Here is a 72089-nt window from a genome sequence, read left to right as displayed (position 1 = left end):
GATTTTTAATTTTTATTAATTTTATTTTAATTTAATTTAACGATTTTTAATTGATGAAGGAGATGTCTCTCTCTCTCTCAAATAAACCTGATTAATAATATAGCTTCTTAATGACATAATCCCACCTTCTAGGAAGGTTTGTGCCTAATAAGATTACAAGAAACTTTATTGTTGCAATATAAACTACGTAAGACACTCATGGAAAACACAATTTGAGAGAAGAGAGATGTTCAACGCATCATTGGCATCAACAAAGTACAATTAGGTCAATTACTCATAAATGATATTGCCCCTTATTGCACTTCATCTTATGTTTCGATCATGTTACCATGCTTTGCTATTACTCTTCCATGATATGGAGTACCTAATATATTCCATCACCTAATTTCAAAACCCCCACTTATACTACTAATTAACTAACCTTCGTTCGGTCCTAGTCAATAGACACCTTACCTACATGATTATATTTTAGGTCAGCAGAAGAGAAAAACATTAGGATCAAAGACCATTCTCGTAAAGGAAGCATTGATCTAATAATGCAGTTTAAAATATAATTCAAATTTGTTACAAAGCTCGGTATCTAAATATACTCGTGAAGACTAGGTTACCCACATTAGCAATCCAATAATCCAATCTGTTGCATGAATTGATATGACGAATTTGCCAATAGTCAAACGAGTTGAGGAGAGAATGAATGTCATTGATCGATGATGTAATTGATTTGCCATGAGGTTCATCTTAACCTATACGGATCGGAGTTCATGTACACATAATATTTTTTTGATGCAAGAGTTTATTCTGTTTACCTGTGGTTTGTATTGCTATGCTTACATAGTATACACATATTGACATAAATCATACCCCATACGTATTTGTATTGCTAATCCTTACATGTGATTTTTCTCTATCTAATAATCTCAGTTTCTTTTTGATTATCATGAACTTATTTTCTTCCCATTATTGTAGGTTTCTTGTGTATTGATGCCCTTATATATTCCTACATAGCCAAGTCCTACCAAAAAATAAATGCAAAATTTGAAAATTTTATACATATATCTCGAATTACCAAATTTACTTCATTTATGATATTGTGACATGCATGCATCCATAGTGATTATATAGCCAAGAATCTAGCTAGTAGCTACCTAGTCTACGTACGACGATCGAGAGAAGCATATGTATGCCAATGAAGTACGTGTGTGCTATGGCTATAGACTTCACGGAGCATGGAAATCATAGACTAGATGTTATTCTTGTATTATGGCATACATGTTCTTTTATGAATGACGATAAATGTGTTTTATATATTGAATTTTACGATTTTTTTTGAAAAAATAACACACATCATATATTAATAGACTTAACCTAGCACAAAAAACCCAATGTACAAATTATGTATTGTGGTAAGATAATTTCACATGGACTAAACTTTATAAAGGATGCATTGTATATTGTTTGTGTATGTAATAAATTACTCATATATTTTATACAATGTTTGTGCTACATACAATGTTGTATGTGTCACATATACTCGTAATGAGAAATCTGAAAGTTTTATTTAATTTGTGAAAACACGTGTCAATATATATCATGGTGTTCATGGTGTAGATGCATCTATATAAATAGTAATCATAATCATATTCTTATTAGTAAAGGTATCGTATTAGGATATTATATTATACCAAATTTGGGTTCGAACACCATTATTGCTTTGCGATTTGAATGTAATGGATTTCTGATCTTTAAAATTGAATGCTTTATAACTATTGAAATCACAAGTTAATTTCTGCTTATACTGTTATCCAACATATTGCATAATCTTGCAAACGTGTTCACCATGTGGCATTTACGTACAATGATACATGTAATGCTCTACGACTCTAATGCAAGCCACATTAATATTAGAAAGAATCACAATATTTACAAGTGTCAAATGATGTGGATATGAATTGATACCTTGTTTTGGTTAACACTTATCAAAACTGAATTAGATAAAGTAATTGTCAATTCAACATACATTTAGTAGATACTAGATAGTAATAATTGTACAATCATCATCTACTAAAAAGTTTTTTTTGACAAGACAAGAACTAACTTACTAAAAAGTTAGTTGCGAAGGAAACAACGAAAACTAAATTAAGCTTAGCTTCATAAAATATTAACCTGTAATATATCTAGTTTTTAGATGGAACACTTTGACTTTTATACCTTGTCAATACATTACTTTGATCACTTATTTCTACATAGTAAAAGTTACAAAAACTTGATATTATGTGAAGAACAAACAAGACTAGCTAATCTAACAACACCAATTTTCTAATGTCAATTTTCAATACTAACAAAATTACTATATACATGATCACTAAATTTTAAAGTCATTATATAATCTACATCATATGACTTACCGAGCTAGGCCTAACTTAACTACGCACTGTCACATTTTTTTTCTCATTATCTAACACCTTCTCCAAATCGATGAATTATTGGTGTTACTAAAGTTACCGCATCTGTTTCTTCAAGGAAAATATAAGTAACAAATCAAGCTCGAATCAAAATATTAAAAGACACACCAATCTCACCATAAATTATCATGATATCATTCCATACGAAATTAATTTTAATGATTTCATACCAATTAGTTTTCCTTCCCATCCTCATATAATAAGTTTTTTTTTAGCCTCAATTAATTCCCTACTAGCAAATTAATCAATTAGGCCATGTTTGTTTTAAACATTCATATAAAAAAACCATAAAATTCACATGATATCAACAAAACTAAATCGTTATCAGTATAGTTACAACTTACAAGTGTACCCAATATCCACTACCCACATTATAATTATCATTCTAAGCTTATCTATAATACATCCACCCTCCCTAAAAAAAATATATCATCAAAAATCCCTCATTTATATATTCTCTTATTAAAGAATTATCTTTCACAAATTTCTCAGCCAATAAAAAGTCATACGACATCATTACTAATACGGAATACTTCGTTTAAGATTTACACGAATTAATTTTTTCTATGAAAGAAAAAAAAATCTCACCCAAAAAAAAAAAGAGCAAAGGAGGGAGTCCAAAATTACAAATAGCAAAAACACGTGCAAGTCACGTGCATGTAAAAAAAAAAACCCTGAACCACCGTCACCAAACCTCCGTTATAAATACTTGGTATCACCAAAATACCGTGACACAAACCAATAATGCGTGCCGCTGTTTCCCCGTAATTCATTTTCCACCTTATTATAAAAATCAAAATTATTTTATTCACATTTATACTTATATATTTATACAATTGATTTTCCCCAAATCAAAAATCCCTCTTTCTTTCCAACCCTAACTTTTATATTTTTCTCTCCATTACAAATTCCTCTACATCCCGCTCATTTCTCCCCTTACTTTCTCTCTCCTTTTTCTCTCTCTCCTCCCCTCAAATCTCCATTTTCGCGCCTTCAAGTTCATGAAATTTCTGATCATATAATATAATAATAATCATGGGAAAATACATGAAAAAGGGTAAAATTACGGGGGATGTTGCAGTAATGGAAATCCCTCAATCTTCTTCTTTGGGTGTTCGTACTAGGGCTCGAACCCTTGCTCTTCAACCTAACCCTGAACTTTCTTACCTTCAGCTTCGTAGTCGTCGCCTTGAGAAGCCTCTTCCGCCGACTCCGCCGCCGTCGAAAACTTCTAATTCGGATTCTCGGAGTCGGGTTCGGGTCAACCCGGGTGGGTCCAAGAAAGGGGAAAGCGGTGGTGTTGGTGGTGGAGGACGAGGGCGTTTTCGTCATTTTACTGATGGGGGAGATTCCGAGGATTTTCATGATCTGGGTACTGTTGAAGCTTCCTTTGGAGAGAACAATTTAGATTTTGATTCCAGAGAAAGGTTTGATTTTTATTTTATTTTTTTGACTTTTAATTTGATTTATTGGATTTTTCATTGATTGATTTATTTGGGTTTGTTGTGTTTGGTTTGGTTTAATTTAATTTCAATTTTTATTTTGTTGTTGAAAATTTATTAAAATTAATTGTTGAGAGTGGGATTTCTTTAAAAATGGGTAACCTTTCTTTTTCCAAAAAGATGAATATTGAAAACAACACTTCTTGTTCATGTATGCCATCTGTCAATTTTTTCTTGTTTGATCTAGAATTGTCTTTAATTTTTATTTTTCTTATTGGAACTCATCAAAAGTTCTCCTTTTTTATTTTTTAATTTTATTCAATTTATTTTTCTCAACAAATAAAAAAATAAAGGAATTATTAAAGAAATTAAAAGGGTAACTTTGTTGAAAATTTTTAATTTTATTTTGAAGAGGGTTTTTTTTATTTAAATTTCATGTAATAGGAAAAATTAATTTTATTTATTTATTATTTTTTTTAATTTAATTTCATGGAAATTTTTTAGAAAAAGGGAATTTATTGGATTTTTTTTTGAGTAAAAAAAAAGGCATTTTCAAGTGCATCAAAGGTGGGGGCAAAAAGCGGAATATTTAGGCTCAATCATGTGAGTTTTGGGTTTGCACACATTTGTGAATATAAAGTATCTTCAAAAAATTGAAGCTTTTCAGTTACTACCTCAATTTAGAACCTTAGCTAGGTAGTTGTAACTTTCTCTTTAAAAAGTAAAACAATAATTCAAACTAAGCTAGCTATTGTATTTTTGTGGAATTGTATATCTGTTGTTCATATTCATAATTATCGTGTTCCGACTCCGGTTTAATGGAGTGGAACGCGACAAACCGTCTTATACAGGAATTTGTGCTTGTTAATCGCCCCTAATACAAAATATAGCTTACCTATGACTTTAGGAACATTCCGTGTTATAGCTGGCCAACCAAATCAACACAAGAAATGTAATTTTAGGAACGTCTCATTTTTGTATGTGTTTTTATTTTTGTTTAATTCATATAATATGTCATGGGCCAAAACTTTTGGATACCAAATAGAATCCAAGAATATCTCTTTTAGAAAGCAACTTATGCTTTTGGCTGTTCCTGTTCATTCAATGCACTCTCCCTCAGCTTATCTGTTTCTTTCTCTCATGGCTTTTATATGAAGCCAAATGTTTTCTAACCTTTGTGACCCGTGACCATATATCATATAAAGAATCTAAGATATAGCTCTTTATGTTTATCAATTCGTTTTGGTGTTTGATGTTTATGTAGGTTGGTTACGAGCTCTTTAGGGACGGTTGAAAAACCCGTCTATAGGCGTTAGATGGTGTTGGATTGTGGTATTGTGCGCGATATGTAGAAAACTTTTCCATTGTCGCGGTGTAACCATAATAGAACCATTCAATAGAAAATTTTATTGCAAGGTGGGTGATACAATAGTAGGGGGGGGAAAAAAGATTTTCGCCCTTGCTTTATATGAGTACATAATTAGTTGAGTTAACTTGTCGTAGCTCGTCTGCATCGGTCTTTAGAAACAATATTGCTCTGCATGATATTGCTGCCATTTCATAATTTATATGCAATACTAAAACATGCTAATATTGAACGGTAAAGTAGTAGTAGTCTTAATGAATTTCATGAGTGGTTGGTAATTAATTGTGGTGTTTACGATGGAATTGGGAGCAAAGATGAGTGTTGAATAGTCGGCAATAACTCATTTTGCCATGTGTTTGTTGGGGACCAATGCCAAATCTGATATATGTACTTATGGTTATACTACTATGTTAACTCTTATCTTATAATAAGATAAATAGCTACTAGTTGTCCTTGAGCTTTTCAAATGTAATTTACTGTTTGTCCTTAAAGCCTGTTTCTTTAATGTCCTGCATCAATTTGTTCTGGTCTTTGGTTTTTGACTGTTCAAGAATTGAGTTGTGGGATTAAATTTGTTGTGCATTTAAACTGCAGGAGCACCCGAGAGAGCACTCCTTGCAGCTTGATTAGAGATGCTGAAACTATTGGGACGCCGGGATCTACTACTAGACCGACATGCTCCACTGTAGTAAACAACCGAAGAACTCGAAGTACACAAAGAGCCATCCCGACAAACCCGGAGATGGAAGAGTTCTTTGCCGGGTTTGAGTATCACCAGCAAAAACTATTCATTGAAAAGTAATTATTCTCGCTTTTTACTTGTTTCTTCGGGTGTTTTTCTTCTGCTGCTATGTTTGGCAAATCCTTATATTGGTCGAATTTTATATGTTGCAGGTACAACTATGATATTAAAAACGATATGCCTCTCCCAGGACGTTACGAGTGGGTACGAGTAGACAAGTAGGAGGGAAGAATCTGCAGAAAGCCAATGCACATTTCTTACAAGAAATTATGGAAAAAGGAAAAAAAAAAAAATTAGAAAGAATGTGTAACCTGTGATTTGTAACATAAGTGCAGCTGACTAAATGTAGCCTAACCCTTTTATTAGGTAGCTTAGCAGAAGACTGATTTTAGCTTTTGAGATCCAAAGTGAAGATAAAATGATTCTGTAGGTTTAGAATTCAGTTTATGATGGTTTGCATACACCATTGTATTCTGTAATTGATATCATTAAATATTGTTCCGAAACCAAATGTAGTAGACTAGTAGCTTTCATGGAGTTTAATCATAATTTCTCCCCTTATTCACCCCTGCATTTCTCTGTTTTCATTGATATATGCTGAATTAAGCTTTTTAATGCTCTGTGTGTTCGGGTTTGGTTGTCATATTACTGGTTTAAATTACACTATCAACGTAAGATACACAAGTAATACTTGTCATAAAATATACAAGTAAGACTGAATACTGATGTTTTACAGCTAGTAAAGCTGCATGCAAAAACCTGCATAAGATGTTTTATCTAGCACTTCTATTCTTTTAATATGACTTCTTTTGATGACGAAGTTAACGAAGGAATTTGAGGATGACTTCGCATTATTTTAGACGATACAACTATATTAAATGTTGTCAAAATTTGAGTCAGAAACCTTTTACATGACATATTTGGTATCTACTCTGCATCTTTGTTTTCTTACTGTCAATCTGCTTAACTTTTAGGATACCAAAATGCTGTATTTTTTGATTAATTTTGACTATCAGCATGTGAATCTTCCATGGACTTTATAATGTTTATAATTATCTTATTACCACCTTCTTCAAAGATTAAGTAGCTACACTAGCTAGCACATTAACAATGAACTAAGGTGGAGGGGTTCGCGACATGGTATTGGGTACGGGCATACAACTTTACGAGCACGATATGGTTACACAAAATTTTGGCATAGCTCAATATGTGCACGAGCTAGGCATGGCATGACAACTCACAACATAGTTGGAGTTACGACATGAGTAAATAATGCAGTTCTCCTTCCGGTTAGCTGGTCTTTGACTGGATGGAAGCATGTTTGTGAACTAATGCATTAACACTGTCAATCTAAAGTAACATGAATACTCCAAAAGTCCAAATGCACCCAAACCTCTACTCACTTAATATGTACGATTCTACATTTAATAGAGTTTTCTTAGAACTCATGGTTAATGTTTCATCTTGGACATTATTCTAGGAATAGATGTTCGATCCCCAAAATACTCCTTTGGCTAGAGACCTTATTAAGTTCATGGTTCCTTTAGTAGTTATGGAGTAGACATGCTTTTATTGTTCTATAAGATTGGGGGCATTTCATTTCTTTTGGTCATTTTTAGTATTGAAATAACAATAAAATTAATTAGTTATCTTGAATTCTCGAGAGAATGTTATTTTCTTAAGACATTAGTATAGTAAGTGTATAACATAAAATTTTCCAATTAATGTTTTTAAGTGCATATAGAGCCACATTAATTAGTGATGTAGACGGGATTCCATCCCATGTCTTAGATGCTAATCTAGCCGACATCCATGACAAATTACATTGATATGTTAAGATAAGTTTGCTAAAGATGGAATATCTAGATTAGGATGATTCGATTTTCATTACAATGAATCAAGATCATGATATTATTCTCTAATACTTTTTCTTAAAGATAAGATGAAAGAGTTTCCAGCTGACGTATTGATTAAAATAAATGAAGATCATGATATTATCTCTAATACATTTTCTTAAAAACAAGATGAAAGAGCTTGGAGGTGAAAAGAATAAAACCCAAATTAACTTTATCGATATTAATAAGAGTGTGCCTCTCGTGCTACACATAAACTCGAACCTTATGAGGTAAAAAACACAGGCACAATCAAATCCAAGTAAAAGTATCTCATCATATAAACTCATGAATTGGTTTTGTCTCGAACCCCTTGTTTCATAAATATAAACACAACTTCTATCACACACTCTCTCAAGTCTAACCCCAACCACCCTCATTTTGGGTCCATGGTACTATAGTACTATTATTCTTGAATTATAACCATTGGACCATATATTATAATTATGCAAATATATTGTACTATAAAGTTTTTGAGTGACCCCTTATTATTCCCTTGTTTTAAAGTCATTTTCAAAGTGCTACTTTCATAGCAATAATATGTGACAGAACTGTTTTGCCTTAATGAAACCAAGCTATAAATCTGCACATAAAAATCCAAACTTAGTTGAAAGTGATGTTTATTTTTTATATTTTTTTACCACTGTTACACTTCCGCACCTAGGGTAACTTGTCCGCATTATTCTTGTGAATGCGCAAAATTTGTAGTAACAAGTTTTTAAAGTTGTTCAGTAGTGAATTTTATTGTAAGTTGAACATATGGTTTTAAAATTGTTCAAATAATTGAGACTTGTTCAAGAGTTTCAACTTGGTTGAATATAATTTAGTGATCTCTGTTTTTTTGTCTTGTGAAGCTTGGACAGCTTCCCTAATTTGGTTCATGAGAAGTAATGGCTACACTTTTGCTTTGCGGAGTTGGGTTTCACACTTTAAAATTGATTCCTACACTTTTTTTTTTCAGCGTGTGTTTTCACTATTAGTTATGGACGGGCAAAATTTGCTTTTGAATTCTTGTTTTTGATATATCAATTCGACGTCAATCATATTAAACAAGTGGCCAAAATTTTGTCTGATCAAGCTCTAGTGTGAGACGATCTCATACCTGAAATGTATTTATATACATTGTCATCACAAAATTTGCTAATTGGTCATTTAATACCCTAAATTTGTACTGAGTAGCTCCTTATGATACAATCGTCTCACACAACAAATCAAAATTACTTAGTTAAGCAATTAAGCCTCTATCCTTCACGAGTTGTAAGAGTATTGTGTCATTGACATGGTACAACAATTGTACACTTGTTAATTAAGCGTTGTGGTGTTGACGTGGTACAAGGTCACAAAACGAATGAACCAGTCGTGTTCGTATATGATTATATGTCGATTTTGGATTATTCACTAATTATATCAACAATTATGTAAAAGTACGTAGTATAATGGCAAAATATGAAGATATTATGTAATGGGGTTAGATTGATTCGAGTTCATGTAGATCGGGTTTAAATTACTTTTCATAAAACGATTGACGTTTAAGTGTTGTGTCAGAGATTGTCAACTCTATTTATACTATAAGAGTGTAACCAGACATACTCGCGTACCCATGAGATTTAGATATGTGTAGTACGCACATACTTACAAATGTACAATATGTTATAGATTCGAATCATGCGTCTTCTCCGATCTTATTTATAATGCCCTTGTAATTCATTCAGACGATAAAAAACCAACGTGTGATGCTTTTATTAGGAGCTTCGCGTGATCGGTAACATAGATATCCAAGCCATCTGCAATGAAGACAAATAATAAAAGGCATCTAATTAGTGGTGCATGTAGTTTTAACCAATCTATTACTGTATTTTCCCTGTTTCACTTAACTCTCTTCAAATGTTGTGCCAAGAAAGGACGTTATAACGACATATACGATGGAGTTGAAAAGACTATCTAGCACGAGTAGTGCATGACTCATATATATGCCCTAATTTCTGACTTTCGTGTTTTGAGTAACAGTGTAATTTAGTATGTTCTTGAAATTTGTTATTGTCGGTTTGTTCTCAATTTCATGAAAATGCATGCATGCGTTTTTTTTATGCCTCTTATTCTTCAATTGCAACATATTTTGATGTATGAGACAATGATTATTTTGTCAATATTAATGCATGTAACTCATCATATAGTAGTCAAATTCTATGAAAATGAAAGGAAATCCCAAGGGAATTATTTAGACTATTTAGTTCACAACTCACTAGTAGTTATTTAAAGCATTATTGTAATAGTTGTTGATTTGATTTGGTCCGATTTTGTCTGATTTAGTTATGTAGCTTGGCTTAATTTGATGTAATTTTCCTCCAAAAACAAAGATTTATATTATATTTAACAAGTTTGTTTTAGATGCGACATTGAGTTACAATATAGTGGAATTTTAGAAGATTAAATTATGTTTTCGGAAAAGTCCTATTATTATGAACATTAGCGACACTTAAACTTTAAATTTCCTTAAAAACATAAATTCTTTACCAAAGCTATATAGAGCATATACTCCATAAGTCTTTATCATATACTAACGATTAATTGGCCTACTAGTGACAAAGTTTGAGGGTCAGTATGTAATAGGGGTGCAAATTTGAATTTCACCTCCTTTATTTGTAATTTGTAATATCTTTGTGCCTCATATGGACCAACTAACATAGTTGATACTAAACGATTTGTCGTATGTTGTAGACTTGGGCTGGGGTACTTGGCAGTTGGCACTCACCATCACATAGAGCTGCTTGATAGCAACTATCCATATCATGTACTGTTCTGCTTCTAACATGAATAATCACCCAAAATCCAGCTTTACTAGCGCCCAAGAGTGGTAGGATTAATTTGATGCTGATAGCTACAAGTACATACCAAGTATTTTGTTAGTTTTGCCTTCCTGTGGAATATCAAATTACCAATATAAAATATGTAAGCGATAAAGAGATACAAATTCTAGCTAGTGGGTGTTTGTTTAGTTGAAATATTAATTAGGGATTAGGGATTAAAGATAAACTCACATGTTTTTTTAAGGGTATTATTATGTTACCAATTTACCATAAGATGTGTATTCATGGAGAAATTGGCAACAAAATGACCATTTTGTTGTTTACAAAAAGAGAAAGTATTTGCAAAGGTATTTTGAAAAATCCGTTCTAGATATACTCCTATCAATATCATAAATAATACGGAGTATAAGATTATGACAATATTCACAGTATATAAATTTCTAATAACGTTCAGTTCACAAAATATCCATTCGATCCTATGTTAGTTCGCAAAGTTTTTATTTGATCATATTTTGGTTCACGTCGATCATATTTTTTTTTGTAGAATGAACTTCGAGAGCCTGTTCTGTATACCCGGGTGTATCTTCCTCTAGGTACATCCAGGGGCATATTCGTAATTTTCCGATTAGTTTGCCTGGCTGAACTTTCTTCCTCTTTCGTCCTCGTTCCAATCAAACTTTCTCATAACACTTACTCGCCAAATCAAACTTCCTCATCTCATGCCAAATCAAACTAATCTTTGCGAGAATCAAACCAAATCAAATTATTCCTCATCTCATGCCAAATCAACCCAAATCAATTTTCTGATTAGTGACGGAACTCCTTCAACATCACCGGCGGTTGTGAGAATGTCGTCGGCGGCTTGCTAGAGCTCCACGTCTCCTTTTACGCCGGCCAGTTCCAAGGTTGGTAGCTGAGCTTCCATAGCTGAAGCTTGATCGATTTGGAGAAGGAAGAAGGACCGAGTTGACTTAGTTGAGTCAGACGTTGTCGAAGCTGAGGATCGGAGAGAGAGAGAGGAAGGTAAGGGAGAAGTTTTAGGAGAGAGAAGCAAATTTGATGATAATGATGTTGAATCAAATTACAAAGAAGAGGAAGATGATGATGGGTTTTTCAAATTTCGTAGAGCTATTCGCAATACTATTGATGACGACGACGAGTCAAATAATGTTTTGCTCATTTAATAAATGGGTAATAATTATTTGCTCATTTGTTGATTGAATGAGCAAATGACCCTTTGTGTATGGTACACCCAGGTACATAACACAATTTTCCAATGAACTTCCATTTGAGTTTACCAAAGACCTCATAATAAAAAAAATTTGGGACTTGTTTCAATAATTTTTTTTTTTTTTTTTTTTTTTTTTTTTTTTTTTTTTTTTTGTGCATGCATCAGTTCTTGCTACTTATGTACGAATTTTGAGGTGTTTGACATGAATCATATGATATTAGTTGAGTTAAATCTCCCTAACCCATGCATGCATGTACATAATATAAAATCACATTTAGATTAATTTTCTGTAGTGATTTTTAGCATTCCAAAAACCTTGTTTTTGACATCTTTAAAATCTCTATTGTGGTGAAAGCAAGTGAGGGTGCTGTAATAATAACAATAATCTACACTTACAACAACCTACAACACATTTTGTCAAAAAAAAAAAAAAAAAAACCTACAACAATGTTATAATTATAACGATCTTGCTAACGAGCGTCCTAGGGCGTTAGATAATTAATGAATACATTGTTTAAAATAGTATAAAGTTAGGAATGCATGCATGACAAAATCACGCGTTGTTCAGTGTAATTAATGTTAGTTTTACTCTAATATTTTCACTTTTAGTTTTCTTATCTAACGCCTCGGGAGCGCTTGTTAGTTTTTGCCTAATTATAATGTTTCATAATATTGTACTGTATTATTATACATACTCAGTCGAGTACACCTAACTCATTCGCTCTTTGAAAAACATAACCTTAATCGAATTTATTTCTAAGTACATTCAGAGGTTAGATTTAATCCGTAATTACAATGCGAATTATATAATACACTAGCTTATACTCCGTCCCCGTACCTAGCCAGGAAATATACGAGTAGTAGTAGTATGGTCCATAGTTATCTATAAGGGTTGGCTTAAAAAAGTCATCCAATGGTAACTACCAATTCAATAAAACTTTGAAAAAGGAATTTCTTGGATTCCTTTCAGCCAAAAGGCACTGAATTGGTGAATCTAATGCTACCCTTAAGTATTAGGAGTACATTACTACATTTTTCTGTATAAAAAAAAATAAATAAATAAAAAATAAAAAATAAATAAAAATAAAAATCAGTGTTCTCAAGTAATAGTTGGACTTGTTAGAAACTTTATAGTAGATTCTGAATTCAGGAGGTTTTGGCATTTTTATTTGTTTCCCTACTTTATTGCTGACAGACTAAAAGTCATACATAGCATTATAGTTCATTTGACAGTTTTCTGCACCCCTATTATGTCATTTTTTTTTAAAGATTTCAGTGGCTTTTTGAGTGATATAACAAGAAGTGGGCCATAAAAATAAAAAAACCTACAAGTTGGCATTTATTGTTATTTTCTCTTATTTTGTAATTATTTTTACATGTAAATAAATTTTTTGAGGAATAATTTTTGTTTTTGAAAGAATTTAATGTATATAATACTTGCACCTAATCTTTCACAAATAATTTTCTTGGATTTATTTTTAAAATGTCAAAAAAAAGTCCATAATTTTTTTTTAGCAAAAATAAAATACGTGATGATCAAAATGAAATTTTTTCCATGCAACCCATGTGATTAGGGGTGTTAAATCTATCTGGACTAGAAAAGTATACCGAAAAAAATCTAACCTATTGGATCTCAGATTGATAAATACAAGTAAATTTTTTTGTCTCCATTCCCCTCTAATCCAAAATCATTTAAAATTGGTGTAGAGCCTAACCACATTTTTACTTAAAATCATGCATAAAACCTCTAAAATAGTTAAAAGTCTCTTAATATGTTAGGAATTGTAATACTATGAGCTCTTTTGTATTAGGATTTTAAATAACATCAAACAATTACGAAGTAATTTTCTTTTACTTTTAGTATTTTCCATATTATTGTAAGACTAGGTGAAAATTATAGAAAAACTAGTTCGTGTTTTGCCGGTTTCATTAATCTAGTCTTAGCATAACCGGCCTTGTCTATGGGCTTTAAATTTATATTTTCAGTTTTGGTCCGGTCCAATCTTAGCTTGTGCATGTGATGTAAGTAAACTCTTTTACTAATTCTTTTCGCTCTCACATTCTCTCTCTTTTTTTTTGAACGGACATTCTTATCCGACCATGTTAAATTTCTTAATATGCATGTCCAGATCTAATAAGATGATTAATCGGAACCAGAAGGATTTTCTTCTGTTTTTTCTTAAAGGTGGGGTAAGGAGGGCAGGAAAAGAAGTAAATGCTCAAGGTTTATTTTAATGGTATCCCTTCATTCAGCTGATGCAATTATTTCAGGGATTTTTTTCCATGTTTAAAAAAAAATAGGTTGGTCCCACAAGCTTGAGTTTTTATTTTTTTACCTTAGCAAAATATAAAAAAAAAAAAAAAAAAAAAAAAAAAGAAGAAAGATTGAGGAAAATAGAGATGAAGATATAGGTAAATTCATGGGACCTTGTACAATTTGCCAGTTATATGATGGTGTACCTTAGTACTCCTCTGATTCATTCATACTTCAATGGAGTACTACTACTTTCATTTGAGTTTTCAGTTGTATTTTTACTTTTGGGATTTTGTTGATGTTGAGTTTTTACTTTCTCTGTTTCATGCTTTCAGAAATATTGTGTCATGCATTCCATTTGTTTTGTAGATCAACCTCTCTTCATTATACATTTAGGGGACCATGTTATTAATTGAGATTTCAGACTACTTAAACCCTCAAATTTTAAGTTACTGTCTCAAATTAAACTTTATCCGATACTTATTGAACTTCTTTAGCTGTGAATTTAATCAGAAAGCCTAGGTTAGAGCTTGAATGCTCGATCTTGTCTTAGCATCATCTCCTTTTTATTTTTTTTAATTATTTTTTAAAATATAAATTTTTCTCTTCAAGGCTCAATTTAATGACGAGTTAATCAACCACGACGTAACAAAACCTTGTTGTAAATTCAAGTTGGGACGAAATGGGATAAATCCCTCCCTATTAGACTACTAGGAATGCGGGTGACTGGTGCAACTCTTTTCAATAACATTTTCTTCATAAACGAAGTATTTTGGATTTTCATAATACAACTTACATGATTTACTTTGCCCTAATTAGAACCAAATTTTCCCAAAACATTTTTTTAGGTGAAAAAGAACAAGAGATGTAGGATTTACATCAACTACCCTTCTTCAGGAGAAAGTGTGCTGGTATACCTGTCCATTGAGCCCTCATTTGCGGAGCCCAAGTGTGTTTAAATCACAGTAAAAAAAATTCCTATGAAAGCACTAGAGGATATACTATATACTGTACGAAGCATATTCATTTTGACAGATAAGGGAAGAGCACTTGCTTTACCAGAACTAGTTCAAAGGAACTACAAAGAGGCAATCATGATAAACACTTTGAGCATGTTTGGTAAGGGCGTTTTTTTGAGTTGGAAACGAATTCAATTAAATCTTTAATGAACAAGTATTTGATAAGAAGGTTTGAGTAAAAATTACCATTCATACCAAACGGCCCCTAAATTTGACTTAAATCAATGGCATACTTCATTGTTACCCTTAAGTTTAACTCATACTCTTAAAAGTATGCTTAGGGATTATCTAGTTACAACTTACTTGTGCTTGTACTTGTAAACGAACCTATAGGGTCACACTCACAAAGCATAAATTCGATCTATGATTCTATGAATTGTTGATCACAAACATAATAGTTGCAGTTTAGAATGACTTGGAGATAAGTGAAATCACTAGACTAGAGATAAGTGAAATCACTAGATTAAGAGGTTATGTGCATGTATTTAAGGCCACAGCCACAAGGCCGTGGGCAAGGAAGAGACCGTCGATTGATCATAGGTTGACATGCTCTCCTTCCCTTGACATAGTCCTCGAGGCACGTATTAGCATTAGGGTTAAGAAGGTTAGTTACTAGGTTAAAATGCTTTATATAACATAATACGTAGTATGTCTTATGAAGTAATGCTCATTTTGCCTGAACTATTCAATTATTCATACCTAACCCTAAGAAAGACAAATCCAACCTGTGTAAACTTTTGGGAATGATTAATCTGTTTGTATTTTAAGCTAACAATCACAAGGAATTCGAGTATACTATGTAGATACTTACAGGGGAATCAATAATCAGGGTAACTATCTAGAAGTGGTTTGAACCTTTACCATGCAACAAGGATAGAGACAGGCTACACATATGGACCTTGAGGTCTAAGACGACCACCTAAAATTTTAGTTTGGATACTTGGGCCACGACCAAAATATTTTCCCCTCGGTTGTACGTTGTAAGGCTGAGATTTTAGACAATGTGACTAATTTCGGACAAAGGGAGCAATCCACACCCCCCCCCTCTTCCCTCTTACAGGAAAGCTGGAATAATAATGCAAAGCAATGAAGAATTACAATAGACTGTCATAAGGCAGCTGCGCTCTGAGCTCTTGGATTGATTAGCTTAGATTAAAGAGGCGTAAACACTGTTGGCTGAAATATGGATTTAATTTTCCTTACAAACAAAGAGCATTTGAAATGGTTTCTGCAGTTAACAAAATCAACTGATCAGTGTCCCCAAACACAGTTATAAGATTAAACAGTCTCAACTGAGGTAGAAGAATTGACTACAGAAAGCTTTTTGTCTTTGATGTCATAACATCAATTTGTGAATCTTCCTGTTTATCTGTTACAGCAGTGATTCTTAATGACAAATTTTCAGGACAGAGTGGGGAGACCAAAACACTCCCATATGCACATAGATGACACATTTTCCATTATCAACCTCCCCCACCTCCTCAAAAAACCGAAGAATGACAGGGGGAAAAAGAAGAAATCACATTTTTAACTGGGTGTGGGGGTTTATACACTGTTGTATTCGCGGTGAATCAAATACAAGATGGACCTTTCATCAGATCGTTAATTTGTTAGCGGGGGTCATACAGCTCATTTGGTTCCTTCAAAATTTACCTCCTTTGAGTTACTTGAAACAAAGACGAGATATAGCCATATTGTACCTTTCTTAGGAGACAAAACACTGTTTGTACTGATGTTTTTCTCATGGAGGAGCTGAGCTGCTTGACTGCTTTGCCTCTGTCATTTCAAGTTCAATTCCGTTTGTATCCGAGACTTTCTCTTTCTCTGTCGCCATCTTTCTGATCTTATCAAGCCGTATAGCCTGCAGCTCATACCTGACAATTAGAAGGGGATCACTTTAGTAAAGAGAATACATCGAATTAAATACAATGCACCATTAATAGTTTCCAATATGTACATATTCTGTATTTCATAGATATTTTTGGGTGCTTCCAAAGTAAAATTTTCATCATGTACAAGGAAAGGTGTAGCTGCTTTGTTTTAAAATGTGAACCTTGATTTTTAGTTAAGAGTTGCCAGCGTTGCTACTAGCCATTAAAACCACACTTATACTTTGCTGCGCATGATCAAAGAAAATGGCAGCTTCAGATAGCTACTGGTAAATCTAAGGATGAGTACATCTTACTCTGTCACGTAGCTTTTAACAAGGCTGAAATATATTCTCCAAAATTGACGTTCCTTCATGTGGCGAGGACATAATGTGTATCTTAATTGTGACAATTCCTGTTGATAAGAAAACACCTGCATCAGAAACTCAATAGAGGTTGGAAGTAGGATGATCCGTTACCCTCTCCACCCTGGAAACAGTAAAGGTTTTTATTAGCAGAAGCTAGCATGAGATTTGGTGTTGTTTCACGGTGATACTGTCGGCTTTGGTCTGGTAATTTGAGACTAACCTTAACTTCGACATGTTTACAGAGAAGTAGCAAATTATGCCATCGATGAGCTTTTTTTGCATATAGAATGGTTTTAACTTGGTTTGATTTATTAAAGTTCAAAAGTTAAGGTATGGTAAAATTATTAGCTCATGATTAATATTTTATCAGCATTAGAAGTTAAAAAAATAGTTTGCAAGTATAGATGTATAATGGTTCAACATGTGGGTAAAAGAGAATCTTACATAAGATGGGTGTACAGTAAGATCAGGCAATTTCTAATAGAATACAGAATGAAATTTTATGAGGCATGCAGCTTGGCTAATAAACAAGAATCTGCGTCAAGCATCATGCATTGTAGAAAAAAAGTCATTAATCAGAAAGAGAGTGCTGTTGAAAATATGCTAAAATTTCAAGGTAGCTTAAAACAGAACCAGAAGTCACAGGTCAAGGGTAAATCATAGGTTGAGGGCAAATCATTCAAATCTTGGCCCAAATAGAAAAGAATAGAAAAGAGGAAATAAACAAAAAGTTCAGGAACTGAAGAATAAATGAAAGGGGATCTGTGCGAACAGCCTATCTTACATTGTTCCTATACTTCCTAGATCAATTTCCCCACAGCTTGATATTCTCAACCTAAAGACCAATGAGTCTGCTATTACAGCACTCGCATGATGTAAGACTGAAAAATGGACGTGAAAACAGCATAATAATAAAAGCTAATTGTAAAATTTGTTCTGAACTTCCTATACTAGACTGTGAGTATTGAGAAAAGAGAACGAATAAGGAAAGCATTAGTGATGGTCTCTGACTGCAAGTGGGTGTAGTCACTGTAGTGTAATTTTAGACTGATGGCTTAGAATTGAATTTCAGATTTCCATCCAAAAGCAATTACAAACAGCCAATTAGAAGGGTTTCACTTTAGTGCTGATATGCTCCACAATGGAATTTATACTCAATTTCACTCATATTCTGTAATGCAGAAAGCAGTGAGACTAGATTTGTTACATCATCAATATCAACATTATCCTAATGTTTTCAAGAGGCTATTTTCAAAGGCAAGCTAGACGGGTCAGATACTCAGATTTATGCAACCTTATTCCGGCAATGACATAGGAAGTGTTTCCGAATTGATCCTTGATCCAATGTGTGCAATGACTGTCTACTTCACGATTAGAAAAAAGAGGAGACACTTTAGTAAGCCAGCCCTCTGCCAAGTAATGATACTAAAAGGGCTAGGTTTAGATCAATGAAGGATAAAGCAAATTCCACCCCTCTAGCTATATTATTATTATTATTATTAATATTTTAGTAGTAGTAGTAGTAGTAGTAGTACCTTAACAAGTAACAGGAACAGGCTAACGACAACGTTAAAACCCTATTCATGTGATGATAAAGCCTTTCTACAAACTGCAGCCCCAAAAGCTGGGAGGTTATAAGGATATTTCTATGTATTGGCCTTGGGCCGGGCTGGCTGTTAGTTTTGGCCTTATCGTCTGATGAATGGTCTTGTTTCTTGAATATCTGAGTTAATACATAAACACTAAACCTTGAAATCTCTTCTCACTTAACAATTGCCAGTATCAACCCCCGAGGCAAGCTCTGAGAAAATACAAAAGTCCATTCCTATACAAAAAATCACATCTCTATTGATGTCCCAAAAAAATGGCCACTTTCTGTAATTAGTAAACTTCGAACATTCCTATATTAACCTTAATGATACTCAAAACAATGAATCTTCAAGGATGATTACATTGGTATGATGAAAAGGTAAAATTTTCAAATATTGATGGATATATCTAGTATGTATACACAAGTTAAGTTAGAATTTGGCCATTTGGGTACTTTACTCAACCTTTTCTTTCAATCAATTGGCTATTGAATTTGGATGGTGTCAACTTCCAATAATTTGCATGGAAACAAAAAGGTGCAATACAGCTAAACATCCAAAACCAATTGATTTTTTATTTTGGGTTGATCCTTCATTAAGGCACTGAAAAGGCGAAAAAGTCTTCAAACCAATTGCAAACATCTTAATAAGTAATGGAAATGCAGATACATTGACTTATTAAGATGGACCTGTAGTGCTCGGGAGTTCAAACTAACGAAACTTAACACCATCAAACTTCAATACCCAAATGGTTAAAAGCGAAGGTTGAGGAACCCATTGCCTTTTTTTTAAAACTAAAAAATAAAATAAAATATTTATCTCAACTCAATTTTTTTTTTTTTTTTTTTTTGGAAAAAAATCTCCACTCAGTTTTATTCAATGCATTAAATGATCAAACGTGGCCTATCAATTAGGTACAAGGGGAGCATTGTTGAGGCAGATTTCCTTTCCAACTCAATCCCTTCATACAAATTACCAAATCAGGAAAACAACTAGATGGATACAAGGAAAGCACTCCACAAGACTAAACAGCAGTAAACAGATTCTAGACATTATCTGCACGGAACCAAACCCAATCTTGATACCCTGGCATATGCAAAAGCTGTTCTTAAAAGAACAAATCAGCAATTTACCACAGAAAACACACAAAGGCCATTGGACAAAAAGGGTGACTAAGCTTCGATCTCAACTATCAAAATTCTAGCACAGGATTAATCAATACCTCAGCACCAGGAGTGCAGAAACTATGCTAATATCTCTGTTTACAGTACTTTCCTAATGGTAAATATAATGTTCACATCTGGAAAGCAGAGCCAGCTGAAATGGGTAGATATTCTACTACTTCACCTAACTAGGTAAACCAAATGTTAGTCTACAACAAATTGTAAAGCTACCCGTCTATAACCATACAATAGTTAGTAATCAGGGTCTAAAACCTCAACTATCTGAAACAAAATTTGAAATTGGGGTCAACATGAGCCTCCATTTCACTTTGTGTATACATCAGTATATCCTCCAAAGATTGAAAAACAATTAATTTCTCCTGATTCTCCTTTTTCTGATCTTCAAATGAGAATATGAAAGACTCAATGACTTACAATCCTAGTACTTATTTCAAACAAAAAGGCATGTGATGCAACGACGAAAAGTTAAACCACCATAAGACCATCTCCATTGGTGAGACTCAACTTTGAGTATTAAAATACAAAATGAGTTGTTTTTTTTACCTCCAATAGTGACACCCAACCCACTTCTCAATTTAGCAACTCATGTGAGGTCTATTATTGAGCTAGTAATGTTAATTATTCTATTATTCTCTGAATTCTGATACGTGATAATTACTCAGCTGACGTGTGTATCGTTTTGTTGTGCTACTTGTGTTTGTGGCCATGTCTTTTTCTTATGGTGGCCCTGCAACAATCTATTTTGGAATTTGTCCTTAATGGTGATCAAGTGATCGTAGCTAAAGGAGCTCTATTATTCGATTAGTCTGACATAACGAGTTTGTAAAGTTTTATTAATAGCTCACTTAGATTTATTGGGTTGTATTGTTGGAATTTTGTAAGCCTTAACACTTGACAGGTTCTTAAGTGTGGTGGTAATATCTCCGATTTAATTTTATGCTTCCACGATTTTATTTAAAGATTGTTTATTTTTCCTTTAATTATTGTTTATTATTAGCTAGTAAATCGGGGGTGTTACATATAGCCTCCACCGCCGCCGCCTTCTCGATCTTGCCAGCCTCTCAATCCTTGTTCTTGATTGTTGTTCCTCTGGTTAACGAGAGTGCGGAGTTCTTCAAAGAACTGAGCCTGGGTGGTAGTGTTTACCGTCATTTGCGCCTCCTGTTGCTGGCGGAATAGCTCGAACCGACCCTCGATTTTTTGAACGGCTTCCTCTAAGGATGTCTTAAGAGACTCCTCTTGAGCCTTCATCGTGGTTTCCAACGTCTCCAATTGAGTCTGTATTCCGACCATCTGTTCCTCCAGCGCATGCAGTAAGAACCATTTTTTTTTTTTAAAAAAAAAAAAAAAAAAAAAAAAAAACAGAGGGTGGTGGTTACTGGCGTTGGCAGCCGCAGGACCGCCGCTTTGATACCAATTTATAACGAATTAGATGACTTAAAAGATTAAGTGCACAAAAAGGCAGGAAAAAATTGTTTAAGGGAAGTTGGATGCTATTTCATTCATTAATAAAGATCTAAGCTTTCTTACAAGGAGGCTTGAGGCCACCACTCTCCTTAGTGCCTTTAGGACACCAATCTCTACTCCCAAAATGACTACAAAACTCAGCTACCTAAGCAAGTTCCCACCTCCCCTTTTTATATACATACTCAGCCAAAATAGGATAAAGACAAAGTAAGAAGGCTGCAGCTAGCTGTCATCATTTGAGAGGATGACTGCAGTCATTGGCTGCTCTCAATGATTTGTGTGTGCTGATCCACTCCCTGCTGCTGCTCCACTATCCCCTCCCCTAGCTGTACCTGCTGTCCTTTCCTTCTCCTTCTTGTGTATGTGATCAACCCCTTAGGCTTGTTGCTCAAAGCATTCGTTACAGTATCCTTTGCAAAAAAATACTCTTTCTCTCCTAAAAAAACTCTCTCAAGTCTCACCATTGGAGATGATCTAAGCATCTTAAGAAATCTTCCCACTTCACTGAATGGAAAGCCTTAAAATTGTAAATAAAACAAAGAGACCATAAGCAAAAGGACGATACCTCTATAATCGAACCCTAAAGAATACTACCGCATCAGTTATTTAAGTGAGGCACTGGGCTATTGGGGAAAAAAAACCAAGATACCTGTTGGGAATCAGCTCAGATCAGTGATCAAAATGAAGAGACTAGGACCGAAAAGAGAGATTAAGGGACGAAGAAGAGAGATTAGGGAAGAACAAGTAAAGATATAACTAAATTAATGCTAACCAAGGTGATTAATCACAAATAACAACATTGCCAATCTTTCGAGAGGAATGGCACTCTCCCAAAACTACAAACTAAATCACTCATCACAATATTCTATTCCTTCCCTCTCACTGATCAGCTCTCTTTCTATAGAGTTCTCCCTCTAACTAACTAGCTTATCACCTAAGCAACTAGATCATAATCCAAGGACCTAAAAGGCCCCTCCCTCTTTTATCAATTCATAGCAATATAAAGTTAACAACTTCTTCCAAAGACAGTTCACTATAGGCCTTTTGAGCTTCCAAACAAATTGCTTTCCTTCTCAAATTTTTGGAAAATAGCAGTAACATCCCTCATAAATCATCTTACAACCATCTTATGGCACCCTAGAGTCTAAATCCTCATCTCTTTGCAAGAAAAAGCTCCTAACAGAATAAAAAAAATTGGTCTAGATAGCTGCCTACTCTGCAAATGTTTGTGTTATTGTTATACAGAGTAACAGAGATAATGTCCTGTTTAGCAGTATCATTGCTGTTATTGAAATTTATTTTCAGTTAATTATAACTTTGATGAACATAAGTTTTGCACTTCAATTTCAGAGATTTTAATAGATGTCCACGAATAAATATAGGATATTTGATGAATTTGGTTTCATTTGAAGCAGTTACTTGGTAAATTTTACTCCAGCAGAATAGCAGGATATAGATTTTTCAAATATAAGTCCTTCCTACAGACCTATTGCGGACTAAAGCAAGTATCTTTACCTTATTATAGCTTTCTCTAATCATGATTTTCAATGTAGAACAGTGCATACTCTCTTATTCCATAAAAGTTACTTGCTTATCTTAAAGAAAACATGATATACTTTACTATAGTTGAATCTAACTGAAAGCCTAAGTTTTCCACTGCTCTCACCTTCACTCCTCTCCTATTTTCATAGTCTTTACTTCACAATTCAAAATGTAGGCATGCATCTTACATCATATTCGCTGGTGCAAATCCTACTTCTGCAGCTTCTATTCACAATTCCATCTCTAGTTTTGTTCATTCTATCATGCTCATATTTCCACCTCTAATCTTCAAACAATGCCTCTTCCTAACTTGTTATCCTTTTGGTGGCAACATTCATGCAAGGTTTCCATCCTACATCCAAGTGTCAAGCCAATCAGAGTTTTTAGTTGCTTGTCCTATCGGGATTCCCGCAGGGAGGGGGGGTGGTGTTCATGTGTGTGAGTTGGTGTGAGCTCACACCTGGTTGTTATAAAATTGTAACCTTTAGGAAACTCCATGGATATAGCCCTTAAGCTATTTTCCTTTTCCCCATTAAGATGCTATAATTGTCTAAACACCGCGATTTCACCAACCCTAATGTTTCTACCCAACCAAGTATCAAACTAAGCACAATCAACATACATAATCCATCAAAACAATTACAACCATCACAAGCAAAGGTAAATGCTCATGAAATATACCCAACAAACAACATAAACCATCTATAATTACCATAATTTGAATTCAAAAAGCACTAACATAAAAACCATCAAATTCCACACATAAATAACAAGCATAAATGATCACAATTCAATGAAATTTAAAAACAAAAGGGAGTTTGATGAAGGATGAATAAACCTTGACTTTTGAAAGAATAATAATGGCATGCTGTTGTTGCCACTCCGATAAATCCACCCTAACTCCACCTGAAGTTGTCTGTATTCCACCATTCTCCTCCTCTGCAACAACCAACCAATTAACAAATGCGCAAAATTCTTCAAACCCCAGAAAAGCAAAATTGATCAAACATCTAAATGACATAAACCCAAATCATAAAACAATTAACATAACAAAAATTGATCGAAAATGACCTGGGATTGAGAAATTCTTGAAGGTGTCGAGATTTAATGATTTGACGAATTCAATCAATTGAGAAGTAACCCCATAAAATTCATCTTCTTCAATTTTTCTGACAGTATTATTGTGATTTGCGGAAGTATTTGAAGTTTCCAATTTCTGGGTGTTTTCATTGTCGTTGCTGATATTTCTCGAGAGGGTCCGACGAAACCATGAATACATGGCGTTCTCTCTCTTCTGTTGCTTGTTTTAGATGGAGAAGTGAAGAACGATGATGAACAACAGAGCAACTGAACAAAAGTATTCAGAAATTCGATTGGACTTGATCCATTACAAAGCAAATAAGACATTCTCAGGAGAGTGTTGTTTTTTAGATCCAAACAATAAAAGTTGGCCCAATATATTCTTACCCAACATACCTCTTTTTGTTTCCATTTTTTTTATTTTTGGGTGGAAGGATGTGCGCAAATATGATGATGGAGACTATGCATAAAGCTGAAGGAGTGTCCTCGATCAAGTATAGCAATTACTAAATATAATATAGAATTAATTAAGGAGATTATTAATTCGGTTATTTTAGGAATCGTAATGTTTTGCTAGAAATCAACTACGATTTGCAGGCCTGTTATTTAATGGGCTTGCTGCTAATTTAATCGGATCCTATAAGGTCACACATAAAAGCACGAGATGAAAAGTACACTAAGCCCAATAAAGGTTAAGTGGACGGTTTTATGAGGAGTCATTAATCAGTTAGGTTTTCTGCTCTTGTAACCTAATAATTTCTATATATTGGGCTATTACTGTGTATAAGATACACAATTGTACAGAGTGAAAAACAACGTAAAAATATTTCTCATAGAACTGCTTCCCTAAAAGTGAGAAGAGTGAAAAGTATCTTCCTCCTTCTTCCGTACTAGCATACGTGGGATTCATCTCGGGTTTTGTGGACCAAGTAGAGGAATCACAATTGAGGTTCTGGATCTCCGAAGGAGGGTAATCTAAGGCTAACGAGGAGTACACGCATCAAAGGTATATCTAACTACTTTATGTGATTCGTATTATTTATATGCATGAGATCCTGTTTTAGATGCTAAGAAACTGTTTCTTGAAATTCCGCTAAGTGCATCTATTATAATCCTACAGTTAGGGGTGTACAAAAATTGGCCCGGACCTGAAACCGGACCTGAACCGACCTGAACCGGACCGGACCTGACCCGGACCTGTTGATTCAGGTCCGGTCCCGGTTCTTAAAAATCCAGGTTCCCGGTCCCGGTCCAGACCCGGTCCAAACCAGGGGTTTTTAGGTCCGGACCTGAAACCCGGGAAAATCGTAATTAAAAAAAAAAAAAAAAAAGAAAAAAAAAAGAAGAAAACCAAACTCTGAAAAATTGAAACTGAGTTTTCGTGGACTTATTTGTATTTTCGGTGGACTCATTTGTATTTTTGGTGTTTGAGAATCGGGACTTTATAGACTTTATGTAGTTTTGTAATTGATAATTTTGGTTTGTATGTAATTATTAAATTATGCAACAGGTCTAAAAATCACAAAACAGGTCCATATGCAGGTCCAACAGGTTTTGTATTAAAAAAAAAAACGAAAAAGACACAAAACAAGTCCATTCAGGTCCAAACCCGGACCGGACCTGATTTTTCAGGTCTGGCCCGGCACCGGACCTGTTAATTCAGGTCCGGTCCCCGGTCCTCATAATTACCCAATTCAGGTCCCCGGTCCAAACAGGTCCGGTCCAGGTCCGGTCCGGTTTTGGACCGGTGTACACCCTTACCTACAGTGGTATCAGTTTGCCTCTTACGTATAATAATATGATCATAATTAATTCGATTAATTTGATGCGAATATTGTTAATTTTAATTCGGTTAAGGGGAGGAATTGATTTATGGATCATATAACCTTATTAAAATGTGTTTTTGATTGATTGGAATTGACTAAATTATGAATTTAGTTACTCAATTAACCTCTAACCCTAGCCGTTTGTTTTAAGCCCTAAATGCCCAAATTAATTTTCTGTTTTTTTTTTGTTGGGTTATGAACCCTAATTTCGAAACTTAATGTATTAATTTCATATGATTTAATTTAATTTCTCATACTTCAAAGTGTTTGGTGTGATGAATTAATTCATAGAAAATAGTTTTATATGAATTAGAAATTGAATTTTATGAAAAGCCCTAAATTAATTAAAATGGAGATTTTAGTTTAATTTATGTATTATTCATAAAATGTTTATGTTTAATTAACATGGATAATTAATTTTACAAAAGTTGTAGAATTAAATTCACTAAAAAAATAAAATAAAAAATACATTAGAGATTGAGTGGGAGCAACCACGGCTGGGTGGCAGAACCACCTGACGGTGGGCCACGGTGGCTGCTCCGGTGGGCTTGGGGGCAGAAAAGGGTGGACAGGGGGTGGCAGTGGTTGAACGTGCAACTGTTGCACAATTCAGTCACTGCGCTGGCTGGTGTGCTGGGCTGCTGCCTGGTCTGCCAGCCAGTGCTGCTGTGGCTGGGCGAATGCCTGGCCGTGGCGGCAGCCTGCTGTCTGCTGCGGATGGGCGACTGTCTGGCTGTGGCGGCAGATGGCTGTGATGTGGCTGGGCAGTCAGCTCAGTCACGCAGTCCCTGTTTTCATTTAAAAAAAAAAAAAAAAAGGAGAAAACCGTTCGTTTCATGTGCTGCTTCATGGTTGCGAATTTACTGGAATGATATTGTTGGTTAGTTTTAATAGTTTTAATAAAAAAAAAAATTTAAATTTTATCATCAGAAGAAGATTAGTTTTTGAAAGGTAGTTGGTCTTTTGCTTTCCTTTTTCTTGGAAAACGTGCGGATGGAATTTAGATGATAGTTGCTGGTCTTGTTCCTGATATTGCGCTTTTCATTAACCACCTTTCAAAGTTGAGTTAAATCCGTGTAACTTGACTTCAAAATTGGATTTTTGACCAAAATTTTAAAATATATGATATTTTATTATATGGCAATTTTAAATATATGATATTATTGTTATTATTGCTGGTGACTAGTAAGGACCATATTAGGATCACCATTTGATTGCATTTTATTATGCCTATTTAAATTTACGCATGTTGCTCTTGTTTATGACATAAGTTCTCTAATAAATTAACCAACATAGTAAATTAGGTTCCTAAAAGCAATATTGAGTTATGTTTTTCCAAACAGACACCTATAAAGCCTTTGATCATAAGTAATAGGTTCTGCCAAAGCGGGGTGTTGCATATAATCTTGGGAATATAGGGTAATATTATGAAATTTACATGTCATTGTTTGTTTTTGCTCAACAAGATTATCAAAAGACAAAGTTTTAGGTCTTGAAACATAGAGATGGAAACAAAAGTTGTTATCTATCGACCAAGAATTATATGAGATATAATTAGTAAAGGTTGTTTACTTACCAATAAAACATTAGATTTTATACATAGGGCCAAAGTCCGCTAAAATTTATTGTTTTAAAGGATCTTGGAATTCACATTAATTCTACGGGACAATTTTTAAATGTGATAATTAGCTTTGAATTGTTCAAACATTGTATGCTACTATGATGAACATATAATTAAATTTTGCTATATTTCTATTGTAGATATCATGTCTAGTAACAACAACAACAACAGTCCTAACTTACGTTCATACCTTGAGAAGGATAAATTGAATAACACAAACTTCCTTGATTGGGAAAGGAACCTAAGAATTGTTCTTAGGGCCGAAGGAAGAGAGGATGTCCTTGACACCCCTATCCCAGTTCTGACAGCCACAACATCAGATGTTGAAAAGGCCAGTCAAAAGGTTGTTAAAGAAAAATCAGTGTTTGTCACATGTCTCATGCTAGCTTCCATGGAACCAAACCTTCAAAAGAAGTTTGATGGTATGGATGCTCATAGCATTATCCAGCAACTGAAAAAGATGTTTCAGAAGCAAGCAAGGATAGAGAGATACGAGACTCATAGAGAGTTGCTCCGATGTGTGCAAAAGATCGATGTACCAGTGGGAGAACATGTCTTCAAAATGATGGAATTGTTCCAGAAAATTTCTAAACTGGGAATGATCTATACCACTGAAATGATCACTGACATAATCATGATGTCGTTGCATGATGGATTTCAGCAATTCAGGCAAAACTTTAACATGCAAAATAAAGTGAAAACCTTAGAAGAACTGCACGGAATGCTCGTCCTTGCTGAGATGGACATTCCAAAACCAAACAAAGAAGTTCTTATGGTACAAAAGGGTAATGGTTTCAAGAGGAATGGGAAGGGCAAAAAGAATGTCAAAGGAAAGGGCAAGAAAGTTGCTCAAACTAAGACATCTAAGCCCAAGGTCGATCCAAAGGCGGATGCCAAGTGTTTCTATTGTGATGGAATAGGCCATTGGAAGAGAAACTGCCTAAAGTATCTGGAAGATAAGAAGACAGGCTCTTCAGGTATCTTTGTTATAGAAGTTAATTTAACAACTTCTACTTCTTGGGTATTTGATACCGGTTGTGGTACTCACATTGTTTCGGATGTGCAGGGCCTAAAAAGAAGTAGAAAGCTGGCTAAAGGAGAGGTAGACCTGCGCGTTGGAAATGGAGCAAGAATTGCTGCTTTAGCAGTTGGAACATATAGTCTACCTTTACCTTCTGGATTAGTTTTAGAATTAAATAATTGTTATTTTGTCCCTTCTATTACTAAAAACATCATTTCAGTTTTCGTGTTAGACACCGAAGGTTTTAGCTTTGAAATAAAGAACAATAGTTGTTCAGTTTATTTTAAAGAGATGTTTTATGCTAGTGCTAAATTAATAAATGGTTTGTATATATTAGATTTTGACAAACATATCTATAACATAGACTGTAAGAAAAAGAAATCAAGTGATTCGAACCCTACCTATTTATGGCACTGTCGTTTAGGACAAATCAACCCAAAACGTATTCAGAAATTGCAAAAGGATGGCATTCTGACATCGGTTGATTACGAATCATACGATATATGTGAAGGGTGTTTGATGGGTAAAATGACTAAGTCACCTTTTACAGGAAAAGGTGAAAGAGCAAGTGATCTTTTGGGACTCATACATACAGATGTCTGTGGACTAATGAGCATTATGGCCAGGGGAGGGTTTAGCTACTTTATAACTTTTACTGATGATTTAAGTAGATATGGATATATTTACTTAATGAAGCATAAGTCTGAATCATTTGAAAAGTTCAAACCCAATTTCAGAATGAAGTACAGAATCGACTTGGCAAAACAATAAAAGCACTACGATCAGGTCGTGGTGGAGAATATTTAAGCCAAGAATTTGATGATCATCTAAAGGGTTGTGGAATACTTTCCCAACTAACTCCACCAGGAACACCTCAGTTAAATGGTGTATCCGAAAGGAGGAATCGTACCTTACTTGATATGGTTCGATCAATGATGAGTCTTGCAGATCTTCCAATATCCTTTTGGGGACATGCCCTCGAAACCGCTGCTTTTACACTAAACAGGACTCCGTCAAAGGCAGTAGAAAAGACACCATATGAGTTATGGACACGAAAAGTTCCAAAATTATCTTTTCTACGAATTTGGGGTTGTGAAGCTTATGTAAAACGTTTACTCTCAGATAAGCTATCTCCCAAATCTGACAAATGTTTCTTCATAGGTTATCCTAAAGAAACAAAGGGCCACTACTTTTACAACCGAAATGCGAACAAAGTGTTTGTTGCTCGAGATGGTGTCTTTCTGGAAAAGGATTTCATTTCCAAAAAGACAAGTGGGAGTAGTTTAGTATCTATCTCGAAGAAATTCGAGAAGAGAAACAAATGGATGTGGATAAAACCACGTCAGAGACGCAATCACAAGGCTATTTCTTACCGATTAGGCCATTAGTAAATGAGGAAGAGCTAGTGCCTGAAACGCACAATCCTCTCCTCACTACTAACAATGTGATGGAGGAATTGCATTCAATGCAAGAACCTCCTATCGTCCCACTCGAATCAAATTCGTGCGAAAATTCTCAAATAGTTGAGAAGAACATTTCTCCTGTTGCTCAGCCCGTACGTAGATCTAGTAGACCAACAAAACCACCTAAGAGGTTTGTTGAGCTTTTGTTAACGGAAAACTCTGAAATTATGATTTTGGACCGGGAAGAACCTACTAGTTATAAACAAGCCTTGACAAGTCCAGACTCCGAAAAATGGCTAGGAGCCATGAAATCCGAAATGGAATCCATGTCAGAGAACCAAGTATGGAATTTGGTTGATTTGCCAAATGGGGTAACACCTATTGGATGCAAATGGGTTTTCAAATTGAAAACTGACAAGGACGAAAATGTAACCGTTTTCAAAGCACGACTGGTTGCTAAAGGTTTCAAGCAAATACATGGTATTAACTATGATGAAACCTTTTCACCTGTAGTGATGCTTAAATCCATTCGGATAATTCTAGCGATTGCTGCATTTTATGACTGAAATTTGGCAGATGGATGTGAAAATCGCCTACTTGAATGGTTTCTTGGAGGAGGATGTGTACATGACACAACCAGAAGGTTTTTTAGATCCAGAAAATCCTACGAAGGTATGCAAGCTTAAGAAGTCCATTTATGGACTTAAGCAAGCATCTAGGAGTTGGAATCTTCGATTTGATGAGGCAATCAAAAAGTTTGATTTTCTCAGAAGCGAAGAAGAATCTTGTGTTTACAAGAAAGAAAGTGGGAGAAGCATAGTCTTCTTGGTGTTGTATGTGGATGACATACTTCTCATAGGAAATAACATACCAATGCTTGAATCTGTCAAGGAATGGTTGAAAAGTTGTTTCTCTATGAAAGACCTAAGAGAGGCCGAATACATTTTGGGAATCAAAATCCATAGAGATAGGTCTCGAAGGATGATTGGACTAAGTCACGAAACTTATATAGATAAGGTTCTTACAAAGTTGAATATGGAAAACTCTAAAAGAGGATTCATTCCCATGCAACATGACATATCGCTAAACAAGACTCAGTGTCCAAAGACGCCTGATGAGACTAAGCGAATGAAAATGTCCCTTATGCATATGCTATAGGATCAATTATGTATGCTATGATTTGTACAAGGCCAGATGTCTCATATGCCTTGAGCGTATGTAGCAGATTCTAATCAAATCCGGGCGATGCACACTGGAGTGCAGCTAAGAACATCCTTAAGTACTTAAGAAGGAATAAGGAAAGTTTCTTAGTATATGGAGGTGAGAGTGACTTAGTTGTTAAAGGTTACGCAGATGCAAGTTTCCAAACCGACAAAGATGATTTCCGATCACAATCTGGTTTCATTTTTTGTCTAAATGGAGGTGCAGTCAGCTGGAAAAGTTCAAAGCAGAGCACTGTAGCAGATTCTACAACAGAAGCTGAATATTTGGCAGCAGTTGAAGCGGCCAAAGAAGCCGTTTGGATTAAGAAATTTCTCATTGAGTTGGGAGTTGTCCCTACCATTGTGAATGGAATTGATTTGTATTGTGATAATAATGGTGCAATTGCTCAGGCAAAAGAACCAAGATCACATCACAAATCCAAGCATGTGGAAAGGAAGTTTCATTTAATCCGAGAAATAGTTGCTAGGAAAGATGTTAGAGTTTGCAAAGTTCATACGGATGAGAATGTTGATGATCCATTGACTAAACCCCTACCACAGCCAAAGCATGAAAGTCACGCTAGAGCTATAGGAATCAAGCATGTTAGTGAATGGCTTTAGATTATGTAATTGATTTTCATAATTATAAAGACATTGAATCATGTAATATTTATGTTTATCAATAAATTATTCTTATTTAATTGTGGTTTAGAATTAAATAAAATGTTCAAAGTAATTGTAATTTTTTATAGGTTGTCAAATGCGTGATTTGACAAATGAAACCCTATTAGGAGAACATAAAATTACAACTTACTAGTGTTCCTAGTCTGAGACATTAATGGACATAAAATGGCTCAATCAAAAGACTAGTATGTGGATCGATTGATAGCTCAGTTTCATGAGCTATAGGGACATAGAGATGTCTAGTAGATTACATAGAGATGCATTGTGATGTGTATGGAACAGACCAAAAAAATTGAAATAAGATTTCAAACTTATATTTAGTGGATTCCTCAGACATGAGAACAACAATCTTCCATGAGATAATTAGTATATCCTTGATGATGTCAAACGCCGTGCCGTAAAAGGAGGTAATAAAGGCAGCAATCAGGAATGCTAAAAGTTTAGTGGGAGTATTGGTTGGACAAGAGTGAATAAGTCCTCCTATTTTAAATAAGATTGGTGTCTTGGCCTCTTGAAGAGTTAGAACTGAAAATGCATGGCCGTGCTCAAGTGGATTAAAATTTTAATCGCTTGCTTCTACGTTTCTCAACTCAGATTTCAAGAAACAATTTGAATCTTAATATGGATTACATGAGATGTTATCATATTATCAAATTGGACATTAAGAGACTTAAGAGAATTCAAGATTGCTCCACTTGTTCTCGGACAAGTGGGAGATTGAAGGAGTGTCCTCGATCAAGTATAGCAATTACTAAATATAATATAGGATTAATTAAGGAGATTATTAATTCGGTTATTTTAGGAATCGTAATGTTTTTCTAGAAACCAACTACGATTTGCAGGCCTGTTATTTAATGGGCTTGCTGCTAATTTAATCGGATCCTATAAGGTCACACATAAAAGCACGAGATGAAAAGTACACTAAGCCCAATAAAGGTTAAGTGGGGGGTTTTATGAGGAGTCATTAAACAGTTAGGTTTTCTGCTCTTGTAACCTAATAATTTCTATATATTGGGCTATTACTGTGTATAAGATACACAATTGTACAGAGTGAAAAACAACGTAAAAATATTTCTCATAGAACTGCTTCCCTAAAAGTGAGAAGAGTGAAAAGTATCTTCCTCCTTCTTCTGTACTAGCATACGTGGGATTCATCTCGGGTTTTGTGGACCAAGTAGAGGAATCACAATTGAGGTTCTGGATCTCCGAAGGAGGGTAATCTAAGGCTAACGAGGAGTACACGCATCAAAGGTATATCTAACTACTTTATGTGATTCGTATTATTTATATGCATGAGATCCTGTTTTAGATGCTAAGAAACTGTTTCTTGAAATTCCGCTAAGTGCATTTATTATAATCCTACAAAAGCATAATACTCACTGTGCGTCAGTGCATACATTGAACATTCAAAGAATAAGAAAACTAACTCGAATGAATATGCCTAATTTCAAAGAATATAAAAACTAAATCCAATGAACATTTTTTTTTACACCAAATCCAATGAACATAAATAAGCTTATAATGAGTAAAAGTAAGATTAATTTTTTTTTTTTTTTTTTTTTTTTTTTTTTTTTATTTTTTTTTTAGGAAATGAGAAAAGTAAGATGATGTTATGTCTATTGGAATTTATGTTCATTGGAATTGGTCTATGTGTTCTTTGAGGTTAGACTTTTATTTACCTTAGAAAATCTAAGTAAACTTATGACATTCACAAAGAATTGTCATTTACTCTCTCTGTTTCAGAATAATTGACAGGTTGAACTTTTCACTTTCACATACTAAATTTGACTATAGTATTTTAGTAACGAATTAAAAATAAATTAAATAGTGAAATATGTTGTTAAATAGGTATTAATTTAAAGTTTTATAATATTGATGAATCATATTTATAAAGGATTTATAGGCACGTGTATGCTAGTTTTGTAGTTGCTTTCTAGGTCTTTTTGTCGCTTTTTAGGTTGCAAATGCATAATTTATCCATTTTGTGCTCTATTACGCTTTGTTTGTGTTTTCTTAATGTTTCAAGTAGTGTTTATAACTATTTGGACGCTTTCGGAGTAGATTTGGATGAATCGGACAATGAAAGGATGAAACGTCGATGAATCAAGGTCGCTCAATGAAAGATATGTGTTTGTGGAAGTTTAGGTTGAGATTATTATGCACGAGGAATGAAAATAGCATTCACAAGGGTCGCTATGCATCTTTCGGAAATGAATTTGAGTTAGAAACGAAGAAAAACTATGGTTTGCAAAGTGTCAAAACTGATCCTTGTCCACTCTTTTGATCATAACTTAAGTTCTACAGATCGGATTGAAGTGATTCAAGTTGCGTTGGAAACTAGACTTGAAGAGCTTTCCAATGATAGGTCACATTTCCCAATAAACCTTCTAGAACAGAAGTTATAGATGTTTCATTTCATGCGATGCAGTCAGCCACCCGAGGCCAGCCTTCCGAGTCTGTCCCGCGCCCACTCGAACGTCCCAACGCCACTGCCAGCCCGCAGCCTATCCTGCTCCCACAGGTTTTGGCGAGGGATCTTGACGCCACAAGCAACCTTAGCAACTCCTGAGCAGCGATGAGTCACCTTCATCTTTCGTCTTAGCATGCCACATCATCGTCTATTGTCCAATAATATTGCAACTTGTGTAACTTATATTTTCTTATTTATTTTCTTTAATTATTTTTAGATAAATTTTAGGATAATATAAATACTCCAAGGGATTTTATTTTTCCTTTATGCCGTTTGATGCCTTCTATGTCGTTTTTATGTTTGTTGTAGTTTTCTCTCTAGCCCTAATTTTTCATGGACAACTCCATGGATTCCTCCATAGATTTGTCCTTGAGTTTGTTACTTTGATTTTTTGAGGTAATTTTATTTCCTTACTTTAATTATGCTTTCTTTATTAGATTTAGTTTTTATTATTTATTTCATGTTAGAGTAGTTTAATTTCTAGGGTTTGGGAATCCATGTTTGTACTATAATTCTTGATTGATATTTTGATTATTGATTTCTCTAATTGATACTGTTTTATTGTTAATCTTGCAACTTGATCAATTGTTTGATTAATTATTGTTAATAAGAGTTTGAATCGAAAGATCGTACTTTTAGAGGCTTACTTAAAATTAGAAATTTTGATTATTATGTTAGCGACCGAACTACATATGTTGAATTGATAGCATTAAGACCTGATCGTAGGCTCAATTGCTCTATAGATACTTGATTGATTGAATTGTTAACGATATTTTGATAGATTTAGAACTATAAGCATGGTGAACCATAACCCTAGGCATTTTTATTGATTTTTATTCTTATTTCAATTTAGACTATATTTTTATCCCAATTTCGTGACATATTTTAGTTTCTCCAATTCCTTAGAAGTTAGATTGAATAGTCATCTCGATCTCTCTGTGGATTCGACCCTACTTACCCTACTATATTGTTAGTTGGTTTTTTAGGAATTTATTTTTGACAGGTGTACGACAACCTATCAAATATCAACTTTTTAATATGCTTTTACTAATGTATAATTAATTAATTATATATATTTTAGGTTGAATTAATGTATTGGTATGTTTGTTAAATTTGATCATGTCAATTACTGTGGGACATAGGTTGTATATAGGAAAAAAATTATACAATTTTTTTTGAAACCGAAAAAAAAATTATACATGTGAAAGTTGTTTAAGTCAAAAAAGAAAATTAAGGTAAACAAGTGCTTAAAAAGAAAAGAAACTTTTCTTAAGAGTCTAACAGATTTTATTTCATTTAAATAACATAGGATTAACTAAGTTCAACAATTTGTTACATGATTGAATATTGATATATATTTCATGGCACCGGTTTGTATTAAAAAAAAAAAAAAAAATTGTAAATTTCTAAATACTAAAGTGAAATCATGTCAAATCTCAAGGCATCCAAATTAATAATATTTGATACTATGTATTGATCAATTGTACACGCGAACAATAACTATGATTTACCATGTACGTGTGTGCATTAGCAAGTTTCTCTAGTGAATTATCTTCTAATGTCCTATAAAATGAAGTGAGCTAGTTGACCTGTCTTAATAACATGTGTATTAATCAACTTCTCATGAAGTGATCCAAAGAGTAGAAATTAAATGAGGAATTTAAAAAAGGTTATGTTACACTTTTTGTGTGTGTATAATTTAACTAAACTTGTATATCATAGACATGGTGCAAGCGTGCATGCAAGTATGCAAGCACATATCGTGAAATTGTGATATATAGTGCATTAATGCCCCACATTACAGCTATATAAATTAAAAGTCAATCATATTTTGCATGCGGATTATTTGCTTAAAATTCAACTAAAAAGTACTATAATTTCCATTTTTTTATTTTATGTTTTTTTTGGAAAGGAAAAAGTGTTATAATTTCATCTTTCATGTATTCGGAGCATGCGTTTGTTTGCAATTAAGCCCTCAAAGCCTAATAAAGTGTATGTCATGATTGACTGATGTTAATTTTGTCAATAGCCGCATCCTATGTTTAATTTAAGTAAGTATATAGATACTTCTGGTTACTTGAGAAATAATGACTAGAAAATACGTAATATGTTTTCGGTGTAATAGTGGTTGATCTTTGTTTCGTACTACTGTATCAGTAAATAGTTTGTAATTGACAAAAATAATAAGCATAAATATAAAAAATGACATGATATTAGCTAGTTGTACGTTGAGTAATGTAACAATATTAAACAAAAAAAAAACTAAACTTCGTATAAAACATTAATATTAATGAAATATTATACCCTCTAATCATTTGTGTTGTATTGAATCGATCACATGATCGCATAACCTATACTTACCTTAATGAATGTCTAAATCAGCACCTCTCACAAATTAAGCCAACCCAACTCTGTAGGTTAACACTACTTGAGTTGAGAGTAGGGGAGAAGGGGGGTGGGGGAGGGAGGGAGGTAAAAGGATTAAAGAATCCCCCTACTTCCAAACAAAAATAATTGATGGACCTTGAGCTTACCAACTCTATCAAGCTTGTTCGGTACATTCAAAAATATATAACTCTCTCTTATACTGATGGTATAGATCGACAATTAGACATGCATCATGCATGTAAAGATAGGCCAATTGATAACTTGTCACCTTACCTTATTTGTAGCCCCCTCTATTTTAATTATAACATGTATCTAAATTCTATCCATTAAAGAATAATGCTATAATGGTGTCAAATAGACGAATCCAATGCGTAGGTATTTCCCCAATTAGAAGGTTATCGAACCAATTACAAATACAAGCCATGTGTTATGTGTATGCAACTTAAATTAATTATCCTCCTTTAGCCTTCCCATGCATGCATTCCCCACTAGTTTATAAATGTGGGGAAGCCAATTTGCTCGTTTGGTAGCTTAGAAAAGATTTAGAGCCTCATAAACTCTCATTAATATGCCAATCTATGTCTCAAGCTCTATAATATTCGTGGGCCAACTACCATTCTCATCCTATTAATAACAATAATCCATTCATATAGTTTTGATGTATTTAACTTGTTGTCTTGAACACCCAACAAATTCGTACATATCGATAATGAAATATATGATAAAGAAATGTAATTCTCTTTATTTCTTTTCTTTAGATTAGAACTAATTTAACTATTCAAATGAAACGATAGCCAAAAATTCTCTCATTTTATTTTCCCCATTATGCATATGAGCACATCTGAGAATCAATTAGTTATTGGACTCTTCGAATATTGTTCTCTTGATAATACAACGCTTATATACATCTTTGTCACTTGTTTAATTATGAGAAATATAATTTCATTGTAACAATTATTGAGATTTAATAATGATTGAGAATAAGGTATTTTGTACATACATTTATTATATCTTTGATGTTTATGTATATTCATACATCATGTAAGTTAGGTTCTCAATACAAAACTTTTATTATGTAGATATAGGATTATTTTTAAAAGAAATGGGATATTCGACACCAAAATTAGAAATTCAGATCCAAATTTCTTGATCTCAAATGTCTCCTTAGGCCTAGCGGGATGCAACATCCCCAACTTCAAAGTTGAAAGGTTTTAATTCCGATCCAAATTAAGGAAACGTTTAGTTGGTACGATGCTCATTAAACCATGAGTGATCGATTGATTTATGGACAATTATTTTATGTTCATAATAATTAAATATATATAGTATGAATAACGAAAATAGGATGACAATTTTATACTGATTTTTGCGTTGCTTTTGGGTCAAGCAACTAATACGGAGTACGTAACAGCAAGTTTTATTAATCCAATCAAAATTTTCACACCCCTACTTGCCATATTACATCACTTATATGATTACTAAACCTCACCTCATGCATGAGTTTAGCTAACTTAAGGAGCTAAAATCTCATCATTTTCAAATTTGCATGGGAAAATGAATGAACTATTCCTCCCTTTTTCTCGATCACTTCAATCACACGACTAAGACATCCAAACAGACCTAAAAAGAAGAGGGAAATAATCAAGTTATATATATTGAAGCAAGCAGTGCTCAAACGCTAACATTTTCACCCTAGTTCTCTCACTCACTTGCATATGTTGCATGTTATTTTTACAACTTGGAACCTTTGTTCTTTAGTCAATCAAATTTGTGAAGATAATTTCGATCAAGGAATTGAAGCCGGATATTTCTATAATGAAATTTGGGAAGAAAGTCGATCTACACAAAAAGTTTGAAGGAATTCAAGTCAAATGACGAAGATAAAAAGGTCATCATCATATACTTTAAAATAAAGTCTCGTTAACAACGTTAGGTGCGATGTGTAAAAATTTTGCAAATGCACAAGTGTTTGAATTGGGGCACCATATCGGCTGCATTCTAGCTCATTGGTTGAACAACATAGGCCTTGCCAAAAATGCCAATGAGACTAAGGAACGTATCAACCGAGTATATATGTAGTGTTAGTTCAAACACTTCCTCAACAACTTGTGTCTACGTCGTCCGAGATTGGGAACATGATCGACTTCTATGCCCCTTTGTTATATCACTACTATATATGATGTTGGCTTTCATGTTTTAGCTAATAACCATGTTGGAACCTAAATGTTGTTGGCCTTAATTATGTTACCTTGCTTACAACATGCCACAAATTATATATGAAGAGATGTGACTAACCTTTATGTGTCTATCAAGAACTAACTTACTAGGGTTGTCACCGGCTTCATCTTATTAAAATTCTTCCTAATTAATGTCACTCAATCCCAAAGGTATGAATTGAGCTTGAGCAGTCCTTATTTTGAATGTCACAACACAATTGTAAATGTGTAGATATATTAGCCTAACTTAAACATTCGAAAGTCAGAGAGTTAGCCAATTGCTCTAACCTCCTATCTCAGGAAAGTGTTCAATGTATCTTACTTATAGAGTTCGTACGACATGATTGAATTGAGTATTGACAATATTTATACAACAAATTTTAAAATAAAAATAAAATAAATTATTGACATTTGACTAATGGAATATGAATATCATCGAATTTGCCATTCTTAATAGCCTCTTAGATCTGTTATACTCCATTAATATGGGTTGGGCCCATTGGGCCAGCCTAGATAATGATTTCGGGCCCACAGTAATGAAGGTGGCTGGTAATCATAGTATATTATATTCTCCACAGACCACAGCTCTCTCTAACCACAATTTTCCTCCTTTCTTCTCCTTTTTATGACCTTTTCGACAAATTTGTTACCTTTTTCATACGAAAAGTAGGGAAAAAAATAAAAAATCAAATAAAGCCTAAACTTTTGCTTATTTTGCAAGATTAGTGTTTCTTGTTTTAAATTAATTTTTACTGTATTGTTGCACGAGTTAATAGTTGTTTGGATTATTTGGTTGAAAAAATTGCAATTAAAGATATTTTGCAAGATTATTGTTTCTTGTTTTACATTAATTTTTACTGTGTTGCTGCATGAGTTAATAGTTGTTTCACTTGTTTGTTTGAAATAGTTGCAATTAGAGATATAGACGGAATGACAATGTGACACCAATAACAATTATTTTATATTTTTCATTCAATATAATGTTAACACTTAATATTCGATAATAGTGATGTGATCTTATAATTAAGATTATTACATTTCCACTGTCATTTTTACACATTCTATGTCAAATAAACTACTCCAACATTTGCAATTTATAGATCAAACAATAATAAGTGATTTAAGTTGTACGTCTCTTGTGTATAGGACATCATTATTAGTCATATATCCTTTTTTTTTTGACAAGATATATACTTTTCCATCCTATTCATCAAGTTAAACAAATTTTTTTTGGTGTGCCCTATGTGCACAATAATTTTACTTTAATTTTTTTTAAAAATATTATAAGATATATGGAGTATAAGTTAAGATAAATTCCCTAAAAAAAAAATAAGTTAATATAAATCCGTATTTCAAAAACTCATCTTCATATGATATATGAATCATCAACTAGTAAGCATTAAATGATCAACAATTTACCTCCTCCATTCCAAACTCTCAATCGGCTAAGCCAATATAATCAAAGATGTACGATCAAGTATTCAAGTTCATGCGTAGAGTAAATAAGAAGCTTATACCGTGATATGGGAGTGGAGAGGAAGATAAATAGGGTAATGATTAATTAATCACAGCACTCATATCATCTATTAGAGCATTACTAATTACCCTATAAAAACAATTAAAAATGACAAACTTCTCATCGAAGCTAAAATCACTCCTTAAATTAACAATTTAAAAAGTTGAATAATCATTGTCTTAGCATGAAATCAAGAAGACAATCTAAATTATCTAATCCATTAATAAAATCCAATATTTAAAACTACTAATCCTTCAAAAACAAAAAAAAAACAAAACCTCTAATCACGGGGCAAATTTGTCAATTTATAAAAGGTGAAGGTACAAAAATGTGATCATCATTTTGTTTTTTCACCTTTCCATAAAGACAAAATTAAAAAAGCATAGGTTATAATTAATTATATAAAAAAAACTATAGGTTAGTATAAATATATAATAATGTCAAACCCCCACTCCCACACCCCATTTTAACTACCTTTTTTCCCGCTTTTTTTCCCACAAGATACGACTTCCTTATCTTTGCCCTTTTTTGCGCTTCTTTAACGGCATTTTAATTTTCATTATAATTTCCCATAAATATTTCAATCTGCTCAATTTTTTTTAAGAGAGAGAAATTGTTTACATTTTGATGATGAGAAGGATGACCCACCATTTTATAGGGCCATTAGTATGGCCAAGAGTAATCTTTGCCTTTGATGATCACCACCTGTTCAATGAAATACCCCAACGATCTACCCCCCCAACAACAACAAAGTCGTAGTCCAAAATGATTTGGGGTCGGCTAAAATGAATCGTCATTAAAAAAAAAAAAAACCGGAATTTTTTTAAGAATTAACAAACATCTTCACCTGGGTTTTTGTCTTTGTCTTTGTTTTTGCTAAGTTTCTCTGTTTCTTCCTCATTTCACTCTCTTTAGCCCCACTTTCACTGCCACTATCTTTTCTGTCTTCTAATTCAAGAATCTCATTTCTGTTTCCCCTTCATTTTCTCTCTTTTCTTTGTTATTCTTCATCTTCTTCTCTGTCAATGGACCGCGCTGATAGGCAGCAACTCCCCTTGTCTAAAAGCTCGCGACAGCGTAGCAACGAATGGTTCGTTCTATACCACCTTTCTTAATAAGAATTATTTTTTTTGGTGCTACAAAAAGTTTGAATTTTGATGAGTTTAATCTATTTTTCCTGTGAAAATTCAGTTTTTTCAATTTTAAATTTTTAATGTAAATTTGGTTGAAGTGTTTGAGTATAATTTCCAGCTGAGCTGATCATGTTAATTTTCTGGGTTTAATCTGTTTTTTTAATGGGTATTGTTTACATCTTCAAAATTCTGATAGTTTTTTTTTTGGATGAATTTTGGCTAATTTTCACTTCCTGCTTTAATCTTCTTTATGCTTTCTGAAGATCATCCCTTTGAATCTTCTTATCCTTTTATTTATTTTCTTATTTTTTCTGGGAATTTCGACGTTTATTAGCTTTAGTTTTAGAGTTAGCAATAAAATTATGGAAAATTCAGAGAATCAACCAAATGTGTGTAGTTTACATCATGGTGTTGGAAGTGAGATTTACTCAAAAATGAATTATGTTTTTTTTCGAGTAAAGGTCAAATGGGGCGGTTGATGGAAGAAATTCGATTTATTTGGTGTGGTCAATTACAGGACCACTAGAAATTTTCGTATAGAGTCTAGCATCACACATTGTAAGTCAAAGAGCATTTGATATGCCGAATTTGACACCACCCTTAACCATCTATTGAAAGGTACTTCAGTCCACAACACACTTAAGGCATTAGAAGCTAAGTCATGTAATTTGTTAAGATAATTATGTGCTTGAAAAACGATTAGCCGGTTCTGCTATCTCTGATGTACTAAATTTGTAGATTTCAGTGTTGTCAGTACTTTTTATTTCTTACACAGCCTTGGCTGTGATCCCTAAGAATTGCTTTACCCAAATTTCGAGGTTTAATCAGTTTTTTCGATTACCCAAAATGCTGTTGAAATGATTCAGGTGATTGAGCAGTCATGGAAATGCTGAATTTAGCAGGGTATATTTCAGCTCTAGTATCCCTCCATAATAAGTCACAAACTCAGAGTTGTAAATAATTCAAATAGTTGTTGAACCCTATTCTTCAAGTCCATACATACTTGCAGACAAGTGAATAGTCATTTTCCTTATATCTTCTTTCTAAGGGAACCTTTTATGATTGTATTCTTCTTGATATCTTCATTCAATCGTTCCTTCATTTGTACGGCAAAGACTCTAAATGAAGAAGTATTTCTTTCTTCTATTACTACTCTCTTGTTGCTTGCTTTCTACTACTATTTTGTACCATTCCACTTTAATTGTCTTCTTATCCTTCTCTTTTCTTCAAATATTATTTAATATTCTCTACATGAACTTCTCTTTATATCCTGCTCTAATCTATTTTTTTTGACACGTCCATGTCTTCTCAGGCATGTTAGAAATCAAAGGTGATAGGGAGGAATAAGTCGGAATCTACCTTTATTGACTAGTGGTATTTTGAGTTGTCTTTTTCGGGTCATCTGTGAATATACCTCCTACTCCACCTTTGTTTTTTCATAATGTTAAAAAAAGTTATCTGAAGAGAAGATGTCTTAAACATTTATTCTTTCACATACAGCATCACCATGATAATTGTGTATGTACTTAGATACTAATACTCTTTCTAATTGAATGGTGTCTCCGTAACTCTAGTCTTGATTTTCAGCTCTAACTGTGTTCGCTTGCTTTCCCGTTGTAGGATATTTAGGGATGTTCCCAGTGATATCATCATAGAAGTTCCTGGAGGGACTTATGCACTTCATAAGGTGAGCTTCTGACAGCAATTGTTGTGCCTCATGCAAGTAGTAACTTTTTGTTTGTGGAGTTCCTCCTGTATGCATCCTCCCTGTCTTTTCACCACGCGTTCAGAATATTGAAATTAATTTGTAGCTGAACACTACAAAACGTTTATAGTTCACATATTTTGCTGGGCTCATGACTAACTATCAGTTCATTCTGATGATTATTTATTTGTATTCTAATTAGGTGTTCTATTCATGCATAATTCTGATGCAACACTGCTGTCTTATATGCAGTTCCCTTTAGTCTCGCGTAGTGGGCGTTTACGCAGGTTAATAGCTGACTGTCGAGATTCTGATAAATCAAAGATTGAGCTTCTCAACCTACCTGGAGGTGCTGAAACATTTGAGCTGGCAGCAAAGTTTTGCTATGGTAATAACTTTGAGATCACACCAGCTAATGTTGCCCAGCTCTGTTGTGTCTCTGATTACCTTGAAATGACTGAAAGTTACTCGAAAGACAGTCTTGGATCTCGAGCTGAAGAATACCTTGACAGTGTAGTCTGCAAGAACCTAGAAATGTGTGTTGAAGTTCTAAAGCAATGTGAAAATCTTCTCCCACTTGCTGATGAGCTGAAAATAGTTGGCAGATGCATTGATGCTATAGCTTCTAAGGCATGTACAGAACAAATTGCTTCAAGTTTCTCAAGGTTGGAGTACAGCAGCTCAGGGAGGCTCAACTTAAGCCGACCTGTGAAATGTGACGGGGACTGGTGGATTGAAGATCTTTCAGTCCTTCGAGTAGACATGTATCAGAGAGTCATATCAGCAATGAAATGTAGAGGGGTTAGACCAGAGAGTATAGGTGCTTCTCTTATAAACTACGCAGAAAAGGAGTTGACAAAGAAAGCCAGCTTGTGGAATGTCTCTGGTCAATCAAGACCAGATGTTATTGCTGGGGCTGGTAGCAATGAAAGAATTGTGGTTGAAACTATTGTCAGTCTATTGCCGGTAGAGAAACTAGTCGTGCCACTTAGTTTCCTCTTTGGACTTCTGAGGAGTGCTATTCTGCTGGACTGTTCTGTTGCTTGCAGGCTTGATCTAGAGAGAAGGATAGGATCCCAATTAGATATGGCCACTTTGGATGACCTTTTGATTCCCTCATTTCGCCATGCTGGAGATACGCTATTTGATGTGGACACTGTTCATAGGATTTTGGTTAACTTCTCTCAGCAAGATGATAGTGAAGAAGAATTGGAAAATGTTTCTGTTTTTGAATCAGAAAGTCCTCAATCACCTTCACAGGGTGCCCTATTCAAAGTCTCAAAGTTGGTGGACAATTACCTTGTTGAGATTGCCCCGGATGCAAACCTCAAGCTTAACAAGTTCTTAGTTATTGCAGAAGCTTTGCCAGAACATGCACGCACCATTCATGATGGACTGTATAGGGCCATTGATGTTTATTTGAAGGTAAATATCACAAATTATGCATGGACAATAATGCTTTCTGATATGAACGGAGTAGGACTTACTGTCATCTTTGACTGCACTTTTTCCCCTCAAATCTGTTGGAGTTACATAAGGGCATTGTTCATATAGCAACAAAATCATAATACTAAATAACAAATGCAGAATATTTGGCTTAATTTAATTTACTCATCATTGCCTTCCGATCCTTGAATTATGTCTAATACATACTGGTATTTTTTTTTTATAGAAATATGCTTAATTAATTCACTAATAGAACAATTATTTTGAACTTGTCTAAACTAATCATAGTTATGAATTGAGCTTGAGCAACCCTTATTGGAATGTATCAGAACTTATTTTTCTTAAGTGAAGAACAAAGCCATATCCCATAGTACCATGTACATTGAATTCACCTCGCTTGATAGCCTAATTAGATGCATGCTGCATCAACCTGACCAGGATTGTCCATGTAAAATGATGAAATGATGAATGACTTATCTTCTTTCGTATAAGCAGGCACATCAAGGTTTATCAGATGCAGAAAAAAGAAAGCTTTGCAAGCTGATTGACTTCCAAAAGCTCTCACAAGAAGCAGGCGCGCATGCAGCTCAAAATGAGCGGCTTCCTCTACAGTCAATAGTCCAAGTACTCTATTTCGAGCAGCTAAGACTCCGAAATGCCCTAGGTTGCTCATTTCCCGAGGAAGAACCTAAGCCGATGTTCCATTCATGGCGTGTCAATAGTGGAGCTCTCAGTGCATCAATGTCTCCCAAAGACAACTATGCCTCACTAAGAAGGGAGAATCGAGAGCTAAAGCTTGAGCTGGCTCGTATGAGAATGAGACTCAATGATTTAGAAAAAGATCATGTTTGTATGAAAAGGACCATGCAAAAATCTGGTTCTCGAAAATTTATGAGTTCTTTCTCAAAGAAGCTCGGCAAGCTAAGCTTCTTTGGACATAGTTCTTCCAGGGCATCAAGTTCTCCTACTCCTTCAAGACAGTCACAGAGGACAGATTCTAAGGTTACTGATAGAACATATTAATGTTATGGTGCGACGAGCAATGCAAACAGGATTTCAATGGGGTTTCATCTTCCATTTTCTTGCCAGTTGCTTGCCAACCTCAGCCCTCAGAATTTTTTATATGAATTTGTGCTTTTAACTTAGTGATAACCACTTATTTTTCAATCTGAGAATGTTACAAAGAAATGGAGATCCTGTATTGACTTTGCAGAAAATCTCTTATTTTTGGTATATATATATATGCACAGATGTTATGAAAATATTTAAGCAGTGAAGCAGGATTGTACCTTATATCCAATGCAATTTTATTTTTCCTCAGGTTATATTTACTTTAATCATAGTTCCTTGGCAGAGAAAATAAACAACAAATTAATTAAAATAAATTTTCACTACTCCGTTAAAAATTAAGGATTAAACTACTCCATATATAATTAAGCTGTTTCATTTATTTTCACTAATTTCTTCTTTATATGGCTGCCATTGTTAAGATAAATCAAAATGCTGCAATAAAGAGCAGTGACAAATCTAATATGAAGAGAATGTTTAGAAAGGTTTGAAGTTTAGAATTCCAAAGGAATGGCAGTGAGTTCCGGAGTACAAATCGCTTGTAATTTCAAAATCACACAGAAAAATTGGTTGGGGGGGGGGCGAGGGGAAGAAGAAAAGAAGGTAGTAAAAACACCAAATAACCAAAAAGAAGCTGAAGAAATTAGGCACATATCCTACAGATCCCTGTCCTGGGAATTTTCTAATTGGTAGGGAGTGGCTCCATAAATACTACATTCTTATCGACGATCATTTTTGTTTTCTCAGGAGATGGCCACCTTAAAGTTATTCAGCTGATTGCTTGGTGTAAAAGCGCATGGCAACAGCAAAACCCAAGATTAGGAGGGGGACTAGGAACTGAAGGATCTTGATAATGAACTCCGGAGTCTTATCATGGTTGTATTGTGGTTGTTTTGGTGGTGTGTATTTGACCTTGGTAGGAATAGTAGCAGTATCAATGTCACCCACATACATCTCGTCCATCATAGCTCTGGCAGTGCTGCTGTGACCCACATCTTCAAAATCATCGGTTGCATCTTTTCCTGCATACCAAGCACATATCATTATGAGCTCCTCCTTAGCAATCAGAAGCTAAAGGGAATGATGCATCAGTATAGAAGTTCATACGAAATGCCAAGAATTTCTTCTCCTCTTAGGCTCTCACTCTAATCTACCAATCTCGTCAAGACTCAGGTATTGAGTATGTCAATCAATTTACAATTTACCTTTTTAATGTCTAAAGAAGTTGGCCACGTAGTAAGATGATATATTCTTAAAATTACTGATAAAAATTTGTATAATAGCTCCTCAATCACTCTTAATAACATAATATTCCTATCACATGTAGAGCTAAGAAAATCAATGATTTGCTTCCAATTCCAGCCTTCCTGCTCTATATACCCAAGAGTCCAAGACATCCAACAAGAAAATTGGCAACCTCAAATTTAAGTTGCGCATAAATGGAGTATTTTACTACCTGTGGCAGACAACAGAACCTCATCACCACCAGGATGGTCTTCCAAGAACTTGGTCACGTTATATACCTGTTACAGTACATGTAAAACCTTAGAAACTTCAAAAGATACAGTCGATGCCAAAGAATAAAAGATGCATCTTTAAAGTCACATGTCAAACATAGATGTCTCAAAGGCAAAGCTTCAACTGAGTCTAATGTAGTGTCCCTGCACAAACTTATGGCTTCTTAGTTCTTATAACTGCCACAAAAATTGACCGCCAATAATCAAGACAGGTGAATGATCTGAAACACGTAATTCGAACAAATTGCTACTCCTCCCCCCTCTTCACAGAACAAACAACCCAAGGATTAACCTCACTTATTGCCCCATGATACGGGCTCGACATTCTACTAAAATCATTTGTTACCCTTTCCAAAGAACTTCCACATTCAGTATCTGGTAACAATTTCTACACCAGCACTTAAACAGCCCAATAAGAGGGTAATACAAAGTGATAGGTTATTAAAGTCAAAACAAATTAGACAGTTCAATCAAGAGGTTTTCGATGAACTTATAATAATATGGGTACCAAATAATTGATGATTTAGACAATAGAATTTAATAAGAAGGCTAATATTATATAGCTAGACTGATGACAACAATTTCCCTGATGTAATTCATATTCTCGCTTCGACCAGAATATAACCCTTGATCCTTCTATGTTAGAAAAGATCCAGGAATATAATGCATAAACAGACATCTAGTTTACCTCAAATGCTTCTTTATTCTTTCAAATTTTCAATTTTATTTTACAAAAGTAGAATATTCAATCATTTAATTAATCTAAATACTATGCCAACATTCTAAATTGAATTTTACCCACAATTCGACCAATAACAAGCATGCAAATAATCATGAATCATCATATCATAATTTCACAATTATCTGAAAATTTAAATTAAGGATCCCTGAACCAAAAGCATAAATCAAACTGAATTTTCAAATACAGCCCACTACCATACACTTAACATATATTTAAAACAATCAAAGTCAGGTTGAAAATAAATCAAATTGATTAAAAATCAAGTAACCAAACCATGAAAATTCATCAACTAAACATAAATCAAATTACAAATTCAAGATCAATCCCTTATTATACCCTTAAAATTAAATCAAATACTCAAATCATGAATCCAATTCAAACAAATAAATGATCAATTCAATAAACAATAGCTAAAAATTCAAAAACAAAACCAAGATTGGAAAAAGATTAAACCTTTCCGCTAATAACAAGCCAACAATCCTTAGGATTGCTATGTTCAGAAACCTCAGCTAAAGTGAAGACCTTTTTTTGATCACCCATTGGATTTGATTTCAATCAAACAAATTGTGAAACAAAAACAACCCCTTTATCTTAGAAAATAATCCCAATTCGTAAAAGAATTGATTTTGATGGAGAAAGAATGGCAAAAGAGTGGGTGGGTGAGTGAGATTTGAAAGTTGAAGATGCAGAAAAAATAGAAAAAGGGTTGGTGGGCCGAAAAAGAAAGAACAAAGGAAGTTGAATGGTGTGGGTCGTGGGATGTTAATTAGAGGGTAGGTGAACCTCAATTTGCTTTTTATTTGCACTCACCAACAACCATACGCCCTCACTTATTTACTAAATTTTGTGGCTTATGTGATTTTGGATCTTCTTGTGTGTGTTTTTGTGTACTTGTGGTGGATTGTTTGGAGCATTGGGGGCTGGTTAGCATGGAAACTTCTAGTCTTAATAGGCTAATATGAGTACCTTGTGTTCGCTTTCATGTTTGTCTTTTTATTTGCGTTATGAGCTGTTAATTTCTTACTCGACCCGAACTCAATACAAAGTTATTGAGAGAGAACCCTAACCCGACCCAAATGACTCAAACTTAACCCGATTTGATCTATTTAACATATTTGTAATGATATTATGTTTTTACGCTCTTTGAGATAGTTTTTTTAGCACAACCTAAAATCTAGCCTAGACCTGACCTGTTGACTCGAATTGACAGGTCTATTGCATACCAAGTATGAGTTTTGAGTTTGTGACTGTGTATTGTGGAATAATAAATTCATGTTCTACTACATATTAACAGGGTGTTACCGTCCAAAGTTAACACCAACATCCCTATCAAATACTCATTAAACTATTTTCTTTGTTACCAAATTAAAAGTGTTTGTCTTCTTGTTTGAGTTTGTAGAATTGCAGCTATGTACTGTTGAATAAGGTTTATTAGAAAATTAGCTTATACGAAGTAGATGGGAACCAATGTCTTAGATTTAAACATAGCCAATATAATGTGTCAATATGTCTTTGCTTGCATTGATATTGGGCCTAATGGAGCGCTTGGTAAATGGTGATAAATCGAGAGAATGATAGTGAATCTATTAAAAAGGTCATGCTTCGTGGCTGCTCTCGCCGGTGAGCTTTTCAATTATCTTTATCTTTCTTTCTGTTTTTGGTCAGTTTTGGTGTGGGTTGGGCTTGTTGTTTTTGCAAGTTTAGTTCAGGGGAAGCTCCAGTCAAATACCGACGCTGCCATTAGCTTTGTTATTTCTGCTATGGCTGCTCGGTTACTCAAAGTGGTAGCTTCGTCAAGCCCACCGGTCGAAGCTCTGTTTTTAATTTTGACTTCTTTTCGTGTGGTTTGAGTTCTTTTAGAGGGTTTATGTGCAGGGGATTTCGATTATGGCACCGTCGGTTTCGTTTGGTAATATATATCGCCCTTCTCTATTCTCTTGTTGGTGTGTTTTAGTCTGTTTTGGGTGTGTTGGAAGTTCTTGCTTTGGTTTTTGTATGATTTGGGTGGGTATTATGCTGTTACTGTTGGTTGGAGATATCATGTGTTCTTGTTGCAATTGTATTGGGTTGTATTTGTGTTTTTGATGTTTTTTGAGCATGGTGGGATTAAGGCCTTATCTGCTAATGTTGGGGCTCAAGTTTCAATTTGGGGTTTAGGTTGTAGGTTCCAAAATTATTCCTTAGAATTTGGTTCCTTTATTGGTGTGTGCCATTAATAGAGTGTGGTGGCCGGTGTTTTCATTTAGAGATGATGGAAGAGTTCATAAGAGATCTATTTAGGATTCTCAAGACAATTCTCAATTTTTATTGTTTGTTTATGATGTGGGATTCATTTCTTCAGTTACAATTGCTATGATGTTGTGGGTTAGGTTAGGGATTACAAAGAACCCCTCAACCTTGTGTTTGGTGATGATGGGCAGTAGAGCCATGATCACTGTTAATCAAATCTTGATGGAGGCTCCTCACCTGAAAACGTGAAGGAAGCAAGTTCCTCCTTGAAGGCTGGACATGCTCCTAGTTAGGTGATGCTAGTAGTGAGTTACTAGGGAAAGTAACTCCCGGTCAAGGATCCCAAGCTATTCGTTGCTTGTTAGGGCCTTGGGATGACCTTAGTGGTGAGTGCAAGTACTCACATATTGTGACATGGCAATCAAGTTCTGAAGAGGTAGTGTTCAGCTCACATCGACTTCCATCAATGTTGTTTCTCGACCTTTGTTCTAGGCCCCTTTGTGACTTTCTTTTTCAGTTTCCTCACCTATTTCACTCTTTATTGGACATCATGTGGTGGCAGCAGGTTTATAATTGCAAGTAAGTTGTCACCGGATTTGTCTTGCAGGTATCTGCTCAAATGTTTGGGGTAGGAATGGTTTAGGTTGTATGATCCAAATTTATGTCTTAGGAATTTGGTTCCTTAATTGGTGTGTGCCACCGATGAATTATGGTGGCAGGTACATTAATTTAAGGATGATGGAAGAGATTATTGGAGATCCAATTCAAGATTCACAAGGCAGTTTTCAAATTATGTTGTCTGCTTTAGATGTGGGATTCCTTTCTTCAGTTATGAGTGCTATGGTGGTGTGGGTTAGGTTGGGGATTAAAGTAAACTCATCAACCTTGTCTTTGATGATGATGGCCAGTCTAGCCATGATCATTATAAATCAAATCTTGACGGAGGCTCCTCATCTGGATCAGTAGAGGGAAGCAAGTTCCTCCTTGCAAGTCCGACATTTTCTTAATCAGGAGATGTCCGGCTTCGAGTTACTAGGGAAAGTAGCTCCTTGTCAAGGATCCCAGGATGCTTGTTGTTTGTCAAGACCTTGGGATGACCTTAGTGGCGAGTGTGGATTTTCGCTACATTTCGTGTCATGGCACTTGAGTTTTGAAGAGGTAGTATTTTGCTCACATCGACTTCCATCGACGTTGTGTACCGTTCTCTTTGCTAGGCCCCTATGCTACTCCTGTTTTCAGCTTCCTCACCTTCTTCGCTCTGGTTTAAGTATTTTATGGTGGCGCGCGACAAGTTCATGACTCCCACGTAAGTCTTAACGGGGTTTGTCTTGTAGGTTTCTGACCAAATGTTCGCGGTAGCAGTGCTCTGCTTCGCATAGGTTATATTACCAAAGCATGTAAATAAAATTTAGTGTGTGTCTTGTATTTTAGTTTCTCTCTTTTAGTCTAGGTTGTAATTTGCTCTTTATATATGAAGTTCTCTTTGTCAAAAAAAAAAAGGTCATGCTTATATTCTGTTATATGTGGATGACGTTATACTTACGACCTAATCTAATCGTCTTCGTAAGCATTTTATGGCTCTCTTGTGTTCGGAATTTGCTATGAAGGACTTGGGTCCTTTGAGTTATTTCTTGGGTATTGCTGTTACACGACATGCCCATGGTTTATTTTTATCTCATAAACAATATGCTGCAAAAATTATTGAACGTGTCGGCATGTCTAACTGTAGTTCATGTCCCACGCCTGTTGATACTAAGTCCAAGCTTAGTGCCACCAAAGATGCTCCTTTTGATGATCCAACTAAGTATCGTAGTCTTGCAGGTGCTCTTCAATATCTTACTTTTACTCCACCTGATATCTCTTATGTCGTGCAACAAATTTGTCTCCATATGCATGCTCCGACTAATGAGCATATGAGCGCTCTCAAGTGTATTATACGCTATCTTCAGGGTACTTTATCCCATGGTTTGCACTTATATAATTCTTCTGTTGATCGACTAATCTCTTATACAGATGCTGATTGGGGTGGGTGTCTCGACACCCGACGTTATATATCTGGATATTGTGTTTTTCTAGGGGATAATCTGGTCTCTTGGTCTTCTAAGCGACAACCTACTCTTTCCCACAGTAGTGCAGAGGCGGAATACAGGGGTGTTGCTAATGTTGTTTTTGATTCATGCTGGATTAGAAACCTGCTTCTAGAGTTGCATTGTCCCATTCAAAAAGGTACAAATTGCTGATATTTTTACAAAAGGCTTCCGCGCATTTTATTTAATGATATCAGGGACAGTCTAACACACCCCCTCCCGCTTCGACTGGGGGGTGTGTTAGAATATATTTGCTAAATATATTCTATAGTTATCATATTATTTGTATATATCTTAGTCAAAGTATACTTACTATACTTCTAACCGTTGCCCGTTAGTTAGCTTTTAGGATAGTCAAATATTTATCCCTATGTTTAAGGGAATCAGTTAGCTTTATTTCCGCCTAACTCCTAGGTTGTGCATTGTATTTATATTCTCTGATTGATAATGAAAAGCTCACGGAGTTGAATTCTTTCACTAATATGCATTTTTTTTTTATCCATTAGTTTCATTACTTATCAATACCAAATTGAATTTGGCAATGGATGATAACGAATATTGTTGAAATGAGGTATTATCATAAATATTGACATAAGATTTTTCTTCACAACTTTACACATATAACCTTTTCCATTTCCTTTTTTTTTTTTTTTAATAATTATTACTATCTATCAAATGATTACATACGAAGAACTTAACAACTGAAATTTTTAGTGTTTTCTTTTTTAATTACTACTTCAATATCATTATTAATTATTTCAATACACAAAAATATGGATTTTGGAGAACTCATAATATACATTTGATTTTTGATAAATCTCAACAATATGTAAAGCGTGAAGACTAGTTGCGAACCGATTAATTAACACAAATTATTGGGTGCGGCAAGTCATGGAAGGGGATGGGGAGGTAGGAGGAGAGTGAATTAAAATATATATATATATATATATATATATATATATATATATATATCATTTAACCTGTTTAACTGGTTATAGGTCAATTGGATCATTAGATGAAGATAGGACACGACATGACACAATTGTCGGTTCTAGAAGTAGTATTGGGCTATAATTGGGCTATGAAGGTGGGCCAGGCCTCCGCCTCCGCCCCTGCCTCATATTGCATTTTACAAAACCACAATAACTTTTCTTTTTTATTTTTTGTTTTTGTATTTTTGTTTTTTTTTTTTTAGGAAAAACCACAATAATTTTTTCCCTTCAAGGCTTCAATCTTGGTATTACCATACCTATATCATTAAACTGGCGATTACATTGGTTCTTAAACTGACAATTAAATTTGTTTATTTGCTTCTGAGATAGATGACAAATGAAGAATGTGAATCGGACAATTGTTTTTTGACGAGACATCTGTTGTGTTATTGACGAAATTGGGCTAGACATTATTGCTGACGTAATCATAAGTTGTGGACTCTAAGGGGTCGCTTGGTTTGATCCTTTGGAATGGGTTGGAATGGAGTTAGAATCCATTCCATTTAATTTTTTGTTTGGTTGAGGTTTTTAGTAATGGAATCTCATACCCAAGGGGTTCTAACTCCCCCTCATACCCGTGGAATCTCATACCCGCCCTTTCCTCTAAGATTCACAATCCATTCTATTAATGAAGAATAGAATTCATTCCAACAATAAAATTAAACCAAACAACTTTGAACTAGTATGGATTTTGTAATCCATACCTCTCTAGTATGAGATTACATACCCATGCATTCCAAATTGATGAACCAAACACCCCCTAAGTGTATCTTACTTAAATACTCCATAAACATTTACCTAAAATATTATTCTAACTCTCGTTTAATCATCTTTTAAACGAATTATTATTAGATTTTGCTAAAAAAGTAAAAATAAAGATTCATATATAAAATTACTTTAAAACGGCCTTTCAATATAGATTATGACAATATAATTTCTATATATTTGATGTGTATATTTTATCTAATTTTAATTGTTAGGTATAATTAACTTATTTAAAAATAAACTTACCGTGCATGACACGGGGCCTAAGCTAGTATACAATTATTACTGGTTCCTACTCTTCACCAACATTTCACTTGCTTAAAATATAGTTATTAGGATGTGATTGCCAAGATTAAGACTTTACCTATTTTGTATACTTCAATTCCTCTCTTTCTTTTCTCCACTAAATAAAATAAAATAAAATAAAAGTTATCCTTGTAACACCCCCAAATCTCCCTCTACGAAAATACCAGTATAATACGTATGATTATACCGTAAAGATAGACTTAGGCGTATTACCGCCGCGTGATTACGCAAGGCTACTCAAACTACTAATTAAAACCACAACTTCGCAGCGGAAACTCAAACTCTTTCTTTATTAATACTTAATATAAATAGTAATTAATGTTATGAGTACTAAAAAATAGAAACAACGACCAACATTCCTAAAATAGGTTACAAATATATATCCCGGGACTCCCAAATGCTCATTTATTGACTCCACCTGAAAATAGTTAACACTGCTTACCATTAAGGTAAACAGGGTGAACCAAAACAAATAGGAAATACGGATTAGCAAAATATGCTAAGTACGATAAGTGCAAGATAAGTAAATTCAATTTATTAGCAAACATGCTTTTAAAATCAATTCCAATAATTAATTCAATAATTCCAAACTCATGGTTCAAAACCAATTCTCAAGATTCTCAAAAATAATTCCAATAACTCAATAATTCAATAATAGTGATTATTAAAATCAATTCTTTTCAAAAACCCTACTCCTCTCTAAGTGCGCACACCCCCAAGCTAGTATCTTTATGTTGAAAGACTCTCCTTGAGGAAAGACTAGGTCATACAAAATCCATAGCCTTCAATGAATCCGCATAGTAGGATTAATATAATAATCATGCTTTCAATTTAAAACAATTTAAAACTCCTTTTTATTTAATTCAACATGCTTTCAAAATCAAACCTTTTAAAACATGATAAATAATTCAGTTATTCAAAACATGATATTAAAATCAATTCTTCAATCTATTTATTAAAACCAATTTCTTTAAAACATACTTTATTTAATAAATCATAATTCAAATCAATTTAATTAAAATCACACAAACATGCTTATTCATTCAATCAATTTTGAAGATATCTAGCCACCTAAACATACCTTGATCCTTGCTTAGCAACACACAAAAAGGAACCTCAAGAATTCTTGTCAAAACACCCTACAATTAAATATAACCTTAATCAATATAAGGTCATCAATAATCACAACAATTAAAATTAAAACCCCCAACTATATGTACATGAACCTTATAAAATTCTTTTTCATAAACTTAAATAATAAACTGATTTTATTTAATTAAAAACACTCATAATGATTTTTATAAAACCCTAATAATAATAATAATGATAATTAGGAGAAGAAAAGATGTAGAAAACCAAGGAAGAGGAGGAAGGAGAGGCACAGCAAGGCGGCAGCAGCTCGCCGGAAAGTGGCTGCTGCCGGAGGGAGGGGTGGCTAGCGGCAGTCAGCGGTGGGAGGTGGTTTATGGTGGTGTTTGGCGTAAAATTGAGAGAAAGAGAGAGGGAAAATTAGAGAGAAAGAAGAGAGTTTTGGTGTGAGTTTTTAGCTATGATTCAAAGGGTATTTATAGGCTAGCTCATGCAAGAATTATGGTAGGAAAATGTAAGAAGAATTATGCCAAATTTGGTTTAAGGAATTACTTGGAAAGGTGAGCTAATTAAAGAATTAAGGAAAGTTTAGTTTTATGGTGATTAAGGAATAATTAATTATGGAAAGTATGTTGTCATGAAAAATAATATGGCAAATGGCTTTGCTTGGGGAATAATCAAGAATGGTTTAAGGTAAATAAATAAGATGGCTAAATCTTTATGAGATGGGAAATAAGAATTATGGAAAATAGTAAGAATTAAGGAAGATAATTAAAATACAAAAATTACCAAAATAATTTGCTCAAAAACACAATGTGGTGGCCGAAAATTTGGGCTTTCCTAAGCTCATATTTTCGGACCTCCCTCTTAGTATTTAGGCATTATTTTGCTAGATTTTAAGGATTAAAAATGATTGTGTAAATAATATATTTTGTATAAAATCATTAATTAGGAAATTCACTAATTAATTTCACTAAGAAAATCAGATTTTCTTTACCAAGAAAATCCGAAAATTCCTAGTTAATTAATTAGGAAATTCGGCTCTTTTGATTAAAAAATAAAATATAATTTTGCTTAATTAAAATATATATATATATATATATATATATATATAATTCGGTTTTTAAAATAAAATAAATGAATAATAAATCTTATCCAAAATCCAAAAATAATAATTAAGTTTTAAAATGCTTTTGGCGCCAAAATTCAAATATCATTTTGGCTTCAAAATTCAAATAGTAAAATAAATTACTACAATACCCATTTTAGAAAATATTAATTAATTAAAAAATACGTTTCAAATATACGGGGTATTACAATCCTACCTCAACTCTAGGGCTCTAGGAAACAAGGTTTGTCCAAGGGTAGAAATTTGGTATACAATCAATCTTTAAATGATAGAAGTATCTATATAATTCTTAATCAAATTACTAAATGCTATTCACCTTACTAAATAAAAGGATTTGATGATTTGTTAGGTCCGGTTGAAAAATACTAGTATGATATTTTGACTTTTATCACTTTTTTTTTTTTGTACTTTTTTTTTAAGGAATTAACTTTTATCACCTTTGATTTTAGTCAGTTTGTGTTTTACCCACCTTTTACTCCGGCCAAATTTTTGTCCAAGTAGGCCCATTGACAGATTTTTTTATGCTAAACTTCACTTAGGATTCAAAACCCTTGATACCATGCTAAACTTCACTGTTGGTGATAAATAGAGTGACCCATCAATTTAAGAGTATGGCTACATATGAGCCTACCATAGTTCCTCCCTAAAATTAATTGGTGATAAATAGAGTGACCCATCAATTTAATAAAAAATTAACTTCAAAGACTAAGTTCAACCTTAAAAGTATTGTAATGTAAGACAATAAAGATAATCAAGTATGCAATGTCAAACTTATAAAACATGGAGAATGGGTCAATATAATAATGATCAATCTAGTCAATGTATGCAATGTCATTTTTTTTTTTAGACGTAATGTCATTTTTTTCTACTTATGTAATGGAGTTTTCAAGGCTACAAAAAGAAATAATTATCAAGAAAATTAAGTATATCGTGATAAAATCACTGACTTGAAAATAAAATAAAATTTGGTACTTAATTGTATTCATCGACTTGTTTCCTAAGGTTGACACATTACTATCACACAGTCACTTTTGGGTGAAAGGTTTTGAATTCACATAAACTTATGCTCATATAGAAAAAGACTCCAAGAATATATAGAACAATCAAGGAATATCAAAAGATGCAAGCAACTACCCAATCCAAGAGATTAATCCGGATTAAGAAGAGAGTTAACTTTCATAAACAAGCCATAACTATGGATTTACAAGAGAGGTTACATAGGATAGAATGACGAAGAGAAAGAGTTGATGCGCTCAAGTTTATTAATTAATCTGTTTTGATTATAAACAGCTATAAAATAGCTATAAAATAATACAGGATATTATTTTATTATTAACATTTGATGTAATAAGAATACAGCTATATAGAAGAATAACAAATCACAATCTTCTAATAATAATGATCATAAAAATCAGATTAGCACTAATTAGTTGGCCCAAGGTTGGAGTCACGTTCGTTTTGACAAATGACGATCATATATATAATATAAATTTAATACTTGTATATATGTAATAATACTTCGCAGCATCTTTTTCATGTTTAGCTTTAAAAAAAACATTTCCATCATTTTTGAATCATATAGAGTAATTTTATTATTAAAATTAATCCACTGATTCCAATTATTATTATTATTATTATTATAAAAAAATAAATAAATAACAAGAACCTACAAAGTCAATCGATTTACAAGGAATTAGTGGGGGCCGAGATACATTCTAGGTCCCCACCCCTTTAGCTATAGCGAATTATTATTATTATTATTATTATTATTATTATGGGTCTCATAATTTTTTTTTAGCCTCGTAATCATTGCACATATCTAATGATGGTAAGAAAATAAATTAATACCCAATTTAAGAGAAAAGTTGAAGATATATTTTTAAAAGAAAAATCGGACATGTAAATTTATACGGAGTACAAAATATGCTCAAATAATTATTTTGCAAGTAAATTAGGACGACAGAAATATCATTTTGTGTATAAAGTTCATTGTTAATATAATTAAGTACACTTTCAAAGTGAGGGAAGAATAACAAAAGGCGTAAAATGACTCTAGATTTGGTGAATAACACACTTTTTAAGCTCCTATATATACTTTGTTTCGGACATATTTCGTTCCGCCATTCTTAAGGATCTATTTGTTTTGATAGAGAACATTTTACCGGAAACGTGTACCACGTAGAGAGGAAAGGAGGGATAGAAGAGAAGATGAGGTGGCTATGATGCCCAAATCAACGTAGGCGTGCATAACTTAATGAGATCACATTAAAGTTAATATATTACAAGATCAATTATTAAGAGGAATAGCGCCTGAAAATACAAAGTATGTACTTCGTATGATAATTTAGCCAGCTATTAGTGTTAGGAGTATAATAAGTTACAAGGACGGCAAATGTGATTATAAATAGAGATAATCTCAAAGTGAATGATTCACAAATAAGTAATTACATAATTAAGTTTTTTTTTTTTTTTATTAGAAACAAAGAAGAAATACTAAGCTAGTTAAGATCATCATGGCGAGCAACAATAGTCTTGCTCTACTCTTTGCGCTCTTTCTTATCTTGAATGTTGTTGCTGAGGCTCAGAAGTCTGAAGTTGGTAATGTTTCTAATAAAACTTGCTATACCATTAACATTTCTATTCTTGTATATATATTATTTGCTAACAATATACTTGTACTTTTAGCTATTATATACCAAGTCGTTTTTGGTGTAGCTGCTATGTATGGGTTTCACTCTATGACCTTGAGGTTTATATGGATACTTTTGCTTTAAAAGTAGAGCTATGTATAATTATATATAAAGAGTAAAAGATGTACTTCGTATTAGACAAAATAGGGCCCACAAAATGGGTTGTAGGTGATAAAAAATAAATAAAAATTTGTCATAAAAAGAATAAAGTAAAAGTGAGTAGAATTCAGATAACGGTTGAAAACGGAAATTGAGTAACACTTATAAAAACGGAGAAAATACAAGGTAAATATAACTCAACATCTAATATAATATTACATGGTTACATTTATTTTCATACATATAATACTCTACAACACGCAAAGTTTAATAAAATTATATAAGATGTATAGGTAGTGTAGTTTATTAGAAAATTAAAGGATAAAAACGGAAATTGAGTAACACTTAGGAAAACGAAGGAAGTACGTGGTAAATATAACCCAACATCTTAATAAATTTATTTTCATCCCTCCTATTTTGGATTATCTGTAGCTAATGAATCCATTAATCCATCAAAAATCCATATGTATTATGCACGTGTTTAATAAAGTTATTTGGTGATTGATAGTGACAACAATCTGCCACAAGGACAGCAGTAAACTGACCGGCGATTGCAAAAGCAAAGCAGAATGTAAGGCTGCCTGCTTGAAAGAGGAAGACATTGATGATGCGTTCACCGGAACTTGTATACAAGAATTCACTACTCAGAAGGTTAAGGGTGTATGCCGTGACGTTAGGGTTTTCGATCCCTTTTTTAACGACTATGTAAGAAAACAACGTTGTGATCCAGATACAACCATAAGGAAAAATCTTCCTACAAAAAGATGTGTCTGCTCTTCCATCTGTTCTGGATAACTCCAATTTGATCCGATCTGATTCGATCCCATTAGTTGCGCGCTTGCAATGGCTACAACTGTGGTATCATTTTATTTGATAGGTCATTGTTTGGTTAAATGGTTTATGACCATTTGATCATTCTTGTCGTTTGTTGTCTTTTACTTTGTTGCATTATGTTTTATTTATTTTTGAAATAAGGCTTTGATTTTGTTGTTCTTTTCTCGGGGTTTTCATTGTCGTTTGGTGCAATTGTTGTATGAAATACCTATGCTTTGATTTCATATATGTAATGTATGTTATGATTTTGAGTTATTGATGTTCCGATTTCAATTATATGATTTAGTGTAAATGTGTAATATCAATGATCATCATCATATTATATATCGCTTGTTACTATATGTTGTATAATATCCACTTTGTATTAGTTATATATACAATTGTTTATTAATAATTACTCTAATACGAAGTAACACTTTTTCATATATTGTAAAAAACATGGATAAAATTGATTCAAGAACAACCTAAAAATTAAATAGTTGTGAATGTGTGATTATTAAGATTGGAGGAAATACAATTTTATGTAGAACATAAATTTTATGTTCTCTTAATAGTTAATAGTTTTGCATCCCATTAACAAATAAGATACCGTGCATGAAATAGTTATTAAGATTGGAGGAAATATAATTTTATGTAGAACATACGGTGCATGAAATCATGCATGGTCTCAAATACTTCATTCATCAGTTTATTTTTTTATCAGTACAAATTAAGGCCAGGTTTGCTTGCAATGGCTACAACTGTGGTATTATTTTATTTGATAGATCATTGTTTGGTTAAATGTTACTTCACCCAAAACTATCTCTTTTAATATAATTTTTTTCTTTACAAATAAAATTAAAGTTTCATTTGTTCAAAAAAACAAAAAAAACACTGGTCTCTAAATGAAATTCTAGTTTCACCTTAATCTTCTTTGTTCTATTTCACTTTTAATTAATAAAGCTTTCAAATCCCACTAATTAGACATTTAGAGACAGAAGGATATATATATATATATATATATATATATATATATATATATATATATATATATGTATGTATGTGGTATATATATATATATATATATATATGTATGTGGTTATTAAAGGCATTAATTTTAGTAGAATCTCCTTTTAACCCAAAAACACATATATGTTGTATATGCATGAATTCGGTCATAAATCGTTGATCCACTTTGGTATTTTATTTAGTGTATGGTCAAGATTAATTCACTCTAAATATATGCTTAAAATAAATTGGAGTTATATCAATTTTTTCTAATTTTTAAAACTTATTTCTTTAGGCCAAATTCACTTCACCTTATTTTGCTAAATTGAAATTTTTTTTACTGAACTGAAACTAATTTTGCTGAACTTAAATTATTTTTACTGAATATAATTTTTTTAAGGTGAAGTGAACAGGGCCTTAGTGTATGCTTATAATCACATGGGTAATTTTATACGATTTTTTTTTTCTCTCTCTCTCTCTTCCTTTTCCCCACTACAAATCTAATATATATAAATAAAGTAGGCATTTTTGGAGAGCATTCGGAGCACCACATAAGAAATATACTTATTTCGACCAATAAGAAGAAAGATTTGTATTTTATTTTTGAATTAAAAAATTATGTTGCCACCTAGATAAAAGTAACGAATTAGATTTGATATATCTAAAATTCACGTAGATTATAATCCACGAATTAAATTATTTTAATGAAAAAAAATAAAGTAAAAATATAGGAAAATATAAATTTATTAATTCAATACTACGAGTATAAGAAATCCAAAAAAAATATACTAAAAAATATTTAAATGGTAAACGCTTACAAAGTTTGATACCTATCATTATAAGATAAATTTTGATAGTATTTATGATAAGAAATACAAATTGTTCGTTAATCATAATTAAATTAAAATTTGTGATACGACACAAACAAAATTTCGTATCAATAAGAAACCCCATCAAGCGAATTTTGTGTTAATATTTGGTCATCAATGGCCGGGTGATTTTTAGGTTAATTTTTAAAATCCTATGTTTAAATTAATATTTCTAATTATTACTTACATTGTATTTATTTGGGATACTCAACGATTATATGTTTATGTTTTATTTACTAAATGTTTTTTTACATGCAAATCTAACACATCATACGACACAAATAAAATTTCGTATTAATACAAAACCCCATCAAGCGAATTTTGTGTTAGTAATTTTGTGTTAGTTTTAGGTCATCAATGTTCGGGTAATTTTTAAAATCTTATGTTTAAATTTATATTTGTAATTATTAGTTACATTGTATCTATTTAGGATACTTAACGATTATTTGTTTATGTAATGACATACGATTAGATGTTGTGTACTTAATATATGGATGGCTTTGGTTATTTTTGGAGATGATGAGAAAATTCCAATGCGTAGATTTGATTTTATATCGCAACATGGTTCAATTTATCCATTGATGTAGTAGGTTGGTTGTGGATGAGGTTGATGATTTTATCGAAATAAAAGACATGGTAAAACAATGAATAATGATTTAGGATTTAAATTGTTAAAAATTTATCATTTCACATTAAAGATTTTATATAACGGAAAAAATGTCATATTTACAATTTATTTATATTTAATAAATTCATTATAAATTATAGTAAAAAATATATATATATTAAATTTTTGTAATTTTGTCTGAAATTATTAAATACAATAAAGCAAATAATTAAAAATCTTAGATGAAAAAACCGTGCATCACACGGGCTTCTATCTAATAATAAAATAAAATTGTGTTCAACCTTTATAGTGCAATTTTTTTTAAAAAAAAAAAAGGGGGGGGGGTGGGTGTTGGGTAGGATAATGCTCCATATACATTGACCTTGCGGTAACAAGGTTTGTCCAAGGCTAGAAATATGGTATACACACAATCTATTAATGATATCTAGATAACACTAAATCAAATTACTAAATCCTATTCACCTTACTAAATAAAAGGATTTGATTTGTTAGGTCCAGTTGATAAACATGATATTTTGACTTTCACCTTTGACTACTCGGGCCAAAATTTCATCCAAGTAGGCCCCTTGATGGATATATTTATGCTAAACTCATTACGGAGTAGGATTCTAAACCCTTGATACCATGCTAAACTTCACCAAGTCTAGCACAAGCCCACATCAAATAAGAGTGTGACTACATAAGATGATAAGAGCCTAGCATAGTTCCTCCCTAAAATCAATTGGTGATAGATAGAGTAGTCTATCAATTTAATAAAGTTGTCTTCAAAGACTAAGTTCAACCTTAAAAGTACTGCATATAGAACCAAGAAAACAAAGATAAACATGTGCAATGTCAAACTTATTAAACATGGAGAATGGGTCAATATAATGATCATTCTAGTCCATGTATGCAATGTCATTTTTTTTCATACTTATGTAATGGAGTTTTCAAGGCTACAAAAAGAAATAATGATTGAGAAAATTTAGCGTATTGTGATAAAATCACTGACTTGAAAATAAAACTTGGTGCTCAGTTGTATTTTTAGACTTGTTTCATAAGGTTGATGTACACATCACTATCACACAAAATAATCACTTTTGGATGAAAAGTTTTGAAGTCACATAAACTAGTGCTCATATAGAAAAAGAATCCAAGAATATATAGAATAATCAAGGAATATCATATGAAAAGATGCAAGCAGCCACCCAATCCAAGAGATTAATCCGGATTAAGAAGAGAGCTAACTTCCATAAACAAGCCATAAGGCCGATAACTATGGATAGGTTACATAGGATAGGATGACGAAGAGAAAGAGTTGATGCGCACCCGTGCCCGACCGGACTAGGTGGGAAAGTTTCTTAATTTCGGCTTGGTTATTACGCGCCCAACGGGGTGAACAAACGAAACAAATTAGTCTTGCCTTCGCGCCCGATTGGTTGAGATCTAGTGCAGCAACCAACTACACTTTCCTTTCTTTATCCCAACCGATTGTTTGCTAGCCAGTCTCTTGAACAATAAATCTCCTAAGTATCACCACATGTAAGTGTCCCACATTGATTGAAGAAGAGAGAGTCAAACACTTTATAAGGCTAAAGGGCTAAACCTCCTATTGCCATATAATTTTTGGATAGAACCTCCTTTGGACTTGTGAAGGGAACTTTCTCTCTTGATTTATGGGTGTGGCCTAGGCCCGTATTTAACACAGTTTGAGGTTTCCTCCCATATACATATATTCATATATTTAAATTAAACTTGTACTTTTGCAAATAAAATAATAAATAAAGTTTATATTAACAAACTACAACTATTGGTGAGAAATTGTTACCAGTCCACAAGTATCACAACTTTTTTAATGTACAAGTTTAATCTGTTTCGATTATAAACAGCTATAACATAGCTATAAAATAATACAGGATATTATTTTATTAACATTTGATGTAATAAGAATACAGCTATGTAGAAGAATAACAAATCACAATCTTCTAATAATAATGATCATAATAATCAGATTAACACTCTGAAAGTTATATTACTTTGGTATTAGTCGGCCCAAGGTTGGAGTCACGTTCGTTTTGACAAATGACGGTCATAATATAAATTTAATACTTGTATATAATAATACTTCGTAACATCTTTTTCATGTTTACCTTAAAAAAAAAATCCCTATCATGTCTGAATCATAGTGTAATTATATTATTAAAATTAGTCCATCGATTCCATTTTTTGGGGGGGGTCTTATAATCATTGCACATAATTTAATGATATGATGGTGAAAAAATAAAATAATGCCCAATTTAAGTGATAAGTTAAAAAAAAATATTTTTTAAATGAAAAATGGGACATGTAAATTTATACAAAATATGCCCAAAAAATTATTGGGCAAGTAAATTAGGATGACAGAAATACCATTTTGTGTACAAATTATTAACAAAAGGCGTAAAATCGCTTAGAGTTGGTGAATTATACACCTTTTAAGCTCCTATACTTAGTTTCGAACATATTTCCTCCCTTCTTAAGGCTCTATTTGTTTTAATGGAGAACATTCACCGGAAATGTGCACCACGTAGAGAGGAAAGGAGGGATAGCAGAGAAGATGAGGTGGCTATGATGCCCAAATCAACATAGACGTGCATAATTTGATGAGATCACATTAAAGTTAATTAATATATTACAAGATCAATTATATTAAGAGGATTAGCACCTTAGAAAATAAATAATACGGAGTACTACAAAGTAGTTCCTATGATAATAAATTTAGCCAGCTATTAATTAGTGTGATTAGGAGTATTATAAGTTACAAGGACGGCAAATGTGATTATAAATAGAGATAATCTCAGATTCACAAACAATTAATTACATAATTAAGTTGTTGATTAGAAATAAAGAAGAAATACTAAGCTAGTTTAGATGATGGCGAGCAACAATAGTCTTGCTTTATTCTTTGCGCTCTTTCTTATCCTGAATGTTGTTGCTGAGGCTCAGAAGACTTTTGGTAATGTTTCTAATAAAACTTGCTATACCATGTAATATTTCTATTCTTGCATATTATTTGATAACAATATACTTGTACGTACTTTTAGCGCGCTATCATACCAAGTAGTTTTTGGTGTAGCTGGTATGTATGAGTTTCACTGTATAGTATGAGCTTGATCAGGTTAATGGTTATGGTTGACTTATACTAAGTGTGGTTCTTGAGGGTGGTAATTTCATATTCTCCCCCATTCTACTTGTTAATTAGTTATATATATACATGGTAAATCCAACATCTAATATAATGTTACACGCGAGGTTAATTACATTTATTTTCATATATATATATATATATTATATATATAGTACTCCCTCATCAAGTCATCTCACAGAGTTTAATAAGCGAATTATATATAGGGCGTATAGTACTTTGTTTGAGAATTTGATAGCATTAAATTATTTAGGATGTGAGATGAGATCAACAATACAATAAAGAGCAACATAAAAGTGGAGCTATGAGCCTATTTGGTGAGAGAGAAATAATTTAAAATGTAGTAGTGAGGACCAAATTAAAGGAGAGAGTGAGATATAAATATATAATTAATGATTATTGTAAAATATTTCTAGGAGAAATAAATGTGTCAATATAAAAAGGCAAAAGCTAAGGAACGGTCAAATGTGTTGGATAAGATAACTAAAAGTAGTAGAAATATTAAATTGAAATAAGTTTTAATTACACCAATCGACGGGTGATTTTAACATGCATTCTCATATCGATCAAATTAATTAACAGTATTTTAGGAAATATTTTAAATTGTTATGTAATGCTCGGAGACGATTGTCTACAAGATCCATTAAAAAAAGGAAGTTTAAGAAAATTGTGTCATTTTAAAACATGATGGGAGTATTATTATACTAGTAGAAAGAATAGTTAAAGGGAAGTGTGAATGCAAAAACTCAAAGTGCTATAAGCCTATAAGTAATTGGAACAAAGAAAGTAATACAGTAATTGTTATTCCTTAATAAATTTTTTATAATATCATTATGCATGCTTCATTACTATTATCCATGTATTATATGTACTAAATTTATCTCAACATATGTATATTGCTAGCTTAGTTGATTAAATTCTTACATTATTAGTAATTTATTTATTTATTTATTTTTTTTTTTCGTGCACATATATAACTTTTATGTATATATATACATATTGTAATCCACAATGTACGTAGCTCAAAGTTGCTTAATTTTTTTTTTTTTGTTTTCATCCAATTTTATTTGTTGGTCATACGCATTGTACTTTTAGATTTTATCCTTTTTAAAATAGCTATACTTAATTCACATTATTTCAAGATCTTATTACTTATACACAGTATATTATTACAGATTAAATCAAAAAATTTAGGGAAATTCTACATAGTAACCTCGTTTTTTTCACTTTTCTACGCTGTGACCTAACATATATGACTTTCTACGTTGTAACCCTAAAGTACGAAAAGTCACTATATTGTGACCTTGCCGTTAAACTGCCGTTAGTTGCTTCCGTTAAAACTCAAAAATTAAACTTTTTTTTTTCAATTCCCCTTCCCCTTTCCCTTCTTCCCTCCATAACCACCAAACAATCGCGACCACCAACAACATGACCCCGACCTCCAAGAATCCGGCCGCCAAACTCCATTGTCCCAGGAATCCGCCGGCCGCCGCCCAGACCCCCTTCCTCTTCCCATCCCCGGTGCCGGCGCTGCAGCTAAACCCAGACCCCAGAACCACCATTGCCACCAAACTAGACCCCAGCCAACCCAGGAACCACCGCCACCAAATCAGACCTTGGAACCACCGCCACCAAACCAGACAGCCAACCCCAAAACCCCCTTCGAAAAATCAAAAGCCCACCGAACCAGACCCCATGAAACTGGTTGGGGAGGCCGGCACAACCAGAATCGACGTCGGGAGAGATTTGGTGGCCTGTTAAGGGACAGGAGACGGGGAGGGAACTAATGGGATCAGGACGGGAAAGGGTTCTCAAGGGAAGGGGGATGCCGCGTGAGGGAGGGAGGGGTTGGCTGGGTTTTCCGGGGAGGGTCTGGGGTGTTGGTGGTTTAGAGGAGGGGGTTAAGCGGCGCCGGCGTTGGTTGGTCGAAATCGGGGCGGGGGAAGGGGGGAGGCTGGTGGGGTGGTTTGGGGTTCGAGTCTGGTGGTTCTAGGGTTTGGGTTTGGGTGGTAGTGGGGAGGGGGAGGGGTGGCTGACGGAGGGGGTGGCAGTGGGGTGGATGGAAGGTGGCTGGACGGTGATTGGGCCCCACTAACGGAAATAGTAACAGTTAACGAAAGCAACTAACGGCAGTTTAACGGCGAGGTCACAATGTAGTGACTTTTCGTACTTTAGGGTTACAGCGTAGAAAGTCATATATGTTAGGTCACAGCGTTGAAAAGTGAAAAAAACGAGGTTACTATGTAGAATTTCCCAAAAAACGAGGTTTTATGTGCAATTTTTTATAGTTAAAAATATATAATTCAATTAAAAAAAATTTAAAAGCTAAATGTTTAGAAAACAAATATAAATACAAATCTTATAAGACAAATAAGGTAATGAGATCATAAAAATCTGGATTGATCCATGCACGTGTTTGATAAAATTATTTGGTGATTAATAGAGGCAAAAATCTGCCAAAAGGACAGCAGTAAACTGACCGGCGATTGCAAAAGCAAAGCAGAATGTAAGGCGGCCTGCTTGGAAGAGAAAGACATTGATGCGCTCACTGGAACTTGTGTACAAAATTTCAAGACCGTGACAGTTAAGGGTGATTGCCATACTGAAATCATTATTGATGATTCGAAAACACAAAAATCTGTAACGCAAGAGGTTTGTGATCCAGATACAACCACAAAGCTAGATCTTCCTACTAAAAGATGCGTTTGCGATTTCCTCTGCTGGAAAACTTCGACCTGATCGGAACCCATTAGTTGCGTGCTTGCAATGGCTACAACTGTGCTATCGTTTTATTTGATAAATCATATCATTGTTTGGTTAAATAGTTTATGACCATTTAATTTATTTCATCATTCTTGTCGTCGTCTTTTACTTTGTTGGATTATGTTTTATATTTGAAATAAGCCTTTGATTTTGTTGTGTTGCTGAGGGTTTTTATTGTTGTTAGTTTGGTGCAATTGTTGTATGAAATGCTTTGATATAATTTCATGTAATATATGTAATGATTTTGAATAATTGATGTTCCAATTTTAATTATTGATTATTCAGTGTAAATGTATGTGTAATATCTGATAGATATTATAGTTATAATATTTGTCGTAAATTAGGATAATATTTGTGTATATTTTGTATCCTTATCGTACTAGGATTACGAGTCTTGTAAAACTCTATATATATTGATCAATGGTACACACTCCAATTTGAGGAGTTTTCCCAAAATCTAACATGGTATCACAAGTTAGGTTTTCGATCTAGCTTCCGCAAAATTATTATTTTTTAAATTATTTCTACCGGGTATCTCCTTGTTCACGAGCCACTGCCACTTTCTTCCACCGTAATTGCAGCTTTCCTATCCTTGTTTATGACCAATTGTTTCCCAAACATATTGCAATATTGCTTTTACGTCAAATTGCACACTTGTTTTTCATCAATTTATACCGCATAACCAATGACGAAGAATGATGATCAAGCTCCTCCTCCACCAACCAATGAATATCACCCGGCCTTATCGATGAACAATATCAAGAATGATATACCATTGATTCTTGATCGGGAGAAGGTACAATACTCTAATTGGGTCGAGCTTTATGAGATACATTGTCATGCTTACAATGTACTTGACCACATTGAACTCAAAACCCCTCGACCCACAGACATCTCCGATGCGTTATGGGACCGTCTTGACTCGATTGTGAAGAAGTAAATATATGGCACCATCTCAACTGACCTCCTTGAAACAGTCCTTTATCGGGGTGCTACGGCTCAGCAAACTTGGGACAGAATTAAAGCGAATTTTCAAGATAACAAACATACACGAGCGGTGTATCTTGAAAATCAATTTAATAATTTACATCTCTCCAATTTTCCTGACATCAGTTGATATTTTCAACAATTGAAGAGTTTAAGGGACCAACTTGCCAACGTCGATCAGGAGATTTCAGAACAAAAACTAGTTTACGACTAGTTGCCGGCCTCGTAAAGACCGACTATGACACCGTGGCAGCCATGATCCAACAAACTGAACCTCTTCCAACCTTTGAAACGGCACGGTCTCGTCTTCTCCTTGAAGAATCACGCAAAGCCAATGACACCTCCACGCCTCCCTCCTCTTTTGTTGCCCAAACTGGAGACTCCACGGCACCTTCTGCCTCGCAACAACAACAAGGGAGTGGTCGTGGTGGTGGTCGAGGACGTGGCCGTGGTAGGGGAAGCTCAAGTACTGGGGGTAATTCGAACAACAATAACAATACACAGCAGCAACAACAATCAAGTGGTGCCCAATTCTTGGCTGCCCTTCAAGCTGTCCAACATCAACGAAATTGGCCTACTCCACCCTCCCACTATCCAACAGCAGGGCCCAGTTAACAAAATAGACAGCAGAACCATAATCATGGCTCACAAAATCAGCAGGCCTATAATGCGGGTTCGACATCACATGGCTCATCCATGTCCCCCACTGACCTTGCAAATGCTTTTGCAACTATGACTCTTTATCAACCAGATGATGGATGGTATATGGATTCTGGTGCAACATCACACATGACAAACAATTCTGGTAATCTCTTACCCCTATTTAATTTGAGCATTAATAATCATATTTTAGTAGGCAATGGTCACTGCATTCCAATAACAGGTTATGGTCACACCAAATTACCAAATAAACCTCTTGTCTTTCGTGATGTCTACCTTGCACCCCAAATCATTAAAAACCTTATTTTGGTTAAAAAATTTACCACCGATAATTCTGTTTCCATTGAATATGATCCATCTGGTTTTTCTGTGAAGGATCTTCAAACGAGGAGAATTATAACGAGATGTAATATTTCGAGAGTTTAATATCCAGTCACATCATCCGAGTCGCCCACAACTCTCACTGCTATCTCACCCACCACATGGCACAACCGTTTAGGCCATCTTGGAGCCTCTTCTTTAAGCTTTCTTAGGAGTAATATTACTATAGATTGTAATAAAGAGCGTAGCTCAAATTTTTGCAACTCTTGTCAAGTTAAAAAACACATTAGACTTCCCTTTTATGATTCAAATAATAACACTACTTGTGCTTTTGATATTATTCATGCCGATCTTTGGACCTCTCCTATTCGTAGCTCAACAGGTCACAAATATTATTTAGTTCTCCTTGACGACTTTACTCATTATGTGTGGGCTATCCTTTTGTCTTGCAAATCTCAAGCCTTTCAAAAATTTCTCGATTTTCGAGCCTTTGTCAAAACCCAATTCGAACGACCAATAAAAGCTTTTCGAAGTAACCATGGTCGTGAGTTTGATAATGACCCTAACTAGAATGCGGCGATGCAAGATGAATATGATGCTCTTATTAAAACAGGGACTTGGGATTTGGTACCTAGGCCTACGGGGGTGAATATTGTTAATTGCATGTGGTTATTTAAACACAAATACAAGTCTAATGGTGACCTTGAAAGGCACAAAGCTCGTCTTGTATGTGATGGTAGGTCGCAAGAAGTTGGTGTGGATTGTGATGAGACTTTCAGTCTGGTAGTTAAATCGGCCACTATTCGTACTGTTCTCAGCTTAGCTATGGCTAAAAAGTGGTCGATCCATCAATTAGATGTCAAAAATGCCTTTTTACATGGTGATTTGCAGGAAACAGTTTATATGCATCAACCTTCGGGTTTTGTTGATCGGAGAGCACCCTCCTATGTATGTCAACTTCGTAAGGCTCTATATGGGTTGAAGCAAGCTCCTAGAGCTTGGTACCAGTGCTTTGTGAATTTTTTGGTCAAATTGGGTCTTGTCATTGCTAAAAGGGACAACTCTCTTTTTACATTCCGACAGGGAGATGATATGGCATATTTTCTTATTTATGTTGATGATATTATATTAGCTACCTCTTCTGACAGGTTGCGTGAGGGGATCATATCTCAATTGCAAACTGAGTTCCCTATGACTGATTTGGGTCATTTGAGCTACTT

General features: G+C 33.8%; 5 protein-coding genes across 6 annotated transcripts in view; 3 read left to right on the top strand and 2 right to left on the bottom strand.

Annotated features, from left to right (window-relative positions):
- The first annotated feature begins 2724 nt into the window (after nucleotides 1–2724).
- Nucleotides 2725–6577, top strand: LOC110731846 (cyclin-dependent kinase inhibitor 3-like). Its single transcript, XM_021911741.1, has 3 exons — nucleotides 2725–3889; nucleotides 5865–6068; nucleotides 6165–6577. The coding sequence occupies exons 1-3, from the start codon at nucleotides 3498–3500 to the stop codon at nucleotides 6232–6234; spliced, it is 666 nt and encodes a 221-aa protein (XP_021767433.1). The 5' UTR covers nucleotides 2725–3497; the 3' UTR covers nucleotides 6235–6577.
- A 9892-nt stretch (nucleotides 6578–16469) lies between these two features.
- On the bottom strand, nucleotides 16470–24880 carry LOC110731845. Its single transcript, XM_021911740.1, has 4 exons — nucleotides 24305–24880; nucleotides 24072–24172; nucleotides 17401–17498; nucleotides 16470–17089 (listed from the first exon to the last, which is right to left on the bottom strand). Exons 1-4 carry the CDS (start codon nucleotides 24510–24512, stop codon nucleotides 16957–16959), a joined length of 540 nt encoding a protein of 179 aa, XP_021767432.1. The 5' UTR covers nucleotides 24513–24880; the 3' UTR covers nucleotides 16470–16956.
- Nucleotides 24881–40991: 16111 nt separating this feature from the next.
- On the top strand, nucleotides 40992–46264 carry LOC110731843 (BTB/POZ domain-containing protein At5g48800-like). Of its 2 annotated transcripts, none has more exons than XM_021911737.1 (4): nucleotides 40992–41750; nucleotides 43414–43480; nucleotides 43751–44923; nucleotides 45440–46264. In XM_021911737.1, exons 1-4 carry the CDS (start codon nucleotides 41686–41688, stop codon nucleotides 45965–45967), a joined length of 1833 nt encoding a protein of 610 aa, XP_021767429.1. In that variant the 5' UTR covers nucleotides 40992–41685; the 3' UTR covers nucleotides 45968–46264. The 2 variants fall into 2 exon arrangements, with proteins under 2 accessions (XP_021767429.1, XP_021767430.1); XM_021911738.1 differs by lacking the exon at nucleotides 40992–41750 and adding an exon at nucleotides 41824–43311.
- Nucleotides 46265–46435: 171 nt separating this feature from the next.
- On the bottom strand, nucleotides 46436–49044 carry LOC110731844 (cytochrome b5, seed isoform-like). Its single transcript, XM_021911739.1, has 3 exons — nucleotides 48725–49044; nucleotides 47469–47535; nucleotides 46436–47034 (listed from the first exon to the last, which is right to left on the bottom strand). The coding sequence occupies exons 1-3, from the start codon at nucleotides 48809–48811 to the stop codon at nucleotides 46778–46780; spliced, it is 411 nt and encodes a 136-aa protein (XP_021767431.1). The 5' UTR covers nucleotides 48812–49044; the 3' UTR covers nucleotides 46436–46777.
- A 22404-nt stretch (nucleotides 49045–71448) lies between these two features.
- The window catches only part of LOC110731910 (uncharacterized mitochondrial protein AtMg00810-like), a 1107-nt gene continuing 466 nt past the window's right edge, over nucleotides 71449–72089 (top strand). Inside the window, exon 1 of the mRNA XM_021911828.1 lies at nucleotides 71449–72089. This exon is cut by the window's right edge and continues 466 nt beyond it. Within this exon, the coding sequence (XP_021767520.1) occupies nucleotides 71449–72089 (641 nt within the window).

This window comes from Chenopodium quinoa, unplaced genomic scaffold, assembly GCF_001683475.1.
Source record: "Chenopodium quinoa cultivar QQ74 unplaced genomic scaffold, ASM168347v1, whole genome shotgun sequence".
NCBI lineage: Eukaryota > Viridiplantae > Streptophyta > Magnoliopsida > Caryophyllales > Amaranthaceae > Chenopodium > Chenopodium quinoa.
The sequence above is the reverse complement of the archived record's forward strand: the minus strand, read 5'-3'. Positions and strand labels throughout refer to the sequence as shown.

Bases quoted from the DNA above. Each gene is read 5' to 3' on its own strand.
- LOC110731844 (XM_021911739.1), bottom strand. From the start codon at position 48,811: ATGGGTGATCAAAAAAAGGTCTTCACTTTAGCTGAGGTTTCTGAACAT. The intron at 47,536-48,724 runs GTTTAATCTTTT...GTACTGTAACAG, and splicing joins GGCTTGTTATTAGCGGAAAG to GTATATAACGTGACCAAGTT. The intron at 47,035-47,468 runs GTAGTAAAATAC...CTTGGTATGCAG, and splicing joins GGTTCTGTTGTCTGCCACAG to GAAAAGATGCAACCGATGAT.
- LOC110731846 (XM_021911741.1), top strand. From the start codon at position 3,498: ATGGGAAAATACATGAAAAAGGGTAAAATTACGGGGGATGTTGCAGTA. The intron at 3,890-5,864 runs GTTTGATTTTTA...TTTAAACTGCAG, and splicing joins GATTTTGATTCCAGAGAAAG to GAGCACCCGAGAGAGCACTC. The intron at 6,069-6,164 runs GTAATTATTCTC...TATATGTTGCAG, and splicing joins CAAAAACTATTCATTGAAAA to GTACAACTATGATATTAAAA.
- LOC110731843 (XM_021911737.1), top strand. From the start codon at position 41,686: ATGGACCGCGCTGATAGGCAGCAACTCCCCTTGTCTAAAAGCTCGCGA. The intron at 41,751-43,413 runs GTTCGTTCTATA...TTCCCGTTGTAG, and splicing joins CGACAGCGTAGCAACGAATG to GATATTTAGGGATGTTCCCA. The intron at 43,481-43,750 runs GTGAGCTTCTGA...TCTTATATGCAG, and splicing joins GGACTTATGCACTTCATAAG to TTCCCTTTAGTCTCGCGTAG.
- LOC110731845 (XM_021911740.1), bottom strand. From the start codon at position 24,512: ATGTATTCATGGTTTCGTCGGACCCTCTCGAGAAATATCAGCAACGAC. The intron at 17,499-24,071 runs GTTTATTCATCC...TCTTATCAACAG, and splicing joins TTATTCTTTCAAAAGTCAAG to GAATTGTCACAATTAAGATA. The intron at 17,090-17,400 runs GTAAGATGTACT...TCTAATTGTCAG, and splicing joins GTTAAAAGCTACGTGACAGA to GTATGAGCTGCAGGCTATAC.